We start from the raw sequence: 72,089 nt of genomic DNA on the forward strand, positions 1-72,089 counted from the left end.
GAAGCTCACGGGCCATCTCTTTCTTTTCTGGTCGTACATCACTTAGACTTCCCATCGACCTACGGCTAAGAGCATCAGCCACCACATTTGCCTGTCCGGGGTGGTACAGGATCTCAACATCATAGTCTTTTAGCAACTCTAGCCATCGTCGTTGCCGCAAATTCAACTCTTTCTGCTTGAAGATGTATTGAAGACTCTTATGATCTGTGTAAATATCCACGTGGACACCATATAAGTAATGTCTCCATATCTTTAATGCATGGACCACCGCGGCCAATTCTAAGTCATGGGTAGGATAATTCTGCTCATGTTTCCGCAATTGCCTTGAAGCATACGCAATCACTTTGCCATGTTGCATCAACACACAGCCTAGCCCAACACCTGAAGCATCGCAATAAACAACATATCCTTCCAATCCCTCTGGAAGTGTCAGAACTGGGGCAGAAGTCAATCGACCCTTTAACTCTTGGAAACTACGTTCGCAAGCATCTGTCCATTGAAACTTGGCTGATTTCTGTATCAACTTTGTGAGTGGTGCAGAAATAGAGGAAAACCCTTCAACGAATCTCCTATAATAACCTGCTAAGCCCAGAAAGCTACGAACCTCTGTAGGAATTGTGGGTCTTGGCCAAGTCTTCACGGCCTCAATCTTTTGACTATCCACTCGAATACCATTGGCTGCCACAATATGCCCTAAAAATGCCATTGAGTTCAACCAGAACTCACATTTGGAAAACTTTGCAAACAATTCTCGAGTTCGAAGAACTCTAAGGACAATACGCAAATGATCCGCATGTTCTGCTTCGGATCTAAAATACACCAAAATATCATCAATGAATACGATTACAAATAAATCCAGGAAGGGCCTGAACACATTATTCATCAAATCCATAAATACCGCTGGTGCATTAGTTATCCCAAATGACATCACCCGGAATTCAAAATGACCATATCTCGTTCTGAAGGCTGTCTTAGGGATATCTTTCTCCCTAACTCTCACTTGATGATACCCGGACCTCAAATCAATCTTTGAAAACCATTTGGCGCCTTGCAATTGATCAAACAAGTAATCAATCCTTGGGAGAGGATATTTATTCTTAATCGTTACTTTATTCAATTGCCTATAATCAATGCACATTCTCAGGGAGCCATCTTTCTTTCGGACGAACAATACGGGCGCTCCTCACGGAGATGAACTAGGCCTAATGAAGCCTTTATCAAGCAAGTCCTTCAATTGCTCCTTCAACTCTTTCAATTCTGCGGGTGCCATTCTATATAGAGGAATAGATATAGGTGTGGTGCCTGGCAACACATCAATGGTAAAATCAATCTCCCGTTCGGGAGAAAGGCCTGGAAGCTCTTCCGGAAACACATCCGGAAATTCATTCACTACGGGAACTGACTGGAGAGTCGGCGATTCAGCTTCTACATCTTGAACTCGCACTAGATGATAAATATATCCTTTCGTGATCATCTTCCTTGCCTTTAGATAGGAAATAAATCTGCCTTTTGGTGATGCCGCATTCCCTTTCCATTCTAGGACTGGTTCTCCCGGAAACTGGAAACGAACCATCTTCATTCGGCAATCAACATTGACATAACAAGAAGCCAACCAATCCATGCCCATAATAACATCAAAATATACCATTTCTAGCTCATGCAAATCAATCATGGTACGACGGTCACAAATCGTGACTATACAATCCCTATATACTCGACTAGCTATTACCGATTCACCCACGGGTGTGGACACATCAAAAGGTTTGATCGACTCCGGCTCAACTATAAATTGACCCGCAATATAAGGAGTAACATATGATAACGTGGATCCCGGATCAATCAAAGCATACACATCATGAGAGAATACCGATAATATACCTGTGACCACGTCAGGAGAAGACTCTAGATCTTGGCATCCAGCCAAGGCATAAATACGGTGCTGAGGGCCGCTAGTACTGGGAGCTCTGCCACTACCTCTACCATGGCCGACTGGCGCATGTGAACCTGGCCCCGTAGGGCGTACAGATGCCGAAGATCCGGCTACCGACCCTGACAGTTGGGTCCTGCCTCTACCATGTACTGATGGGCAATCACGCATAATATGGCTTGGGCGACCACATGAATAGCAACCATCTGAACCCAATCGGAATTAACCCCAATGCGACTTCCCACACTGGGAACATCGTGGTATAGGTGGCCTTGACTGGCCTGAATCACCTCTAACCTGGGACCCCGAATAACTCTGACTCGGCCCGGGATGAGTAGATCTATCAAGGCTCTGGCCTGAAAACCGTGGAGGTGCACTGGTCATAGAATAGCCTGAATGTCTAGGGAACTGTTGCCTGTGTCCGCCTCTGGACTCACTCATTGGGCCCGAAGATATGGCCCTCTTGCTATGTCCCCGATCTTGCTCACGCTCACTTCTTCGCTGTTGTAGGCTTTCCTCTAAGTTCTGAGCATGTGCCTGAATGCGTGCAATGTCCATACTGTCCTGAAGGGACGCAATCAAGCATTTATCCATCAGATGGGGCCCTAGGCCCTTTACAAATCGGTGTACCCTGTCGCCCATATCTGCTACCATGGCCGAAGCATACCTAGCCAAGGAGTTAAAACGGAGGCTATACTCTAGGGCACTCATACTGCCTTGCCTCAAATTTAAGAATTTATCGGCCCTAGCTCGCCGAACTTCTGGGGGCATATAATGACGGAGAAAAGCATCAACAAACTCTTGCCATACCGGGGGAGGTGTATTTGCTCCCCGTGAAGTCATCCATACCGTATACCACTGAATCAAGACATCCCTCAATCTATATGACGCTAACTCCACTGACTCGATGTCTGAAGCATGTATCAACCGGAGCGTCCTTAGCATACCATCAATAAAATCGTGGGGATCCTCCTCCGGTTTTGACCCAAAGAATTCCGGAGGGTTCAAAGTAATGAAATCACGGGCTCTTGCACTAACAGCCCTATCGCCGTACCCTGGACTGTGCCTCTGAGCCTGGGCCGCAACCAATTGAGTCAACAAAGTAATGGCCTCTTTTACCTCTTGGCCCGAAGCATTCGGTGGAGGAGCTGGAGGTGCTAGAGCTGGGGCTGAGGCTCCCTCACGCTCCTCAGAGACGGGCACTGTCTGGGAGGACGGAGATTGAGCCGCACCCTGGGACACACTTTCCTCTACTACCGGTGGCGGTGCTTTCTTAGCCCGCTTCTCTGCCACCGTCTTGCCCTTTTGGGCTGCCGTAGTCTTTCCCTTTTTAGGCATCTCTGAAATACACAACACACGATTTAGGAGCAAGAATTTCCTACATCATAGCTCTATCGCACGATTCTTATGAAGAAATAAGGTCATTTATTCCTAAAATGTCCGCAGCTTCTTGTTTATAAGTGTGGCGCGCAACACACTGATAACGTCCAAATCCACCCTATTAATTGGAATGGGCACGGTCGTATGCAAATATAATTTACCCAACTATGAGTCGGGGTCGAATCCCACAGAGAACAATATATAGACGATTAGGAAAAGTAGGAATTTTCACCAACTACGCTAAAGCCAAACGATGGATAATGTTTTGGTTTTGTTTGAGAGAATTATAACTAATGCAAAAATGTAAACTAACCTAGAAAGCAAGTAAAATGATCAATGGCCACAAGCATGGATACAAGGGAAACTACGCTCAAGTAACGATCCAATGTACTTCATGATTTACAAATAATGGTGAGTTTATATTACTTAGCCTCGGATAATGACTCTAAATTAGCTTCTTCCGAAGACTAACTAGACTACCTAATTGAATATCCCTAAAGCAATTAGGAGCATTAAGAACACCCGAATATGGCTACAAGTGGTGTCGCCTATTCCTAGGTCGATTTCCATTAGATGAGGGTTAACGCCCCAAATTCTTGTTAATTAATCTTTCCCAATCCCGAGTTTGCCTCTTCCAAGTTTAAACCGAAATAAATGGGCAAGTCTTAGGGTTAGCTACTCCCTTAAGAATCATTCAAAATGAGATTAATTAAAGAAACAATAACTCACTTCATTAGGAATAAAATCATTCAACACATAAGCAAAACAAGAGATTCAATCCAAACTTTAATCAAGAATACTTCCATAAACGAGATTCAAGTATTGAAATGAAATACTACACACATAAATATTCAATACCAAACAAGAAATTGAAGAAAGGATTAAGAATATCTCATTAAAGTGCTTCCAATCTTCTCCTCCAATGTGTTGGTGTGAAATCCTAGCCTCCAAGGACTTGTGTTGAGCCAAAGATGATCATGTTTTGTTGCCCTAAGCCTCTCTTTATGCCCAGATTTTTCCAAGTCAAAACAATGACAAAATATGCCCCAACTTTCAGTTTTTGCAGTTCTGCCCGTTTTTTGCAGTTCTGTCCCGTTTTTGCAAAACTGTCCAGTTTGGACAGTTTTGCAAAACTGTCCCATTTGGCCTCTTTTTGACTAAATTTTCACTTGGTTTCTTCTGATCACTTCTAAATCACATAAGACCTGTAAAATAGATGTAAATGATATTAAATACACTATTTTCTCAAACAAATATAGCAAAAATATAAGATTAAAGAAGAGATAAGTTGGTAAAATACCAACTTATCACACACTCATAACCAAGACTCTACTAGACACAGCTCGTAGACACACCCTAGGACTGAACTGCTCTGATACCACTTTTGTCACGACCCGACTAGGGGGCCGCGACGAGCACCCGGTGCTAGACCACTCGAGCACCTTCTTAGCTTACTCTTATGCTTACATCTAGGTGAGCCACGTAATTAGACATGCATTTCCATTCATTCATCAACTAGTCCCATTGGATGACAACATCTTTAATCCTCATAGGCATCTGTGCACAACAATGTACATGGGCCGATGAGGCCAACAAAATGACATACAAAATATAGGCCGACAAGGCCGGACATATCACATGAGCGGGACAGGACCCCGCTATGCCCTAATTACATACACAAAAAAATAAGTACCCAAAAGCTACGGCTCCGAAAGAAATGGAGCTCTGCTATGCAATCTCTGGATAAGCAGCTATGGATCAAGTCTGTCTCCCTGTGCACCTGCGGGCATGACGCAACGTCTACAACAAAAGGACGTCAGTACGAAGAATGTACTGAGTATGTAAAGCATGATCAACATCGATATATAAGCATAATGAACAACATATGAAATAGCATAGGAGGGGAGACAATAATATCATCGTCATAGTACTTACCTGCCTTTCGTAGGACTTTCCATTTTTCATACGTATTTCATAGTAGTGCTCGTACCATACTTGTGCTCGTATTCGTATACATGTCCTTATTCGTATTCATATACATAGTCTTATCACATTCATATTCATATTTTATACATAGTCATTTCATATACATATAGCATTTACATAGCATACCCGACCTCATAGGATCGGTGTTTCATACATACTTGGCCAACCAAGGCTCAAGGTTACTCATACCTAGCCCTACCAAGGCTTCAGGGTTATCCGTACCATCTGCAGAGGTGTGCGCGCATTTCGTAATCGTATACATACTTTATACATATTCATATACATATATCCTACCCGGCGTTATAAGCTCGGGGTGTCATTATAGCCCTTCATAGGCACATGTAAGTATAATATCCCGTAGGCACCTTTAGCATCATTATTATTATCATTATCATTATCGTTACTTCTATATCATAGGCTTACTTGTCGTACGAGGTGCGTAGTACAATCGTAGTACACATCAAGGATCGTGAGCTTATGAGCTCGGAATATCAATCATTTGAAGACAACATACTCATATGGAGGATTTAAGAGTTTGGCCAAAGAACCATGCCTTATGAAAGAAGGGTTAGCCTTACATACCTTTTCGTCGGACTATTTTACACTTGTACGTTCCCTTCCAATGCTAGCGTTTATACCTTCATTAATATCATTGTTACATCCCGCATTTTCACAAGTTAGAAGGCGTACGAGTTCAATGACGTTAGTAACGGAATAAGTTTGATGAATTTTGAAACTGTTATATATGGTCTTGATATGGTATTTTTTTTTAAGTAAACCCCTTTTAGTAAATATTTGATAAGTATGATTTTCTATAGTTATTACTGTTACTACTTCTGGGATACATTTTTAATTATGTGTGCGGTATGAGGACATTTAGAAATGAGATTTTATTTGTTATGGGTACATAAATTATTTTCTCTTATAAAAATCTATCTTTTTCTATTATGAGAATTATTGAAGAATACGTATGATAGATATTTATATATGCACCATTGCTATATTATTACCGTATGAATACTATGTTACCAATTAGATATAGTGACTACTAGATGAAAATATAGAAGGAAGCATATGGTGCTTTTTGTTTACAAGTGTAACATATAGAAAGTCCTTTTAGTTGGAAAATATGTATTATATATTAAATGCTAAGTGGGACAGCAAGGATGGAATAGCTACTATTAAAAGGTGTAGTGACTACGTGGATTAATGGTAGGCATTAATTTTAGTAAATATAAGGAACATTACATTGATAGGATAAGTGTTTCGTACTATTAGTGCGTGAATTTGTTAAAATTCCACATTTTTGTGCATTGGATTTGTCGTAAGTTAATTGACATAAGTTCAAGGACAATATTACTTATGACGTTATAAGTATTTATGCTATGTTTAACAAGTGATAAGTAAGTGTCGTGGAGGTTAAACGAATCGGAGAAAATAAGTTTTGTCAAAGTTTAGAAATTGAACAAGTTATAACGAACTATATGGAATTTTAGTCACATTCAAGTATGCAAATAAAGAGATCATGGTATAAAAGTTTGAGGTCCCGAAAATTATTTAAGACTCGAAAGTGAATGACGGTGATTGGAAATAATATTTTGTGTGTACAAAAAGGGACTGTGGACTACTGCTATGTCACATGATCATGACAATGACTATGGAGTGTATTAAAAATGATTACTTTATAAATGAATTGAGATTAAGAAATTAATTACTTGGGTAATTTATTAAATTAGTTTTAGTGGGAACAATTAATGAACTAGTGGCTTAATGTGGTAGCACTAGTCCACGTGGGTGCATGGGCTGAAGAGAAACTGATGACTATTACCACCTATATGTATCTATCTAGACTTGTTGCAAAACACAAGGCCTAATTGGGTGGGCCCCACTGCCATAAAGGTAAGTTTACTCACCTATTTTTCTTATATATCCTACTGAAGGTAAAGGAAATTTCAGATTTCAATTTTTAGGGAGGAGCAACGTACAGTGCATTTTCTTTCTTTCTAAAGAATAAAGCAAAACATTATTTCTCTTTTGGAAAGAAAAATCATATGGAATTGGGGCAGCAACCTTCTTGCACGAGATTCATTCTCATATGAAATTACATATTCACATGGAGTATTTTAAACCAGCAACGTGAATTCTTTTGGCAAGCATCAACATGTTTTATTCTATTTTAGGCAGATTGGGGAAAAAGAAAAATTTGAGGTGTGAAATTGTTGTAACATTCAAGTGATTAGCAAGGTTAAGAAGCCAAGTTGATTAAGGTAATGTTTGATCTCTTTTATACACATTTTGGAGGCAATTTTAACATGTATAAGTTTATGGATATATGATGGAAATAAAAAGTTGTGGATGTTGATGTTGAAAGATGAATTGAGCCGTGTAGGGGCTGCTCTAATTAGGCACGAAAAAATTATTTTAAGTTGCTGTTATCATGGATTATATGGCGAAAGGATTAGAAAGTTAAAGTTAAAATTTTGTTGATATGAACACGTTGTTGTTCGTGTTGAGTTGAAGGAATTGAAAATGTAATTGTATCCATATGTTGTTGTTGGTATTTCTGTGTCAACAGGAGAGCAATTGGAAATTTTGGACAGGTGAATATATAGGGGAAGTGCTGCCGGATTTTCGCTAAATTTTAGATAATAGAAAATCTTAAAAGAGAATATGTATAAGCTAGAATATAGGTTCGATAAGAAATAGGCTATGGATTTGAAAACTAGATAATATAGTTACTAACAATAACGTTACTTTTATATAAATAGGCTAAAAGAGCGACGAGATGAACGGGTTACGAATAGCCGCTAACAGGTATGTAAAGCGCAACCCTTCTTTCTTTTGGCATGCCTTAGTTTTCAATAGGCTATATCACGAGCCTCGAGGAAATTCTAAATTCGAAATCCGAGTACGTTATGATCCTTATATATATTTCTTGGCATTCTTATGTATGTTGTGATGAAGTATGAACCATTATGTCTTCGAAAGCATTGATTTCCAAACTTTGTACAAAAAGTTGTTTTAAAGAATTCCGTAACTACGAAACGCCGTATCTTTCATAGAAAGGCTCGGATTGCTCCAATATTTTTATAAGAGTTTGCATGATGTATAATGAGTATGTTTTCCATAGGCGGGCCCGACTCGGGTCAATACCCGTCCGTGGGTCCCGCGACTTTCCTTTATGTAATTCAGACGACTTTTGAAAGAATTTGGTATGATTATCATTTCGAATTTCAAGTATGGTCTTTTACTTATATTTGAGTCTATGATAATGGTTTTATGCATATGGTTACTCATGACTCTACTCGTGCGTTTTGTTATATCTTTCGCCGGTTCCCGGGCCGGTTCTGTTATCGTGCGCACTTTGATATACTCCGGAGTTATGCTGTGTTTATGGTTCACCGAGCTACTCGCAAAAGAGGGTCGGGTTCCACATATATTTGGTGTTATGCTGTGTATGGCGTTATGTTGTGATGTGATATGTGACGGGGATACGGAGATTTGTAACATTCTGGTGTTATGCTGTGTTATGGCGCCATCGACGGGCGGGCGACCATATTCTTCTGTACCTTATGCATGACTTATATTTTGAAAGTAAACATTTTGATATGTTGGATTTATACTTATGTTCTGTACTACTATTTCGTTTATGCCTCAGATTTGTTCCTGTATTTTCTGCTTTGCATACTCAGTACATATTTCGTACTGACCCCCTTTCTTTGGGGGGCTGCGTTTCATGCCCGCAGGTACAGACGCACAGTTTGGTGATCCACCAGTTTAGGACACCCTCTTCTGCTGTTTGGAGTGCTCCTCTTATTCCGGAGCCTACATTTTGGTATATATACTTGTTTGATGCATATGTATATATTTGTTCAGGGGTACGGCGGGGCCCTGTTCTGCCATATGATTAGTTTGGTCTGTTTAGAGGTCTGTAGACGTATTTGTGGGTGTGTGTGCCTACTTCTGTACGAGTGTGTTTGGTATGATCCCATTCGTTATGGCAGCCTTGTCGGCGTGCATTCGTATATGTGTTTTGGGCCGTTGTGCCATTTGATAGCCTTGTCGGCTTTTGGTACATTTGATAGCCTTGTCGGCTTTTGATACATTTGACAGCCTTGCCGGCTTTTTGATATATATACGTTTGCGTTTGAAATATGTCTAAGTCAGTTTGATATGATTTGTGGCAGTATGTGATTCGATTTGGATAAGTGTGTTACGATTTGATATGTTTGTCTGTATGGGTGTCCAAGTAGGGCACCAGTCGCGGCCCACGGGGTTGGGTCGTGACAATCATAATAATAGCCATTAGTCATTCACATTATCCACATTCTCAATTCACTTCCATTCATCCATATTCATGGTCACAACACCCAACTTCGTCCGTTCATATACAATGTCTATTTCATGGCCCTATCGTCATTTATAACACATTCATGTCACAACACAACAACAATCATGATTCGCTTCAAACTATTCCTCAAAATGTCACTATTCATCATTCATGACCTAGTTGACTATATTTTCTACAATCCATGCATTTCAACTCTCCAATATCTTAAACATCATGTAAAAATCATGAATCTTACCTTAGAAGTTGTAGGAACAAGCTTTGGTTGATAATACTCCACTTTGAGCAAAACCCTAGTTTTTCTCCATTTGGATTTCTTGACCTAGATGATCTTTGATGATGTTCTTACTCTTGATTCACCTTGTTTTATGATGTTGATCCTTAAATATCCTTGAAAACTTGTATAATAAATGTAGAGAGAGGTTTTAGAAAGAAGTGGTGTAATGTTGTAATGAAATAAAACAAGTGTTGGTCCCTTTATTTAATGACTTGCAAAAATCTGAGCTGCGTGAACAGTGGTCGTCCATGGAGGTTTACGGTCCGTATTCCATTTTACGGACCGTCTCTCGTGGTCGTCTTTAACCATAACAGAACCAGAAAACTCAGGCTGCCAACATGGTGATTTACGACCATGGTTTACGGGCCGTAAATCACTTTACGGTCCGTCCTCCTGGTCGTATTTTACCACTTCTCAACTGGGCAGAAAGTTGAAACCTTGCATGTCAATTTACGACTGCCAGTTTACGGACCGTATACCAATTTACGGTCCGTATTTTGCACTTTACGACCACTGGGCAGATTTCAAATCTGCAACTTTTCATATTTCTTAGACTTCTCATTTTAATCGTCCACATCCATTTGCATGCATTACTAGTCCATTTACTTGCGTTCGAACGGAAAAATTTTCCGAGGTGTAACATTAATGTGAGTTATGAAGTAATTAAGAGGAGAAATTATGAGGATGAAGAGGTGTGAGTTATGGAAAGAATTTTTAAAAATAAAATAATTAAAAAAAATGAAGAAAGGGGCAAAAAAGAGGTGCCACGTTATATTTCTATTGCCTAGCTTTATATTACTACCTATATATGAGCCACTAACTACACCTACTTAGGGTCAGCCGCTGAATTTACTAATGTGCCCTTCTGCCGATGTAAATATCAGCGTCATTCAACAATGTGCTACCCCACGCTCTCAGCCTAGCACGTGGATTTCTCCTCCTCACAGCTCGACAGTGACCGCTTGGCCTTTCTTAATGCCGCTTCCCATAATATCTAATATCTATTCTCTCAAAACCTCCTCCGTTTCGCTCTTCTTGGTGGATTTTCTGTCATCGTTGTTCTCCGGTGGTCTTTCGGAATCATAGTTGTTATCACTTCATCGGTCTCTACTTTAGATTTGAAGCCTACTACCTTCGTCAATCCTCTGCTGTGGTAATATTTGCTCTTCTCCGCTTCCAGTTTTCGCTTTTGTTTATGGTTTTTTTCCTTCATATGCCTGCAAATATGTGATATTTATCATTAACTTTGATTCTAAAAGCATTTTTTCTCTGTGAGGTATTTGCTTTATTATTCGGTAGCTCAGTTTTTAGAAGTCGGGTTCTGTGAGCAAAGTCGCAGTCATGTGGAATTATCTGCATTTTGATCACCCAGTTGCATCATATTAAAGGAGAAAGTCATACGTTTATGCTCTCATATGAAATTTTTTTGTGCCACATGAATGCACACTTCTACATAAATGCGTGATTTCCACACTGATGCACCGATGGTGTTCGATAATATGTGTGAAACAACTTAATAATATTGTTTTCCTTTGCTTCTTCGTCTGGTTCTTCCCTTTTCTCCATCTACTTCCTTCGACGCCTTTTGTTCTGCTCTTTTCTCTTTTCTTGGTTCATTTTATGTTGCTTACTTTGCATCATATCAAATTATAGGCTAAAAATTCTCGAAATAATTTACATCCTTAGGCTTGAAAAGCTCCGAGCTGCCTGCGTTAGTTTTTTAACTTCTTGCTATGGCAACGACATCTTTTAACTTTGTAAAAATATCAGAATATGTATGGTGAACGTGTATTCCTAAAATTGTATCGAGACGCACAAATTCCCCTTTAGAAAATCATAGAGGCAGAATTAGATAAGAATAGATATATCGATTTACACTCTTGCATGCACTAATGGAAATAAAGATTAAACAATAAAACTTGGATGATAGAAGTAGTTTCTGAACAGTTTTATAACCTAGGATACTCACTTGATGTGTCATATCAGTACATATATAAAGGGGGGCTATGAGGTTTTACAGTGTGAAAACTAGTTATTTTCACCTTTCTCCTTACCTGGTGGCCAGGGAAACTCAACCAATATACCTTCAAATAGTTAGATTTCATGGTTGCCTGCTTACTCTATCTTTTTACTAATTTAGTTTTACTAACTGATCACTTTGTTTTCCAATATTTTTATTTCACTTCTGTTCAATATGCTTTGTAAATGCTGACAACTTGATCAATCTTGACTGTACAAATAGCATAGCTTAATTGGCTCTGAATTTAGTTGGTAATGAGAGACTTGCGAAGAAATAGGTTGAAGGAAATTGAAAAGTTAATGCCAGTTTCAGCTTTCGCAGATGTGATACCTACTTTAGCAAATAGAAGTGGTTATTTTCCAGTACAGGTGCCTGTTATTTACAGTTTATTATAGCAGCCACAGTTCTGTTATTTTAAGAGCTCATAGCTGCGGTATTGCGCGTAAGGTTTTATTCTTCCATTTCCCTTTGTGAATTGAAGATTTCAATTGTAATACCTGCTTCTCTTGAGGCTCCCTAATTTTAACAGTTCCTTGAGGAAAGTTTGTAAGAGTGATCTCTTTCCATCTCTAGCAGCGTGTTCTTGACTTTTCAGAAGTTAGTTTACTTTGGAGTTCCATGAATACATATCAAATATGTTTTCTCAAATGGTATTGCATAAGGTACAAAAATAAGCTTAGCTGTCACAGAATGATTGTGTTAACTTTTATATTTGGTACTTGTTATTTTAATATCAAAGATTAGTACCTGCAGCTACTGCACTGCTTTCCAAAAACATTTCAATTCATGACAAACCAATGGAAAGTGTTTTGTAGCATCGTTCTTACTGGGGTTTGGCTGTACAGGATATTTATGTGTTGTTTCTGTCTACGCTCATGAGTTGTAAGATCATGACTGCAAATACTGCACCAGTGTTAAGCATGAATACGTTATCAGGGACATCATTGTTTATGTCAACAGGCTGACTTTTTTTAAACTTTCTTAAACTTTCTCCAACATGGAATCTTAGCATGCGTTGGCATTATAATTTTATTTACTACTACCTCACATTTAAAGGCGTAATAATTACCAACTTATCTAACTTATTGATACTCCTTATGTTTTGGCGTGTACTAAATGTTTCTTTACCATGTCTTTCGCATTTGTTTCTGCCGGCTGAAAAAAATACTTACTGCACTGTAGGTTGCTAAAGTGATTGAAGTATTGCACTTCTAAAAATTAAGTTTCTTTATCAATGGATCCTCGGCAAACAAGCAAGCGTCCTTGCACAACGACAGAGGTTTATGATAAGAATGCCAAACAACGTGAAATGTATCGCGATATGCCGACGGCTGAAAAAAATGCACTTCTACTGCGGCGGCGCCTCAAAAAAAGAGAAGCAACAACTACACGTCTTCTTCCAAATACAAACTCTGTCAATCCTGTAGAACCAATATATGTTAGCCAGGATAATCTTGATGTTGGATGCTCTTCTTCTATTTCAAAAACAGGTTAGGACATCAAATTCATTAATTGTTTTTTTCCTTATATATGTGTTGCTATTCCTTGCTTACAGATACTTTTCCAGTAGTAGTCGCTGAGTGTGACGTTTTTACAGCACCAACTGTGCTTCAAAAGGGCAAAGAAGTAGTTCATCCTTTTCGATCTTTTGAAGAAGGTAAGCTTCTCAATCTGTATTGATCGTTTGTTTCTATGTTTACTATGTGCATAGATTTACTCGATAATTGTGTTGAATCAGGTTCGACATCAGGCACCTCAAATGCGTTGCATGCCCCAACTGCTGAAAAAGTTTCAATTGCCAGTAAGTATGAACATAAAACTTTGCTTAAGTTGTTCCTTGTTTCTTCCACTTTTCGTCTTTTAAGGTTGTTCGACATATGCAGGTCAAGTAAAGAATAAGAGAAAAGTAAAGAATAAGAGAAATATGACTAATATTATTTGACTACACTCTGATTATGTTCCGTTAAAAAAAGTTCCAAATTGTGAATTTTGTTTAGCTAAAAAAAACGAACCAGCAGGATTTTGTTGTGGCACTAGTATAATTAAGTTAACTTCTCATCGAATGCCACCTGCACTGAGAAATTTATACGTCGGAACTTCTGAAAAATCCCACCACTTTCAGACGTACATTAGAACGTATAACAATCTCTTCACTTTTACTTCACTTGGTGTCAGCTACGATAAAGATCTAGCCCAAAGAAACCATGGAATATATACGTTCAGAGTTCAAGGACAAATGTATCACTTTATGGATGATTTATATCCTGCAGAGAGAAGGCCTAGAAACTTGTAGCTGTACTTTTATTGTCACGTCCCAAAATACCCGCTAGACGTGATTGGCACCCAGCAAACACCACCCGCCAGGCGAACCATATATCATACTCTTAATCATTTACAAAAGCACTAAAAGAAAATAAGTGCAGGTCCAACAACGTTACTAATGATAAAACTGCGAAATAGTCGTCAACCAAATCCATAATCGATTTATGAAAACCAACCAACGCTAAGATAAAAAGAATCTCTAGCCCACATCCCACGCTAAGATCATGGAGCATCTAACAGAGTTACATGAGTTTGAGTGTCGGGCATGTAAATCCAAAATAAAAGAAATAACTAGAAATAAACTAGATAAAGCTGAAATGGCTGCCTCCACGAACAATGCGGTGGCTCACCTCAGCAACAGAATTCACTCACGAAGTCTTCAATTACCAGCCTCGTTCTCAACGACAGTATCTGCATGGACATGCAGGTAAGGAGTGAGTTATACATAAATATAACCCAGTAAGATCCTCGACCCGCCACTTCAAATACCCCTGGAACAAGTGTTAGAAAATACAAACACACAACAAACACAAAAATATTATGCACCTGAATATATCATTATATAATAGCAACCAAGGTCCAAACCACTGTTTATCAAATATATTATATATCTCAACACAATTTACACTATGAACCGTCATAATTGGCAGTTAAAGAATTAGTCAACACTATGAATTCACGGCAACAAACACAATGTGCCAAATATGTCAGGAAGCATACACAATGCTAAGGGAAGCATACACAATGCTCCAATATCATCAAGAAGCATACACAATGCTAAGGGAAGCATACACAATGCTAAGGGAAGCATACACAATGCCCCAATATCATCAAGAAGCATACACAATGCTAAGGGAAGCATACACAATGCTCCAATATCATCAAGAAGCATACACAATGCTAAGGGAAGCATACACAATGCCCCAATATAATCAAGAAGCATACACAATGCTAAGGGAAGCATACACAATGCCCTAATATCATGGCTCACAGCTATATCACATCACAAAATAATTTATAAAGAGAGTTTTGGAATATTTGAAAATATAGTATATGCGGTTGGCCTTAAGGACCACCGATTCTGCCAAGCACACGCTCGCCCCAACACATGGACCAGGTAGACAAAACATATATTTAAAACGGGTTTTGAAAAGCAAGTACCCAAAGCTTAAAGTCTCACTTACCTCAAATTCAAAATTCAAGCACACTTCCCAATAAATCAAAATTGCATTCTTGAGTCTCCGGATTGCCTCAAACTACACAAAAACGGATTTAGAATGGTCAAAACCCTTAGGGCAAACCACTTCTATATTTTTAGAGGTTTAAACGGTTAAAGTCAAATTTTAAAGGACGAAAACGCCCTCTGGTCAATGTGTTCAAAACTCGACAAGACTTATGTTTTCGGAAAGGCCTTAACGAGAGGATTCCAATAATATATAGAAGTCTAAAATCTGACGCTATTTGCCCTTTCAAATCAATGATTTTGGTTGAAGAACCCTAGAGCTAAACTTTCTCAATTCCTCAAAATATTCCCATGTTTTCACCATAAAGATTCACCCATAATTATGTAATAAACTTAAATAAAAGATTAGAGTCATTACCTTGATGATTTGGGATGAAAGTTCTTGTTTTTATCCTTTCTTTTCCTTTCTTTTTGTCCCTTTCTTTCCCTTTGTCCCACTGGTTTTTTTCTCCTTCTGTTGGCAGGTTTCCCTTTTTTTTTTTTCTTTCAGCAATTTAGTGATTCACGTCTGATGGCTTAGCCATCAGAATTTTAAAGCCCCCCCCCCCCCCCCCCCCCCCATTTTTTTTTCTTTTTTTCCTTTTCCTTTTCCATTTTGGGCTTGGCCCACTAAATTGCTTCTTTTTCTATTTTCTCTTTAATTCTAATTACGAATTTCTTTTCTTTGAAATTCCTTTGAGCTAAAATTACCAACTAAACCCTTATTTAAAAATTGGGTTATTACATTCTCTACCACTTAAAATAACGTTCGTCCTCGAACAGATCTAGATCATACCTGTCGCATCAAATAATTGAGGATATTTATCTCACATATCCGTCTCAGACTCCCAAGTAGCTTCCTCGGTTGGATGATCACGCCACAACACTTTGACTGAGACTACCTTCTTCGACCTCAATTGTCGCACTTTCCTATCAAGAATAGATATCGGACCCTCCTCATAAGTCAAATTTCCATCGAGCTCCACATCCTCTGGTTGAATCTTATGGCTATCATCACCAACATATCGTCTTAGCATAGACACGTGAAATACATGATGAACAACAGACAATCTTGGAGGTAAAGCAAGTCTATATGCCACCAACCCAATTCGATCCAAAATCTCCTAAGGATCAATGTACCTAGGACTTAACTTACCTTTCCGACCGAATCTCATAACTCCTTTCATAGGGGATACTTTTAGAAAAGACTTTTTCCCCCTTCATGAACTCCATATCACGTACTTTCTTATCTGCATAGGACTTTTGTCTGCTTTGTGATGTCCGAAGCCGTTCTCGTATCAATGCAACATTTTCCAAGGCTTGTTGAACCAGATCTGGACCTAATAGTTGTGCTTCGCCCGGTTCGAACCATCCAACTGGTGAACGACACCTGCCACCATATAGAGCCTCAAACGGCGCCATCTGTATACTCGATTGGTAGCTGTTATTATAAGCAAACTCTTCCAAAGGCAACTGATCGTCCCAATGACCACCAAAATCAATCGCGCAAGCTCTAAGCATGTCCTCTAAAATCTGAATAACTCGCTCAGACTGTCCATCAGTTTGTGGATGAAAAGTTGTACTCAACTCGACCTGTGAACCCAGCGACTTCTGAAAAGACTTCCAAAACTCAGCAGTAAATTGTGCACCTCGATCAAATATTATAGAAATAGGCACACCATGAAGTCGTACTATCTCACGAAGGTAAATATTTGCTAACTACTCTGCGGTATGAGTAACCCGAACTGGTATAAAATGAGCGGATTTGGTGAGTTTATCCACAATCACCCAGACTGAGTCATGTTTCTTGAAAGTATTCGGCAAACCAACTACGAAATCCATCGTAATCCTTTCCCACTTCCACTCTGGGATAATCAAGTTTTGTATTACTCCGCCGGGTTTTTGATGTTCATATTTGACCTGCTGACAATTTAAGCAACTTGTCACATGTTTCAAAATATCAGCCTTCATACCTTTCCACCAATATAATCCACGCAAGTCTTGGTACATCTTCGTAGCACCTGGGTGGATGGAGTATCGCGAGCTATAAGCCACTTCAAGAATTAGTTGCTTCACATTACCCACCATAGGAATACACAGTCTACCATGACAACGTAACACGCCTTCGCCATCAATAGAGAATGACTTAACGCCCCCATTTTGCACTCGATCTCGCAGTCTAGCAAGACGGGGATCTTCATATTGGCAAGCCTTGACCTGCCCTATTAAGGACGATTGTGCCACCATAACTACAAGTATCCTGCCCTGTACTGTATGATCAATCCGAACTCCGCGGTTGGCTAATGCCTGAATATCCTTAGCCATAGATTATTCTTCAGCAGTAAATTGGGCCAAGCTGCCCATAGACTTTCTACTCAAGGCGTCTGCCACCACATTCGCCTTACCAGGATGATACAAAATTGTGAGATCATAATCTTTAAGTAACTTTAACCACCGTCGCTGTCTCAAATTCAGATCTCTTTGCTTGAATATGTATTGCAAACGCTTGTGATCAGTATAGATTTCACACGGCTCACCATAAAGATAGTGACGCCAGATCTTGAGTGCAAATACAACTGCGGCTAATTCTAAGTCATGAGTTGGATAATTCTTCTCATGTTTCTTTAGCTGTCGAGACGCATAAGCTACCACTTTACCATTCTGCATCAAGACACAACCTAACCCGACTCGAGATGCATCACAATAAATGGTGAAACCACCCTCATCAGTAGGTAAGGTCAAAATCGGAGCCGTAGTCAATGCAGTCTTTAATTTCTGAAAGCTTTCTGAACATTCATCTGACTATTGGAATACTACACCTTTCTGAGTTAAACGTGTCAATGGAGCAGCTATCTTCGAGAAACCCTCCACAAACCTTCTGTAATATCCAGCTAGTCCCATGAAGCTGCGTATCTTTGTGGGAGTAGTGGGTTGAGGCCAATCTCGAACTGCTTCAATTTTCTTTGGATCAACTTGAATCCCATCTCGGGACACCACGTGTCCTAAAAAGGAAACTGTGCTCAACCAGAACTCACATTTTGAGAACTTGGCATAAAGCTTTCGTTCCTTAAGTGTCTGTAGCACAATTCTCAAGTGTTGTCCATGCTCAGCCTCACTCCGAGAGTAGACCAAAATATCATCAATGAACACAATCACAAAATGGTCTAAGTATGGCTTGAATACCCTGTTCATGAGGTCCATAAATGCTGCGGGGGCATTAGTCAGCCCGAATGACATCACCAAAAATTCGAAGTGCCCATATCTTGTCCGAAAAGCTGTCTTGGAGATGTCCTCAGTCTTGATTCTCAGTTGATGATAACCTGATCTCAAGTCGATTTTGGAAAAATGAGTAGCACCCTGCAGTTGATCAAACAAGATCAAACAAATCATCAATACGAGGCAATGGATACTTATTCTTGATAGTCGCCTTGTTCAGTTGCCTGTAGTCAATGCACATTCTCATCGTGACATCTTTCTTCTTCACAAATAACACAGGTGCACCCCAAGGTGATACACTAGGCCTAATGAACCCTTTATCAAGTAGCTCTTGGAGTTGAGCCTTCAGTTCTCTCAACTCAGTTGGAGCCATACGATATGGAGGAATAGAGATAGGTTGAGTCCCTGGAACTAAATCTATGCTGAACTCGATTTCTCTCATCGGGGGTAGGCCTGGTAAATCTTCAGGAAAAACATCCGCAAATTCGCGAACAACAGGAACGCTATCAATAGTAACATTCTCCGCTCGAGTATCATGAACAGTGGCAATAAAACCCAAACACCCATGATTAATCATTCGGCGTGCCTTTACATAAGATATTATTTTTTCCTTGAGTCACAGGAGTCATGCCTTTCCACACTAAAGTTTCTCCAGGAAAATTAAAACGTATAAGCTTAGCATAGCAATCAACCGATGCATAACATGATGCCAACCAATCCATGCCCATAATCACATCGAAAGCGGACATCGATAACACACATTGATCAACTACGGTGTCCCTGCCCTGAACAGATATCACACAATCTCTATAAACTCTATCCACTAATGTACTCCCCCCCCCCCCCCCCCCCCCCCCACTTTCTACCACATACGGCACATTAATAGACTCAACTCCCCGTTTTAAGAATATAGCAAAAGAAGGAGATACATACGAATACGTAGAACCGGGATCAATAAGAGCATATGCACCATGAGAACCAATAGTAATAATACCTGTGACTACTGCATTAGATGCCTCGACATCCTGTCTTGTCATAGCAAAGAATCTCGGCGGTCCACCCCTCCCTGAGCAACCTGTACACCCTGTTGACCCTGTCTACGAGCACCCTGTGGAGCGGTCCTAGCTAGCTGAATCTGACCCTGTGTAGCTGTAGTAGTTCCCTGCGGCCGTGTAGTAGCTCGACTAGCACCAGAATTTCCTTTAGGACAGTATTTAGCAATATGCCCCTTTTCACCACAAGTAAAACAAGCCCCATCTACCCCAAAGCAACGACCACTGTGATTTCTACTACAGTTAGAACACCTCGGATGATAACCTGACTGATATGAGCTATTACCCTTCCTCTGCATCTGCTGCTGGCCCTGTCTAGCGGAATAACCACTAGAAGACTGCACCACTGATTCTGACTGAGTAGATCTGGACTGCCCACGATAAAAACCACTCTTGTCCCCAAATGGAGCACCACTAAAACCACTTGTGTTACGTGGCTTTTTGCTTTCACGCTCAACTTTGTCCATCTCTAGATAGGACTCGTAACGGAGAGCAGTGTCAACTACATCTGAATAGGTACCATATCGCACATCTCGTACCACAGGACCACGATAGCGATGCTCAAGTCCATCCACAAATCGTCTCACCTTCTCTCTCGGATCCTCTACCAAATAAGGTACATACCTGGATAAATCTGTAAACTTGGCCTCATATTTTGTAACGGTCATAGTTCCCTGCCGCAGATTATTGAACTGACGTCTCATGTCATCTTGCTTGCTTAATGGAATAAACCTGTCCTTAAACAGTGCTAAAAATTCTGACCAAGTAATAGGTGGTAACCCTACTGGTCTACCTCTCTGATTCGAAATCCACCAAGACTCTGCAGAGCCTGAGAATAAGAAAGTGGCAAATTCCACACCACGAGTCTCCTTCAGCCCCAACGTAGTCAATATCTTTTCACAACGATCAATGAACTTCTGAGGTTCAATAGAAGTTGGTGAAGCTGGGGGCTTAAGATCCATGAAATTCTGAAACTCCTTAGATTGCCCTGTAGACTGGACAACCTGTTGAGGGGCCAACTGAGGTGTCTGATTAGCTGCAACATTCAACTGAACTTGAGCTTGTGCTTGTGAAGTAGCCTGAGGACCTGAAATTCCACTATGATTAGGCGCCAATGCCTCCAACACATTCAATAATCTGGTCACCACATCTGTGGGCATAGCAATAGTAGGGACAGCAGCTGGTGTCGGAGGAGTGTTCTGAACCACTTGTTCTTGCACTTGCTCTGACGCAACTCGGGGCTGACCCCAATTCACAACTTCAGGCTGAGGAGTGGCCCGAGTCCTAGTCTGAGCTCTAGTCTGATGAGTACTAGCTTGTCTACCACCGCGGGTAGCACTCTGTCCAGCACCACGTTTAGCAGATGAAGATGCGCGTTTCTTAGCCATCTGCGAAATAAATATTACAAGGTTAAACTTGATTCAACTCACGCACGAACAAGGAATGAAAGAAGGGAAAACTTTCTAGATGTCCAGTAGCCTCAAGGTCATAAGTATGGGCGCCTACATACCCATGAACAAGATTCTACTAAACACTGCTCCATGACCCGGGACTTAAAGCCTAGGCTCTGATACCAACTTTGTCACGTCCCAAAATACCCGCTAGATGTGATTGGCACCCAGCAAACACCACCCGCCAGGCGAACCATATATCATACTCTTAATCATTTACAAAAGCACTAAAAGAAAATAAGTGCAGGTCCAACAACGTTATTAATGATAAAAATGCGAAATAGTCGCCAACCAAATCCATAATCGATTTATGAAAAAACCAACCAATGCTAAGATAAAAAGAATCTCTAGCCCACATCCCACGCTAAGACCATGGAGCATCTAACAGAGTTACATGAGTTTGAGTGTCGGGCATGTAAACCCAAAATAAAAGAAATAACTAGAAATAAACTAGATAAAGCTGAAATGGCTGCCTCCACGAACAATGCAGTGGCTCACCTCAGCAACAGAATCCACTCACAAAATCTTCAATTACCAGCCTCGTTCTCAACGACATTATCTGCATGGACATGCAGGTAAGGAGTAAGTTATACATAAATATAACCCAGTAAGATCCTCGACCCGCCACTTCAAATACCCCTGGAACAAGTGCTAGAAAATACAAACATACAACAAGCACAAAAATATTATGCACCTGAATATATCATTATATAATAGCAACCAAGGTCCAAACCACTATTTATCAAATATATTATATATCTCAACACAATTTACACTACGAACCGTCATAAGTGGCGGTTAAAGAATTAGTCAACACTATGAATCCACGGCAACATACACAATGTGCCAAATATCATGGTTCACAGCTATATCACATCACAAAATAATTTATAAAGAGAGTTTTGGATTATTTGAAAATATAGTATATGCGGTTGGCCTTAAGGACCACCGATTCTGCTAAGTACACACTCGCCCCAACACATGGATCAGGCAGACAAAACATATTTTTAAAACGGGTTTTGAAAAGCAAGTACCCAAAGCTTAAAGTTTCACTTACCTCAAATTCAAAATTCAAGCACACTTCCCAATAAATCAAAACTGCGTTCTCGAGTCTCCGGATTGCCTCAAACTACACAAAAACGGATTTAGAATGGTCAAAACCCTGGGTAAACCACTTCTATATTTTTAGAGGTTTAAACGGTTAAAGTCAAATTTTAAAGGACGAAAACACCCTCTGGTCAATGTGTTCAAAACCCGACAAGACTTATGTTTTTGGAAAGGCCTGAACGAGAGAATTCCAACGATATATAGAAGTCTAAATTCCGACGCTATTTGCCCTTTCAAATCAATGATTTTGGTTGAAGAACCCTAGAGCTAAACTTTCTCAATTCCTCAAAATATCCCCATGTTTTCACCATAAAGATTCACCCATAATTATGCAATAAACTTAAATAAAAGATTAGAGTCATTACCTTGATGATTTGGAATGAAAGTTCTTGTTTTTATCCTCTCTTTTCCTTTGTCCCACTAGTTTTTTTCTCCTTCTGTTGGCATGTTTTCCCTTTTTTTTTTTCTTTCAGCAATTTAGTGATTCATAAGCCATCAGAATTTTAAAGCCCCCCCCTCTCTTTTTTTTCTTTTTTTTCTTTTTGGGCTTGGCCCACTAAATTGCTTCTTTTTCTATTTTCTCTTTAATTCTAATTACGAATTTCTTTTCTTTTAAATTCCTTTTAGCTAAAATTACCAACTAAACCCTTTTAAAAATGGGTTATTACATTTATGAAAACGACAATGAGGTTGCAAATAGAATGGCTTGCTCTGATAAAATAGATGAATTAATAGTAAGGCAATTGATGGATATACTAAGAGTTAATCCATATTCGTTATTTTTACGAACTTTATCTGAGCTTCCAAACTTACAGAACCGTCACATCTCACTGAAATGTGATTCTGGATTTGATCAGCGAGTATTCAATTTGCCAAGTACTACTGAGGTTGCAGCGATATGGGTTGATGAAAATGATGGTGGTGCTATTCATGTACCGCATATTCAGATTTATACTCACAACAACAGAACACAGAGAGTCAACTATTATTTCGGATGCTATGATCCTTTACAGTATCCTCTATTGTTTCCGTATGGACAAAGTGGGTGGCACTGCGGTATTAAAAAGTTTCGTAGAAGACATGGTTTATCTGACTCTAAACAGATACCAAATATAAATTTTTTTACGTCTGTTGATGGATACCTTCATATGGAAGATCAAGTTCTACAAAAAGGAAAACGAAAGCGAGATACAGTTTCAGTTCGAGAATTCTATTGTTACAAATTTCAGATGAGAAATGTTGATAAAGATGAACTTCTACATACAGGGAGAATATTTCAACAGTACTCAGTTGATGAATACATAAAATTGGAGACTCAAAGACTAGATTTTGTTTTCTTCAATCAGGATTTGTTCAGAATGGATGTATTGCAGGGACTCATTGACATTTTGAGACTTGGTGAACGAGATGCTTCTAACATTGGGAAACAAACATTTCTGATGCTATGATCCTTTGCAGTATCCTCTATTGTTTCCGTATGGACAAAATGGGTGGCACTGCGGTATTAAAAAGTTTCGTAGAAGACATGGTTTATCTGACTCTAAACAGATACCAAATATAAAAAAATTTACGTCTGTTGATGGATACCTTGATATGGAAGATCAAGTTCTACAAAATGGAAAACGAAAGTGAGATACAGTTTCAGTTCGAGAATACTATTGTTACAAATTTCTGACGATGAAGATGAACTTCTACATACAGGGTGAATATTTCAACAGTACTCAGTTGATGATACATAAAATTGGAGACTCAAAGACTAGATTTTGTTTTCTTCAACCAGGATTTGTTCAGAATGGATGTATTGCAGGGACTCATTGACATTTTGAGACTTGGTGAACGAGATGCTTCTAACATTGGGAAACAAACATTTCTGATGCTATGATCCTTTACAGTATCCTCTATTGTTTCTGTATGGACAAAGTGGGTGGCACTGCAGTATTAAAAAGTTTCGTAGAAGACATGGTTTATCTGACTCTAAACAGATACCAAATATAATTTTTTTTTACGTCTGTTGATGGATACCTTGATATGGAAGATCAAGTTCTACAAAAAGGAAAACGAAAGCGAGATACAGTTTCAGTTCGAGAATTCTATTGTTACAAATTTCAGATGAGAAATGTTGATGAAGATGAACTTCTACATACAGGGAGAATATTTCAACAGTACTCAGTTGATGAATACATAAAATTGGAGACTCAAAGACTAGATTTTGTTTTCTTCAATCAGGATTTGTTCAGAATGGATGTATTGCAGGGACTCATTGACATTTTGAGACTTGGTGAACGAGATGCTTCTAACATTGGGAAACAAACATTTCTGATGCTATGATCCTTTACAGTATCCTCTATTGTTTCCGTATGGACAAAATGGGTGGCACTGCGGTATTAAAAAGTTTCGTAGAAGACATGGTTTATCTGACTCTAAACAGATACCAAATATAAAAAAATTTACGTCTGTTGATGGATACCTTGATATGGAAGATCAAGTTCTACAAAAAGGAAAACGAAAGCGAGATACAGTTTCAGTTAGAGAATACTATTGTTACAAATTTCAGATGAGAAATGACGATGAAGATGAACTTCTACATACAGGGTGAATATTTCAACAGTACTCAGTTGATGATACATAAAATTGGAGACTCAAAGACTAGATTTTGTTTTCTTCAATCAGGATTTGTTCAGAATGGATGTATTGCAGGGACTCATTGACATTTTGAGACTTGGTGAACGAGATGCTTCTAACATTGGGAAACAAACATTTCTGCCTGATTCTTTTATAGGAGGTCCTAGGGATATGCGTCAACGGTATATGGATGCCATTGCGTTAGTACAATGTTTTGGAAAACCCGACTTATTTATAACGATGACATGTAATCCATCTTGGCCAGAGATAGAGGAACATTTGGCACCAAGTGATGAGGCACAAAATAGACCTGACTTGATTAGTAGAGTATTTAAAGCCAAAATAGAAGAGCTGAAGACAGATATACTGAAACGAAATATCTTCGGAAAAGTTGTTGCTTTTATGTACACCGTGGAGTTCCAGAAACGAGGTTTACCTCATGCTCATTTTCTTATTATATTATGTAATGAGCATAAACTGTTGACACCAGAGGCATATGATGAAATAATTAGAGCAGAACTGCCGGATTGTAATACGGACCCAGATTTGCATAAGCTTGTAGTGAAGCATATGATGCATGGTCCTTGTGGTAGTTTAAATCCAACAAATACTTGTATGAGGAAAAAGGGTTACTGCAAGTTCAAATATCCAAAAATGTTTGCCGATCAAACATCAAAAGGTAATGATTCATATCCAATTTATAGGAGACGCAACACTGGGGAAGTCATGAAAGTAAGAAAGCATTATTTAGATAACTCTTGGGTTGTTCCATACTTCCATATAATCCGTATTTACTTGGCAAATTCAATTGTCACCTGAATGTTAAAGTTTGTTCGGACATCAAAGTTGTAAAGTACCTTTATAAATACATTTGCAAAGGACATGACAGGATTGCATTTTCTGTACAGCACAATGATACAAATGTAGAAATAGATGAGGTAAAAGAATATCGATCTGCTAGATGGGTATCACCTCCCGAGGCTGGATGGCGCATCTTTCGATTTCCTATTAGTGAAATGTCTCCGAGCGTTTACCGTCTTCAGCTGCATCTTGAGGGGCAACAATTTGTTTCTTTCAAGAAGAACATGGATGTAAATGCAATAGTAAATAATCCCATGATTAGGAAAATCATGCTAACAGAGTTCTTCTATATGAACAGAACTGATCATCATGCTACGGAGCTGAATCTATTGTACAGAGAATTTCCTGAACACTTCGTCTGGTCCTCTGGTGAAAATTTTTGGGCACGTCGACAACGTCGTTCTACTGTTGGTCGCATAGTAACATGTCACCCAACAGAAGGTGAACGATATTATCTTCGATTATTACTGACACACGTGCGCGGACCGACATCTTATGCAGATCTTTTGATGGTGAATGGAGAACCATGTAGTACATTTAGAGAATCTGTTGAAAAACGAGGATTACTACATTGTGATAACAGTTTGACAGAATGCATGTCTGAAGCAGCCAGTTATCACTTATCAGATGCCGTATAGTCTAAGGCGTTTATTTGCTACACTGCTGGTGTACTGCAACCCTACCAATCCAAGAGATCTATGGGAGCAATTTGAAGAGTCAATGTCTGAAGATTATAAAAGGTTACTGATTATTAACACAAAAGAAATTCGATATCAAGTTCTGAATCACATTAACGTTATTTTGCACTCTGGGTCATACTGTAAATGAATATGAGCTTATCCCGGAAACTATTAGACCTTCTACGGCAGGCAAAGAGGCGAAAGAGATTCACTTTGAAAGAACTATTACTCTTAGTGAAGAGGACGTGTTATTGCATAAGAAATTAAACAAAAAACAACTGACAGCATATGATCTGATTATTAAGAGAGTATTTTCGAACAAATCGGGTGCTTTTTTCGTCGACGGTCTGGGAGGAATTGGGAAAACATTTTTATACCGGGCTTTACTAGCAACTGTACGTTCTATGGGATATATCGCTTTGGCACCTGCTACTTCTGGTGTTGCTGCTTCTATTCTCCCTGGTGGGCGTACTGCACATTCACGCTTTAAAATTCCCATTAATATTGATGAGAACGTGACTTGCAATATTAGCAAACAAAGCGCACTTGCAAGTTTAATCCGTGATGCAAAGTTGATTCTATGGGATGAAGCATCTATGGCAAATAAAAGAATGGTGGAACTTTTTGATTTGCTGCTTAAAGATCTTATGGATACAGATATATTATTTGGTGGAAAAGTTGTTGTTTTTGGAGGTGACTTCAGGCAGACTCTGCCCGTCGTGAGAAATGGAAAAAGAGAAGATTTTGTAAAAGAAAGTTTGTTATATTCTACCATCTAGACTAAACTAGAAAAGGTACACTTATCTGAAATTATGAGGGCAAAAACGGATCCGGCATTTTGTGATTATTTGTTACGAATTGGAAATGGTCAAGAACGCGTTACGTCAACAAATAAGATTGAAATTCCACATTCATTTATTGTTCCATTCACAACTGAAAAAGAATCTTTGGATAAACCATTCACATTGACATATCCATATTTGAATTCATCTGCCTATAGTCCTTCTTGTACAGACTCCCGTGTAATTTTGACAACAAAAAACAATTTCGTCGATGAAATCTACAACATGCTTATTGATCTATTCCCAGGAAAGGCAAGAACAATTGTTGGCATTGATGAGACCATTGAATCTGACAATCAAACGCAATTTGAAGATCTACTGCATACTTTAAATCCTGCAGGTTTGCCTCCTTACATATTATCTTTGAAAGAGAACTGTCCAATTATGTTATTAAGAAACTTAAATCCGTATGAAGGTTTATGTAATGGCACACGATTAAGTTGTTGTGAATTTAAAACGCATGTAATAAGTGCTAAAATTACAGCTGATGATTTCAAAAATATGCATGTATTTATCCCAAGACTACCATTATTATCATCACATGATGAAAAATTACCAATTCCATTTAAGCGGACTCAATTTCCAATAAGATTGTGCTTTGCTATGACTATAAATAAAGCATAAGGTCAGACATTAGATTTTGTGGGAATTTATTTGCGCGAGCCTGTCTTTTCACACGGGCAACTTTACGTTGCCTTATCAAGAGCAAAAAGTTTGAATTGCGTCAAATTGTTGATTCGACCACCTACGCCGATTAGCGATGATGATTGTTCCACCTATAATATAGTTTATGATGAAATCATTGAAAAGGCAAACCTGTGATATTTTTCGGTGTAACGTGATTTAATAAGCTCTCTGTTGCATAGTGGAAAGCAAATAGAACTTCATTTGTGTCTCAGTCATACATCTTTTTTGGTTATCAATAGTGATTGAACTACTCATTTATCTGTTTTCTTCTGTTCTTATCTTCTTTGCTAATTCTCTGGATTTCTTGCGTTCATTACTTTCTGCTGAAACTGTCGCTGCTTCTGACCTCTACTTTGGCCTCTTTCTTCTGAGATGCTGCGTATCTCTATACGCTCTACAGGTGTTTTGTGCAAGTAAGTTCTATATGCTATTATTTAGAGAAATTTCTGGAACTTTTAACATTTAAATCTTAGTCATACGGTTGAAAAAATAATGCACAAACTTTATTTATACTATCCGCCATACAATTTTCCTAACTACATCTACTGAATGGAAATATAATCAGTGACAATCTCTTTTGATTTACAAAATTATTGTACTGCAGAGCAGCAAGCTAATATGAAGTCATTTTTTAAAGCTCGACACAATTGGTCATAAGCTTAAAAAACTCCAAGCTGCCTGCGTTAGTTTTTTTAATTCTCGCTATGGCAACAACATCTTTTAACTTTCCAGCTCTTTAATTATATGTCTAATTGTTGACTGTTTTCTGATTTTGCTATTCTGTGCGTCTTCAATTTATTTTTACATGAGTCAAGTTTGTGATATGATACCCTGCACTAAATAAACTCCATATCCTTTTTCATGAACTGGGTAGATACCTCATTTTCATACCAAGTGTCAATATATCAAAATATGTATGGTAAACTGCTTACCTTAGCTGCAACATTTTCCTCTTTAGCCAAAATATGCATATGCATATTTAATTATTGAACAAGTAATTTATCTTTTTCCCTGCAGAATTCCGAAAGATTCCGAAAGATTGAGCATTGAATCTATCCATAGGTTCAATTACAGTTCCCTTGACAACACAGGGTCGAACAAGCTACCGTTATTAGCTGGTTACACTACAAACATCTAAGATATTCAGCAGAAACAAATAATACAAACGATTTGACCAAATATTAAGATTCCTAAAATTCCCAAATTAATTAACGGTGCTGACTAAGTACCAAAAGAATTTTTTTTAACTCCGCCTGTGTTTCACTTATACTATAGCACAGCCGGTCCCAAGCCCGGACAGAGGAGGAGGGTTTTATGGCACCGAAATTTTACTGTTCTGTTTTCATCTTCGTAATAGATTTCTAAGAGGAATATGAATTCTTTTCCCAAAACTAAACTATATTTGTTAAACAAGCAGCAGATGGAGTGCTCCTTTCAAATTGTTTCACCTTATCCAAGAAGACAACCAAGATACAATACTTTAGGATCCGCAACAGGTACCTCATTTAAAATCTTAGGTGGTTGACGTGCTCTTGTTCAATCTTCAATCTCTTGGTTTTCTCTCTTCCATATTGGTTGGTATATTCTCTTTTTCATCAATTATTTGAGGTACGTGTTACTATCCTGTTCAGTTATCAGTTTTTTTCCCTTTTCTTTAATTTGGTTTTGTTTCGAACGAGATACAGTATTCTACTAAACTGATAAAAGAGATCGCCAATTTCTTCTCTGCTTATAGTTCTGCTGGTTTTGTAGTATCCAACATAGCTAATGGTTGCTGCAACAATCAATAAAGCTGAGTTCTTGGCCTTTGAAATTCAGTGTTATGCCTGCTCCAAGGATATTTGTATTTTTGTTCGTTCGTGTAATCTCTCGCTATCCTTCTATGCAGATCGTCCATGATGTATTAACTTGAAAAAACTGACTAAAGAATGAGCCATGAAAAATGATATATTGACACTACTGGTTTGTACTACATTCTTATATACCAGATTTGCCAGAGTATGCCATTGCCATAGCTGCTTCGTGTACCTCCACCAGATGTTAGTTGGTGTCCGTATGCTCTCTATAATTGTATAAAGTTGTGTCTTAATCCTTATGGGGTCATTTTCATATGTGATTCTAACTGCGATTTTCAGATTGTTAAATCTTGACTTTTGATCGTTTTACATATTATCATGATAGATTTATCTGCAATGTATAATTAAACAATGCAGACTTTGTCCGTGTTGGGCCCGGGCAAAGCCCGGCCTATCCCTACTAGTTATATATAGGTTACTTAACCAAATAAAAATACCAAAACAATACTACTCTCTCCATTTTAAAAAGATTGTCCTCTTTTGACTTAGCATAAAATTTAAGAAATAAAGGAAGATTTTTAAAATATGTGATCCAAAATAAGCTTTAGATATTTGTGTGGCTATAAATCTATCTCATAAAGTTAAATTGTTTCTAAATACAAAAAGGGGATAATCTTTTTAGAACAGACTAAAAAGGAAAGGACAACTTTTTGGACAGAGGGAGTAATTTACACCTAAATTCAATTTAAGTGCCTCAGACATGCTCAAAATCACAATCAGATGCCATCACTCGCAAATCACAAATATGAAGTCGAAAGAATCAACAAACCAACTCTTTGGCTCCCAGAGTCAAACGTATGTAGAATGTCCCCCCTTTAAAATTCATGTTTCAACTTTAATGATTCAAATAGTTGATATATATATATATATATATATATATATATATATATATATATATATATATATATATATATATTTGGATTCAGTCTCCTATTTGGAATACACGCTTTTTTAATGCTGGTTGTGTGTCTTGATGTTATGTTGGGCTTGGCTCTTTGACTCTCCTTGTTGCATTCCTCTTTTTATTAACTGTGGGAACCCTCTTCCTACTTCTTAGCAGTACTCCTTCCGTCTCAAATTATCTGTCGTCATTTTTAAAAATTGTCGTCTCATATTATTTATTATTTTAGAAGTTTAATATGAAATTAATTACTCCCCCGTTTCAATTTATTTGTCTTACTTTTTTTCTTTCTTTTTTAGTCCATTTAAAAAAGAATGACTCTTTCCCTTTTTGATAACTTTTGATTCCACCTTTCCACATGACATATTTAAGATCACTACATTAAAAGGCATTTTCGTATATTATACATATCTTTAGTTTAAGACTAAAAGATTTGAAAGTCTTCTTTACTTTCTTAAACTTCGTGCCAAATCAAAATCAGACAAATAAATTGAAACGGAGGGAGTATTTTTTTGTTTCACCCTTGACAGTAATTATCCTTGAAGACTACAAACACTTTAATTATGGGGTGGTGACACATAAATAGAGAGTACATATTCAATAAAGAGAGATTATATCTCAAGGTATAAATAAAGGTAAAATAATCAAAAACCCCTCCTAAGTAATGTTTTCTTAAGGGATGTGTTAAAGAGAAACACAACATATAATTTGAGACGGAGGGAGTATGTTTCAACTTTTGTTATTCGATTGCTGAAGATTTGACTTGTATTGGTATGTAGTTATTTTTGCCTACATATGAATGTACTTGAAAACTGTCAAGTAAGATTGTATAGTTGGATTACTGGATTTGGATAAATAAGTGAAGAATCCTTACATTTTGAGGTAATTTGGCTTCAAATAATTTTTTGATTTTGTAGTACCCTGAGTAAGTGATAAACTGTAGGATTCCAGGATCATATGACTAGTGAATGATCTGCCTTAGGGTGTATCATCTTCTTCTAGTAGATGCAAAGATACAAATATTCCATTTTCCTGGAGAGATAAACTGGAAACTCAAAAGTACCGTAGACAAACTAGACATTGGTTTTGTCGGCACTTGGCAGTTTATTAGACTGTTCATTAATGCATGTCTGACCTTCTTGTTGCCCAGTACGATAATAAAAAAGTTAAACTAGAAACTTGATGTTTTTTTTTAGAAACTTTAATATTCTGTAATATAATTATCAATTTTGAAATCTAAGTCTTCTGATCAATCCCTTGGTTAATGGTTAGAAGGGGAAATGATTTACCTTGTTAGATATTGGACATGAATTTAATATACGGTTAAGTATGACGTAAAAAGGCATTCTCATTGTTGTGAATGAAAGTAAAGGACAAACCTTTAAGTTATAGATTGCATACACGTAAAGGACAAACCTTTAAGTTATAGGTTGCATACACGTTTGACTTTCAGCTCTTACAATTCTAGGTCAGTAGATGATCCAGTAGCTAAGTTTACATTCTGCCATCTTGTAGTTTGCTGAATCCAAATTATTTCATGCTCGAAAATATTTATGAGGCTTGTGCTAGCCTTATAATCTTTTTGCATGCCAGCTGCATGTATAAAATTTTATTTTGCTTCATTTAGTTCTGGAGCTCATTTTGGCCCCTCGGGGCTTTGGTCTAGTGGTAAGAGCGCAACATGCGACGTGTGAGTTAGGCGCACATCACGAGTTTGAGCCTTACAACGGACAAGAGCCTGGTATATAAGATGAGAAGGGTAAGAGGTATCACGCGTCACTGGCTCTTAGGGATTTCTCAATTATCGAAAACAAGTTATGGAACCCATTTGGTCATTACTTTTTCTTTTCTTTTAAGTAACTCATTTGGTCATTACTTTTTCTTTTCTTTTAAGTAACTCATTTGGTCATTACAGAAAAACTATTTATCATTATGTTATGGTTTTGCCTGTGAATCAACTTTGAACTTTTCATGGTAGTTTGGAGTCAGAAGAACCGCTACCTCTCTCTCTTCCTCCCGTTTTTGTCCAGTCTGTAAAACTGCTACTTTCAACATAGCATCCAGCTGTTTGCGTTGTTACTCAATTCAATTTCATTTAATCCTATGAATTATTATATTCTTTAGTCACATGAAAATAGTAGAAGTTTTTGCAAAGATCTAATGCGCAGCAGCTTCTTTTTGTCCTTCAGGTTTCTAGCAGAGACTTGGTTTGTTTCCGTTGAACATCAAATGGAGGAAATAGGCTTAGTACCCCTGGTGAAGATACAAGCAAGTATCTAACAAAAAAGGAAAAGAGAAAAGGTAAGACAGATTAACTAATGCAAATGTATCCTTTCATTTTTATGTTGCCGGAAAATGTTTGGGCCTCTACAGTAGTGACGTACATGGGCCTCCAATTTGAGCTATATCAGTAAATCTTTTTCTGAAAGCCACTTTTAGGGCTTCTGTTTAAAATATAACGAGTATCTGTAATGTATTTAAAATTGGTCACTTTGCTGCTTCTGCTTCTGCTGCTGCTGCTGCTGCTTCTTCTTCTCTTCCTTCTCCTCCTCCTCTTACTGCAACCATCAATCAACTGATAAAAAATCTCTTCTTCTTATGATTCTTCCAATGAATGTATATGTAAATTTGATCATGTCGCTGTGCTGTTGTTTACCAAAAGCGATATGTACACAATGCAAAACCAACTGCTAACCTGGACAGGCCCAGGCTTAGCATGCAAACCAACAGAACAACTAGATCATCTACATTGCTTTACTAAGGATAAAAATTAAGTTCCTGCAATTTCCCTGCAAGTTTAGGCTTCATATGACCTCTGCACACAGCTTCTTGTATAATCAAACGAAGTAGTACTTCAGGTGTCCTTTGTACATGCTGGAACACTTCTGTTTCGCTCTTTCCAGATGAAATAGACACTAGCTCCCAGGACCAGCCTATACATCTCTGCCTTTGCTTCTTTCCCTTAGCATGTGATTCAGCCCATACTTTCTTGTCTTGCCACTGCCTTGAAGCTCTATTATAACCTTGCCAAGCCAACAGCTTGTCCCATATCTTGGCAGACCACTCCCATTCAAAGAAGAGATGGTCCACACTCTCATATCCAGTACCACATAGAGGGCAGTCCAGGATATCAGTAATGTCCCATGTGTACAACCTATTTCTTGTATATAATCTCCCATGTAGTGTCAAATACAAAATGAACTTCCATTTCGGAGCCCTTTGATTGTTGCATATTAGTTTCCTCCAAGTCACTTTTGGGAAGTCCCCTCTCATCTTGAGATACATAGCTTTGATATAAAATTTATCCATACTAACCAGTTGCTCCGCATCAATTTCCACCTCCACCATGAACTTTTTTGCCTTAAACACCTTTTGCATTATCCAAGAAGCTTGTTTAGGCATTATAGACCATATAGGCAGATCCTTCACATAATAGGCATGCACCCACTTGATTAAGCCCTAAAGTGGTTACTAATGAAGTTAGCACATCTTTTTTTCAATTTAACCATTAGGTATCCGGAACTCACTAGCCCAACAATTTAGGGTTCACGCAGGGTAGGCCAACTAACGAGGTAAAACGCCCCTTACCAAAAAGTTTTCCAAAGGTAAAACGCTCCCCATTAAAAGGTTCTCCCTCTCCCTTCTAAGGACTCAAATCCGAGATCTGATTAAGGGTGGATGGATCCCAACCTTGTGAATCTGCATTATTATGGTCTCTATGGAAAACAAAATAAAAAACTACGTTTGCCTTCCCGTTTCTGTTCAAGTAACCTTCAATTAGCATCCTACCAAAAAGAATAAAAAAATCTGTTCAAGTAACTTTCAATTAGCGTCCTACCAAAAAGAATAAAAAAATCAAAGATGACTCCAGGTCAAACTTATAAACCTCTTCTCTAAATTCAGACATATAATGTTTTAGCCTCTAGAAAATAAACTTTTCAAATTTAGAAATTTAAATATAGTTTTCAAATCATATATGCGTTGGAAAAATATAAAGAATAAATAAATTAAATAAAATAAAATAATTCGTGTTGCATGATGGATGTCTTTTAGTTTCCAACTAGTAAATTGGCCATTTCATTGAGACGGACTAGGAAGTAAACGCTGAAAAAAAAAAAAAAATCACAGTACATACTAGTTTTATTGGTTTCCAGTGAATCTTTGTCATATATTTACTATTGTGCCATGTCATTAATTTGCATTTGGTTCAGGAAGGAATTAATATATTCTAAGTTTCTAACTTGTTGCCATACCAATTAACAATTTTCCTTACTGGTAATGATAAGGGGAAAATGCAGTTTGAACTTAAAAAAGAAAGTATGCATTTGACAAAATCATTAGAACTACTTTATAATTAGTAATAGGGCTTGCCTCCAAATTCTTTTAAGAGAGTCCTTTGACATAAGACTTTTAAAATCGAACGTTTTATCCAGAATTACCTATTTGTTTAACTAAAAAAAAGTTGCCCTAAGGTAATCTGTTATCTGAATACTTCATTAGATATAGTTTGCGGCGTAGATTAACGATCAATAAAGTAGGAATGAAGACGATATAGATTAGAGTTGGAATCCTAAATTCCAAAAAATAAGTAAAAAAGTTAAGTTATTTCTTTTCATCTGCCTAAGTAAAAAAGTAAAAGAGGTGGAATACTTCATTAGATATATTTTGCGGCGTAGATTAACGGTCAATAAATGTCTCACCGTCACCATTAGATGAAACAATTTAGCATAGCTGTAAATTTACCAGGTATGTCAAATTTTTCCTTCTGCCTTCCTGTTCACTCCGAGTAAAATACAGTTTTACTTACTCTGTTAAAGTGCTTCTTTCCTATCTTTACTTTAATATCCTTGGGGTAATATTTGATACGAAGATAAAGATCGTATTAGCTTCCATATTTGTCCGGTTTTGATAATATTAATGGATCCTTCTTGTTAATTCTTAGTGTATATATATATATAACAACAAGGATTGACTGCAAAACAAATTGTTCAACAAGGACTTCACAACATATGTTGATGTGTGCTTCAAGGAATGGGGGGACAGAGTTTGCCATTGGGTTATCATAGATGAGGCAAAAATACTTGCCTTATTGTTCTCTGTTCATAGTTGGTTAGAGTTATATTTACAGTTTATAAAACTTTAGTCAGGTTAATTTTTTTTATTTGTTTGTATTTTTTGTGTCAATTTTATCTTATGATTTGTGCCTCTTTAAACTCTTCGAAGGTTCTATATCACCATTTTGAAACTCTCATGGCCATAACAAGCATGTGCTATTTTTTTAAGACAATTTTATGTTTATAATTTAATTTTTTTTTTTTAAACTGACAGATGATTTATATACATCCATTTCAGCAACTATTATATCCATCATAAATAACTACTTGCAATTTCTGTGTGGTGTATACAATGAAATTGGCAATGATCTGCTACACATCCTAAGGAAGTGATATATTGATCGAATTTTTGTACAACTTTTACAAAACACTATTTTCATTTAACATTGTCGAATACGCTTACCATTTATCAGTTTGAATTTGCATTTTCCCCTTCAATTTATGTGCAAGCACACTTATTATATATTTATAAAACGTCTATTCTAGTAAGCATGGATCGAAAACTAGTACTGTACTAAAAATGAAAGCTCCTACCTTCAAAGTTAAATTATAATTTTGCCCCTGCAGTAAATCATACTATAGTAAAACATCTTATATATTAAATATTAAATAGTACTATATTTTAATTTATGAAGGTTCATAAACGTTCAGAAGCAGTAATTAATTTTCATCAGTATTGAATCAAATCCTAATTAAATAGTATTATTTAAATTAGCTAAATAATGCATTGAGTCTTTTGGTTATCTAGAACTTTATTATACTCTTTAAACGATGTTGAATTCTATAACTATTCATGTACGTTTAGACTCTTCAATTACCCACATTTATTGTATTATGTATTACAATTTACAATTAAACCTCTTAAATACTCTTAGATCTCCGATCCTTTATTTTCTCATGTTACTTCAAATTCACATACTATATAGTTCTCATATATATGTTTTCAATCCCATTTCGGAAGGAGCTATTATGTCCAATTGGCTCATTTTGTTGCTAACTGGGGCTTTTATAGAGCATAATTGCAGTTATTTGGCATCCTATTGTCGCTACTTTTTCTAATGTATTGTGTTCTAATTATATAATCCTTCACAAGAATTATATTTTGGACCACTAAGTTTTATGGTCCTTGCGGGAAAAATTCAACTTCTTGCAATATTTAGAAGAATCTATCATATCAGAGTTAGGATATTTTCTTAAATTTCAAATCTAATCAACCTTTTCTCTTTTTATTGTAGCTGAAGATGAAGGAGTCATAGATAGCAATGGAGATTGTTGGCTTTGCTTAGAGTAACCATCAATACTTATGCGGCTCTTTCAATTCATCCCTCAGAGGTCGAAAGTGCTATGGCAGAACTACTTCTTTTATTTTCCACTGTATTCACTTTGTAATACATAATGCCTTTCTGATGATGAAAGAAATATCAAAGGCTATTATGACTTGTGTATGTCGCATAAAGGTTATGCCATTGAAAAAGAAATTAGAAAAGAACTAAATCTTTTCTTGAATTGTTTTTTGAGGATATAATTTTGTCAAATTGTCGTGTTTGAGTTATCTTTGTTTACATAGCACTAAACTCTCTTTTCATCTTGTGCATGATCTTTTTTTTTTTTTTTTTGGTTGCTTCATACTTATCGTATAATTAATTTTAATATTGTACATTAACTTTACGAATTAGATTAGCTATCCAACCATGTGGATCATAGTTAAAAAAAACTTTCTCAATGAAATTTGCTAAAGCAAAAGGGAAATGTGAAAATTGAAATTTTTTTTAAAAAAAATCCATGGTTTTAAAGTTACAAAAGGAACGCGTAAGATCAAAAAATGACATTCAGTTACCGCGTTTTCAGCCAAATAATTCAAATACTCTCTCATGGACACATGTATAACGCACGTGTCCAGAAATTAGTTAATATAAATATATTTCCTGGTTTGATTCTAATATATAAATTTATTGTACTACATGTGTATGTGCATGTGAGTTTAGTTTGAGTTTGAACTCAGAGTTCAAGGTTTTTTAATTCACTTGTTACTCTATTGAGTCGTGCTTGAACTTGTCTATATATGTTCGAATAGAGCTCTACTCCAGTTTGCAGCTAGTTTGATATTTGAGCTTGAGTTTGAACTCAATTTTATAATACTTGAGCTGAGCTCAAACTGAGCCCCACTTGATCAAACTACACCTGTGATATCTATCACTGACTCCCAATCCCTTAGTGATTATGCCAATGGCTACTAAGGATTGATTACCTTTAGTAAAATCCTTACAACTAAGATTATGTGTGACACACTTCCCCATTTCGGTAAAGATGCATGTTGCAGGTTGAAGTAAGAAATGGATGAACATATGGCAGCTTAGGAATAAGATCCGCCAAAGCAAGTATGCGACGGAGGCATTCAATAAAGTTCTTGATACAGTGCACTTTCCCTTCACATCTTTTTTATCTTTTGGTTTGAAGATGATACTCTGTATGTGCAATTAATTTCCATTGACTTGCTGACCAAGCTTTAATTACTGTGGTTTCTTAGTTCTATTTCCAGCTCCATTTTGAAGTTCGATTCATTATCAGTTGGAAGTTGTCACAGCAAAAGACACTGGGCAAACTAACATGGAAGGAAGTATGAAATAAGCAGACAATCTTTAATACTTAGATTCAGCAAAATAATCAGTGTGATGAGTGCTTTTCGTTGCATGAGAAGTTCTTGCAGTGATCAAGGATGCACTTTTAGATCTCCTTATCTTTCTTTTCTAAATTTTAAATTTCCTTTTGATCTTCTTTTTGCATTTTACCTGTAGATTCCCTTATCTTTCTTTTTAAAATTTTAAATTTCCTTTTAATCTTCTTTTTGCATTGTACCTACAGGGAACAACAGATCTCTCCAACAAGCATCTCATCAAGGATGGCCATCTGTTGTGAGTACCTTGAACTTTTGCATCAATAAAAATGTATAGTCCATTATGGTGTTAGGTTCGGGTCAACTTTTAGTTAGTTCATTCCTTTCACCCAGGGAATTGGCTCAATTCTCCCTGTCCTTAGCCATCAAGTTGTATATCCTTTCCTCAACTCAGAAGGAACAGTTTCTGAGAACTACATCCTTTCCTCAGCAGGATGTTTTACTTAATGTGGCAGTTCAAACAGTGGATAAGCTCGAACTTCCTGCCCCTGCAAGTTCTGGTGATTTCTTTCGTATGATCACCTTGGGTGACTCGAGTGGAAAAGATGCAGGAGTAACTTGAATACTCAAGTAACCATTTCGCTTCTAGGGCTTGAGGGACAAAATATAGGCTATCCTGATATACTGATGTGATCGAGATCTTTTTCCTGCCTTACTTTTTCTATGTTTTTCTTCTTCTGGCATTGGACAGGTGCTGGCTATAGGAGGAGTTATGAAAATTTGTGGCAAGCAATCTGCAGTGCAGAGTGGCAAAAAGAGGAAATTGAGTTCTCTGGCATCTGTAAGATCGTTTTTCTGCATCTACTGCTTAAAGCCCTTCATGTGCTGGTGTTTCTATTTCACACTGTCTCTGACAAACATCATCATTTCTTTGGAAATTGGACTTTCCTTTTCTTAGTTTGTTCTTGTCTCTCTATATTGTCTTCATCTACTTTATTCTTGCTCGTTTAATATATTCCTGAGCTGTAGGTTGGGAAAGAGAAAGTTACTGTTGCAAAGGACAATACTAAACGTGGAGATGCTGGTCTGGTTAGTGCAAATTTTTTAATCGATGCATTGAAGAAAAGAGCTGAACAGATAGGTAGGTGACGACAAGCTTAATGGTTCCTGAGAAAATTAATATTTAAAAGGTGGCATGTTAAACAATTGACCGTTGACAGAAATAGTTAATCCTCCATAAGGAGTACATACCTTTTGTTAGGTTCTATACTCACCCAGCTAGGTTGTGCATCTAATGCTGTTATGTTGAGGAAATAACTTTACTCCAAGAGAACCCAATCGTGCCAGTTTTATTAGCATTAGACTCAATCGTCTAGTGTTTTAGCCTTTAGGGACTATACTGAAAGCTTCATTGCACATAATTGACCTTTGATATATGCTTTGTCATGAACTTTTTTGGCCAAAAGCAAGTAGTGATGTAGCAAATAAATCTGTAAGTTTCTCTTGTAAAAATTTGCAAGATCTTACATTTGTTCAGTATAACTGTTTCTGGAAACAAAAGTACAGAAGACAAAATGTGGTGTCACATCTTGGTTTCTGACTTTGTCAAGCTCTTACCCTGATGGATAAATTGCTAGTTATTGGCACAAAAGATTATTGACTTCATATTGCTTTGCAGGCATCTCTTTTAAAGAGATCCGTGACCTTCACACAGAGAGCAAGCTCCTATGTTGCCACTTTAATTCACAAGGAGAGTTGTTGGCTACTGCTGGACACAACAGGAAGGTTTGTCTTATTAATCTTCAACAGGATTCTAGTTGAGCGCTTATCTCAACTTCTCCTGTTAACGAACTTTTCCTGTCTCGTGCTCAGCACGTTACAGATGTCCGTTTTAGACCAAATTCAATGGTGTTTGCAACATCTTCCTTTGAGAGAACTGTGAAGATATGGAATGCAGCTAAGGTACTACCTCTATTGCCATAATGATAACTGTCTAATCTCTTGAATTGCTTCTTTTTGATTTGTGTCTATTACAACCATGATACTGTACATATCTCACCATTTTGTCATAATCCAGCCAAGGAACCCTTTCCTAAACCTTGTCGGGCATGATGAGCATATTATGTCGATAGATTTTTATCCATCAACGGCGGGTCTCCTCAGTTCTTGTGATAGCAATGGTGATATTAGACTGTGGGATGTCAGTAGAGGTGATTACGAACTCATTCTAAGGTTGGTATCTCTATTTCCTTCCTTTTTTCGATGTTGATAAAGAGGTATCTCTATTTGACATATGAAGGCTCCATAATTTGACAGTTAGCTGCTTTTTCTGTTTCCATTTCAATTTGGTGATTACTTGATTACCTGATTCTAAATCATTGTTCCTTAATGATTTTTCTCATCTTCTTCACAATTTCTTATTTGTCCCACACCGGTCGAAAAACACAATTTAGGAGTTTTGGGGTTCTATATAAAGAACCCCATTTCCTACTATTTTTCACACACACAAGCTTTCACAAGCAAAGAACCTGAGATTTTAGAGTTTGACAAAGTGACCGACTAGAATTGGACACTTTGTCTATTCCTCTAATTTTGGGATTTAGTTTTAAAGTTTTTCTTTTGTTTTGGGGTTGAGTACGAGTGTGGAGGAAGATCAAGGTCTCCAAATCCATTCTCGATCAAAGGCCTGCCAAGAGAAAGGTAATTTGATTTTCTTCTTTTATCTTTAGTAATTTCCTGTTTTTCTTGTATTTTTTTATGTGTTTGTGTTTATATGTGTTTATGTGTCTATTAGTTAAGTTCCTAGTTAGATTAGCTTAATTTAGCAAGCATGTGTTAGATTAGATTGAAATGAATTGTTTGTTTCCTGTCTAGTATAATTTGCTTAGTTTGGTTAATGGTTTTTAGCAATAATAGGATTAAATACTTTCCTTTAGCATGATTAGAATTCCTAACTATTCATTTGATGGTTTAGGGAATGTGGTTTAATTACCTGCTTATCCAGTTTTAATCATAAAAGGATAACAAACCTTTTTCTAGGAGTTTGCTTAACTGATAAATCATTTTTAGGTAAAACTTACTATACAGATAATAACTAAAAACAGTGGGATAACTAAAATCTAGGATAAGATGTGTTAGCTTGCTAACCTCTATAGTAGGGTAGGAAAGATCTAATTTTGATGTAAAAAGAATCATGATTTCAACCTAGATAATGGTGTATGACTTCTGGAGGTACCTTTAGAGGAACTGGGTGAACTGAGGATGCTGTTTTTAAGTTTAAGATTGCTTAGAAGGGGTTTTTAATGCACTTAGATGAAATGAAGGTTCCAGTTTCTTTTACATAGAACAACAGATAGAATGTGTAGGGGTTTGTCACTCAAGTATGTCTAGTATGATCATGTTTTTGGTGAAACATTTTATGCAAGTGATGGGAATAGGTTGAGATAATGAACATGTTAACTTTGGACTTTTCAATTAACATGTTTCAAATGTGAAGGTCTGTGTGACCATTTGTAAGAAGTTATGAGGTTTTTGTCTGTCCTTCTTTTATGGATTCCCTAGCCTGTTAGTCATGTGGATTTTGGAAATGAAAAAAAGAGATGTGGATGTTTATTTTCAATCATGCTTCATGTGGTGTGTATATGAGCTGTTTGAATCTCCTAGGAACTGTTTGCAACTCTGGAAACCCCGAATGTTGTTTGTTTGTTCATTAGTGTTGGGACTGACTGTTATGGTGAAATGGATATCTGCAAAATTTGGTTGGGGACTCTGGCCATTTGATGCTCCTATGGTTTGTTCTGAATTTCCTTAATTTGCCTAGTGGCTTTGGCTAAGTTCAAATAGTGCTGGACTCTTTTCTATATCATGAGGTATAGACTGAAATATGGCTTGATGTATGTATGACTGAAATAAAATTAAGTGTAACTGTTTGACATGAGAAGCATGATTCCTATCCCTGTTCCTATGGTGTGCTAACAGTGGTGGTATGTGCATATGCTTGTGAATCGCTGTGCTAAGTAATGAGTCCTTTGATAAAAACTAGAGTCAATTTTACTTGTACTTCTGGTCTTTTAGTTTTAAACAGTGACTTGAACATGAAAATGATGAAGTTAAGAAGTAAAGATGAGTATGCTTGGTCTATTTTCTGTTTGTAAGAAGGGGTTGTTTCTTGTTGCCGGAATTGTGAGATTTAACCATCTTGTTTGGAATTCAGTGCAAATTTTTCTTAGAAACCGAAATGGTATTTGCACAAAATTGATGAGTGTTTCTCCAATTGTGAAAAAGTTTATTAGATTACCTCAAATTTAAGAAGGTCCAATAACTCGTCACGTTTGTTGGTTCAAAGCTTAAGGTTTAAGTATTGCAATGAAAATTGCTGTCTGTTTGTTACCTAAAAACTCAGACTTGGACAACAATAATTCATCTTCTTCTTACTCTACTTCCTTCTTAGAATTGATTCTATTCTGACATTGCTTCTGATCTGCATTAACAACTCTTTATTTCTCTTTGTTTTTTTTTTTATGGTAGTTTTCAAGAAAAAAAGATTACTTTAAAAAAGGAAAGATAATCAAATAATAAAGAATCTCAACGTCCTTTTTCTCTGATTATGTATACTCGGGACCACAATTTCATTTTCTCATCTCTATTTAACGAATTTTTTGCTCTTTTTTTCCTACACTTTTGCGTGGTACTTTCCCCGTTCTTGTTCAAAACTTCGGTTAAGAAAAACTTTGTTTTTTGTGATCAAGGCCAGTTCGGAGGCTCGACACTCGTAAGTTTTTATGTGTTTGCCGGTTATTTTACAGTAAACTACTATGCCTCAGTTATTTTATACTTACATTTTTATTGATTGATACTCTTGATAATTTGTCCGTGTTTGCTTTCTTTTGATTTTGCGCGTATATGCTCTTTTCCCTTTGTTTGACTGTTTTTAGTCATGTTTTTCTTTTAGTTTTTCAGACTTGAACTGGTCATTCTTGATTACATGGCTAAAAGAGGTCTCAATCAGACGGGTGAGGTGTTTGGCAGAGAAATTATTACTAATCCAGATCCTGTTGGTAAGTTTCTCCTTTTAATGAATTCTATTCTTTTAATCAGATGCTTAAAACTGATATTCTAATGAATTATGATATGTGCTTTAGTAATGATTCTTCTTTATCTTGAAAGAGTTGAAAATTATTATGTTTAGTTTGGAATTCTTACATATGACTGGTACGATAGATTGTGAACATGTTGTTCTTGAAAATTTTGCTAATAAGTTGAGGTCATTCTCTTTGAATCATGTGGTGGATTTAGTTATCTGATGTCGGATGTTCTTAAAAGAAACTTTCACATATATATGAAAGTATTGTATTAACTATTACCAAAAAAAGAAAGTACTGTATTAACTGCCCTGCCCTTCAGTATCATTTTTAATGTTTTTATTTTTTATAGTATTGGCCTGAAATGAATTTACACTGAGTAACATGGTCAGTGAAAATTCATATAGCATGACCTCAACTTGTTTGGGACTGAGGCGTAGTAGTTGTTATTGTATGTATAATGGAGGTGTGAAGCGTTAGTGTGCTGCTAAGGTTTGGGGTAATGATATTTTATTTTGTGATTTGTTCAGCTATTAATGCTCCGGAACGATTTCTCTTAGAGTTGTGGAATATATTTTATGAAATACTCAGCTCTAGCTTCCTTGAGGTTGCTCTACTCGCTGCCAAATCCTTCGATAAGGTGTTATCAATAGAACTTTTCTGTGTCATGTTCATGTTTAACTGATATGAAATAATTGCGAACTAAATTCTTGATTTCTAAATTCTCAGGTTGCGCAAACAGTGGAAAACATTGTGCCTAATATCAATCCTGAAAATTCAACTTATGCTCCTAATCATACGGGAGCAAAAATCTCTAATGTGATGCCTGTGATGCCGTCACCTCATTTGATGGCATCTTCTCGTGTGATGGAATCCATCGGTCCTGATCTTATGGGTGAAATGTGTGGCATGCTTCCATTTGCAAGAAATTCTGGTAAATACCATGTTATGTTTACTGCTAAACTGATCCTTTTTGCCACATTTTAATCTATTCTACAATGTCTGCCTAGTTACTTCAATGGGGATAAAGGTTAAGGGCTTGACGTGACGTTGATTTTTGTTCTCCTTAATTGGTCAAATATCATTGTCTTAAGCTGCTAAGGCAACAAAAGAAGATTGATCAAAATCACGTTCTTATTCTGTCTGCGTATTGCTTTCTGATATATTATGCCTTTTTCTTTTCTCTTTGTATATATAGAGCATAGCTTCATAGGTCTTCTTCCATTTTTGCGCCTGTGTTAAAATAGAAAAAGTCCCCTGTGAAACTACCTCGTCCAAAACGCTATGGATAACAACACTCAGCAGTCCGGTGGTACCTACCACAACCCTACCACCACCTCCTTGAGAAACAGGAGCAGCAGCTAGAGATGTTCTGGAACTACCAGCGCCAAGAAATTGAGAATGTTAATGATTTTAAGAACCATCAACTTCCCCTTGCCGGCATCAAGAAGATCATGAAATCTGACGGGGATGTCCACATGATCTCCGCTGAAGCACCGATCTTGTTTGCAAAGGCATGTGAGTCCTTTATTCTTGAACTCACCATTCGCTCCTGGATTCATGCCGAGGGAGACAAGCGCCGGACCCTTAAGAAGAGCGACCTCGACGCGGGATGACATTTTCGATTTCCTTGTTGTCGTTATTCCTACTGATGAGGTCAAGGACCAGGCTGCTGGTAATGTGGGCTCCACAGCAAGTGGTGGGCCCTACTATTACCCACCAATGGTCCAGCCTGATATGCCTCTGCCACTACCGTCACAGGTGTGGCTGTCCATCTGGCAGGCTGCTGAGGAATAACTATGCTAGTGGACAGGGTAACCGTGATGTTCAGAGGTAACTTTGTCATTTTCTTTAGATAAATAAATTTGTTTATGTTTTCATAATTGTTGTGTTTTTGCTTTACTTGAGTCGAGGGTCTATCAAAAATAGTCTCTCTATCTGCCAACATAACGGGAAGAGTTTCTTGCAAAACTTGGCTATTAAGGCATGCTCTTTAGTCTAATAACTAGAACAAACTGTGTTATAATGCTATGCGTCCACCAAACAATATCTAAGGGACTTGGTTGTTTACCAGTTCCTTGATACAGTGCAGTAAGTAGATAACAAAAGAAATTACCGTGGAAAACTACTTGCTCAAGGGATTAGAAACCACGACCTACCACGTAGGATTTTAACTCCACTACATCGAGCAACTTCAGATTACAACTCTTGCAATCTAGGAATTAACTCACATAATCCCTCCACCCTTACAATACCCCTACTACAAGGAACTCTTGACTATCTCTAGCCAAGCAACTAATACACCTAGACTACCCATAGCCTAGTGTACCACTCAAACGCTTGTGAAGATTCACTTCCTACAAGCAGCCTTTGAGAATTTAACACTGTTTAACTACTTCCAGCCAAACACACTAATACACCTTGACTAACTCTAGCCAAGGGTACCACTCAATAGAATGAAAGTAAACTACCTACACAAAACTACTGAGAATTCAAAGTATCCACAACGGCTTCCTTTGAGAAGAGTGGATTTATAAATTTAAGAACAAACAAACAGAGACTTAACACTCCTACGACTTAATGCAGCTTCAGTCGTAGGAGAACAGGTCCTTGGATTTGCTGAAGCTTTGTTCTTGAGCACACCTTGATGTGTGGAGACTTGCACTTTTGGATCTAAACAATTTCTGGATTTTGCAAGAATCAAAACTTTACTTTAGCATGATGTTTGAATATGTAGAGGAAGAGTGAGGGTGACAGCACATAAAGCAACTCTGCTGCTGTATGCTGCTCTGTTTTACTACTACAGTGGCAACAGTTTTACAGCTGAAGAGTTGACTGTACCACACTTCAGGAGAGCTAGTCTTTCTATCATCGTACCTGGTTCCTTGTGTAGGTTTGTCAAATCATCAAAACACCAAAACACAAGGTAGCATGGCTTATCAATTTTCCCTTTTTTGATGATGACAAACACATAAGTTGTATTCCCCTTGAGGACCAGATCCCCACTTGTTCCCCCTGAGAACTAGGCCATAACAGCAACCAAAGATTAAAGCATTCAACCATAAAATAGGCAATCAATCAAAGAACAATGAATCAAGCCAATCCCATTAATCCAATCCTCAACCATTGTCCCATTGCCATTGTACCCATTAATTTCCCCTTTTGGCATCATCGAAAGGAAACTGAGTGCAGCGTTGCTAACTCAAGGCCAAAAGATCAACACAGCAAGAATCAATGAATTATTAGACGGGCAATTTTATCAGACATAAAACAAAACGAATACCCAAAACAATCAATGTATTATCAAAACATAGTAGTCAGAGCAGAAAGTGCATAACAGAAAAAGTCAGATGTGCCAAATGTCAGTCAAAACATGTGAGAACAGTTCTAACCTTGAAATGCTCAAATACTTTGGTCAGAAAGAAATCATAGAGAAGTGCATGTTTTCCTTCTGGTGCATTCAACACCTTGAATATGTGCTCTATCATGATTGCAGGAAGGTTGGTGTGTTGAAAAGTGTTTAATGCTTCTATAAGCACCAGGTCTGTGATGGAGGCAATGGTGCGACCCTCAGCCCTTAGAAGCAGCGGTTTGTTGACCAACTCGAACATGAGTTGATACTCTACTTTCATTTCCTTCTTCAGAAGTCTTGCCCTTGTACCTGCATTGTCAACCATGTTTTGGGCAATCATGACCTTGAAGTTGCTTGAAGCAGTCCCAATGATGGTCCTTATTCCTTCAGTGGGAACCTTCAGAATTATTCCTAGTACTTCTTCGGTTAACTCAAAATCTGTTCCACTGACAAGTGCAATAAGGGTGCCATGGTCGTCAGAGTAGTAGTGATTTGCGATGAACTCAACTACCTGTGCCTCGTAAATATTTAGAATTGGTGGGGCAAACAGATGACTCCATTTCTGAAAATCAATAATTTCAAGCAATTCCCTCCTTCCAAATTTTTCAGCAATTTTTGGTTCGACCACCCTACCAAGCAATACTTTTTGCTTCTGTAGATTCTCCCTTCTTTCATTTTCACTTTGAGCAACACATTTCCCCACTCTCTGTTTCTTTGAGGAACCAGATTCCTCATTGCTTAAACTTTTCGTTTTCTTTGAGGAGTTAGATTTGTCATCCCCCATTGGTGTGACTCTTTGTTTTCTGCTTCCTTTCTTTTGTCCCTTTCTTTGCTCAGAAATTTCTTTATCATCATCATTTGCGGTTGCAGTTTCCACATCCACCACTTCAATTTCATCAGTCAATCGACTCTTAACCGGAGTGCTTCTGGTCCTCTTGGTACCTTTTGCTTTGTTTGCCTTGGGGTTGAGTGTGCTGTTCGAGTAGAGGTAGTTCTCACTCTGGATTCAGGTTTACTCCCTGATCTTTTTCTTAACTTGAAGGCAAGTGGTACGTCCTTGTCAACAGATTCATTTTGACCATAAACTTTCTCAGCTGCAATCTCAGCCAAGGGTACAACATTATGGGATATGGGTTCAGGATTCAACATCAAGTCTCGATTCATGTTGGGAGAACTTGGTGTCTCATCCTGCACAGGACTTGTCCTGTGTTCAGATTTAGACATTTCCTGTATTGAAGGAACAGGTCTCTCCTTTTCTTCTTCTGAAGGTCTAATATTTCCCATTTCACTTAAGGATTTTGCAAAACCTGCCATAAGAACGGTATCACTATCCATCTTACTGGATCGATTTTGACCAATGCCAGAGATGGTCCCATCTACCTTTATAGGCGATTCCTCTACTGACTCTTCTACTAAATCATCTCATTCTCTATGACACACAAAAGTAAGAGGGTTACTCATTTTCACATTACTATCTTCCTCAATTCCTTTGTTGATTTCTCCTGTTTGCTTTTCCCACAATCCCTTCCTTATACATGTCTTTAGAGATCGGGTTTCTCTTGACTATATTTCTTTGTTCTTTTATTTTCCCTCCATCTCATCAGTATCTCGAAAATATTTTGAGACAGATGCGGTGTGTTCGCTACTCTCAGCTTGGTTTGACGCTTTTAGAGGAAGTGCTGACTCTTTAGGGGAGTGACTATTGACAGGAGATTCTGGTGAAGTGACAAAGGGATTTTGATCTGAGCAAGTTTAGGGTTCTAGGGAAGACAAAGGCTGATTCAATTTGGGTGAATTTTTGGATTTAGGTGGAGAGGAGGTGAGGTTTGTCTCAGAAGGGGCTTGAGAGGTGAATTCTTTGTTAGACATGATGAGATTCTAACTTAGAGAAAGATGAAGAAGGTTCTGAGGGTGAGAGCGAGCGAGAGAGAGAGAGAGAGCAGGTTTGTGTAATGACAAGGGGAAGTGAGAGAGTGATTTGAATTTTTGATTTCAAATGAGGGAATAGCGAAGCTACTTAGGAAGCTTTGAAAAGGGTAAAGTGACGATTGGGTCGGGTTAGAAAAAGCTGTAACGTTCGGAGGAAGTTTTTAAGCATTGCAGCGAAGCAGTTTTTAATGACATGGCACTTAAAAGACAGTTTCAATTTTATGCAGATGTTGAAGAGACTACTAACCTGAGTTGCAGAGACCAGGTTTCTTGACCACCACCCCCCCCCCCCCCCCCCTCTTTTTTTTTTTTAAAAAAAAAAAAGAATGGGCAATCATTCTGGCTTATGCCATGTTTCTTTAAGCTTGCATTGATCTGAGACATCCATGCGTGTAGACCTAAAATCTATACATGTGCAAGTTAGATATTGCGAAGGAACACTTTTCAACCAGAATCAGAAACATCATACTCTCTGTCTCTTTATGTTTGCTTTGACACGACATCTTTGATTTCGAGCCTTCTGCGCCTTTGCTGCATTTCCTTCAGAAGTAGCAATTTACAAAGTCGTGGGAAGGTGTCCTTCCACAAGCACACACTTTCCTTTTCTCCATTTAGGCAGATCGTATCTTTTCTAGTGGTGATCAGGTTCCTCCCTTTTTCGTTTTTGCTTAGCAGTGTCTTCATTTCTCCTTGTTGCATTTGCGTTGACAGGGTGATTCTCTTCCAGAAAATGGACTTGTTTGCAATCAGAGTACTCTGATCCTTCTACTTTAAGATTGCTTTTGCCTAGTGAATGATAGGAGGCAGTGGTCTTTTGAGATCCACATTCTTGTCTGTCCTTTATAATAGTTATATCTATGGAAGGAGTTGAGGACCAGGTCTTCTGCAGAGATTTTTCCAGCTTGATGTTCACTTCACACAGGTTCTCCAGAGGCTCCTTATGCTTATGCTTCTCAGCTTCAGGGCTTATTTTTATTTGCTCGAGTTTGCTCTCATAGTCATCCTGAGATTTGTCTGATACCTCAGATAGCATATTCATCAGTTCTTTGATGTTGTTGTTTAGACAAAGGTTTTCTCTAGTAACTTTCTCAACTTGCTCTTGTAGATCTACGATGCATATGATCATGTCATCTCTCTCTTGTTTTGTACTGCCAAGTTTCTTAACCGTCTCTTTCTTCTCTTTAATGAGTCCATGAAGCTCATTTATCAATTTTTGTTTACTAGGGAGACTAATCTTTTGTGAGAGTGACCTTCGAGTCTTGCTTGATTGTCAAGAGGATCTACCTTCTTTTCTTTGGCTTCATCATTTGTGCCAGGATTTCTTGCAACGCTTAGATCTGAGACACTCGTTGAGAGGTCATTGTTAACTCCATACTTGAATGTATCATTTGAGTCGGTTTCCTCTTCAAGTTCCCTCACAGAGTCCTTCCAAGCATTCAAGGCCTGCCTCATTGAGTCTTCAGCTACCTCCTTTCTTTTGAGCCTTTTGTGAGCTCCATATTTCTTGTAGCTGTTCTATGGAGGTTGTCTTTGAGGTTTTCACTGTGACTCCTTTTCTTCAGGGATTCAGCTCCTTTGTGAATGATTTTCTGAAATCTATGAGTGAGATATGCGATTTCTAATTCGTCATCATCACTTGACTCACTTCTTCCTTCAGCATTCAGATTCATTCTCTTCTCTTCTTTGTTTGGCAGAGCAGCCATGTGAACGATCCTTTCTAGGTGTTAACCTTTTAGAAAGAATCCGCTCTGATACCAATTGTTATAATGCTATGCGTCCACCAAACAATATATGAGGGACCTGGTTGTTTACCAGTTCCTTGATGCAGTGCAGTAAGTAGATAACACAAGAAATTACCGTGGAAAACTCCTTGCTCAAGGGATTAAAAACCACGACCTACCACGTAGGATCTTAACTCCACTACACCGAACAACTTCATATTACAACTCTTGCAATCTAGGAATTAACTCACATAATCCCTCCACTCTTACAGTACCCCTACGGCAAGGAACTGTTGACTATCTCTAGCCAAGCCACTAATACACCTAGACTACCCCTAGCCTAGTGTACCACTTAAACGCTTGTGAAGATTCACTTTCTACAAGCAGCCTTTGAGAATTCAACACTGTTTGACTACCTCGAGCCAAACACACTAATACACCTTGACTAACTCTAGCCAAGGGTACCACTCAATAGAATGAAGGTAAACTACCTACACAAAACTGAGAATTTAAAGTACCTACGAAAGTTTCCTTTTGAGAAGAGTAGGTTTACAAATTTAAGAACAAACAAACAGAGACTTAACACTCCTACGACTTAATGCAACTTCAGTTGTAGGAGAACAAGTCCTTGGATTTGTTGAAGCTTTGTTCTTGAGCACACCTTGATGTGTGGAGACTTGCACTTTTGGATCTAAACAATTTCTGGATTTTGCAAGAATCAAAACTTCACTTTAGCATGATGTTTGAATATATAGAGGAAGAGTGAGGGTGACAGCCCATAAAGCAACTCTGCTGCTAGCATGGCTTATCAAACTGCTTGGCCTGTAATATGAGACATTTAATTACATTATCTTGATAATCCAAGCATGTTTTGTATATGAAAGCATTACTTTGTTTTTGAGTTTGCATGTCAGAATCTTATAAATGTGTATTTTGTATGTGCATGTCCTTCAGCTATCAAATGGAGCAAATGCCAAGTTGGAGTTGAATCTACTACCAACCCCAAAAAGAGACTGAATGTTATGGATGCATATGAAGCAACAAAAATTGTTTTCCAAAGGATTCAAAATTTAGATCCTGAAAATGCCTCCAAAATCATGGGGATTCTTCTGATACAAGACCATGGTAAGAAAGAAATGATCAGATTAGCTTTTGGTCCAGAAGCTTTAGTTCACTCTGTGATTCTTAAAGCAAGAAAAGAACTTAAAAATGCCTTTCTGTTGGTCATGCCAAACAATGCAAATACACAGCCTTTCTCTTTCAGTCTGTTTTCTGATGCATGGTGTTGTTTTGAAAAGTTGACTGTCCTCTAATTCCTCATCCCGTTTGCTTCTGTCTTCAGTTCTCGTTTCTCTTGCAATCTTTCCAATGAGACCATGCTAAAAAATGTTTGCAAGAATACATGGCCGGTGTGATTAATGTGATTCTCCTTGTCATCCAGGTTTCAGTATCAAAAGTTTGATTCAAACGTCTTAGGTCAGGCTATCCAAAGAGGTTGGTCTTATTGTTGTATATCTCTTGGAAGGTTTTTTTGTTTTGTTTTCTTTTTTTCTTGTTTTTTCATTTGAAAAAAAATTGGTTGCCTGTTTGTCTCAGGTTTTAATCGTAGCAATTTCCGAACAAAGTTACCTGAACCAAAAACTGTAAATGAGCCAACATTTCAAAATTATTGCATTTTCTGCCTTCTATTTTGGTCATTCATTTAGCTCATAAGCAAGGCTGATGTTTGTTGCCTTATGGATGAAGGGCGCTAAGCTCCAATTTTCCAGCTGTTCCCATTAGTGGTTTGCCCGTATAACTGAAATGCCCTCTCTGCAATAATTTCTTTTAAGGATGCTGTGATGATACCTTGCTGCCAGCACAGTTTTTGTGAGAAAATGTGAGTAGTATCTGCATAATTGAGTATAGTCCTTTCATCTGTGTCTGCTTCCATAATGCATTTGTTTCTTTTGAAATTTGAGCATCATGTGTATTACCTTTACTCTTTGCATTTGTTATTACTTACAGAATCTCTTTTTTAGCATCTTGTGTTCTTGGATAATATTGATTTGAGCATTGAGAATATTCTTCTGCTTTTTCTGGGCGAATGTATCTGTAGGCATCCATCTAGCTCTTCTTAAAAAGGTGATGTGAAATGCCTTTCTATCAGATGTAGAGTGGAAGATCTGCTACCAAATTTATCTCGCAGGCAAGCAAATGATTGTCGCTGAGTCAGAAAATGCTTTACGCAAATATGTTCCAGGTGAAAATGGTTGCTATATGTGAATGTGAATCTTGAATAGAGACTGTTAGTGAATGAGGCGTGACTGACCTGTTTCTCAATGCAGATGGTGAATCTGAAATTCAGGTGAGGGATGTTTGTTGTGCTGTAACTGTTGTGCGACGGGAAGCGGAGATGCCTCATTCACCCTCAGCTACTGGAAAAGGATCCAATCAAGCTATGGAAGAGTCTTTTCATGACTCACTTATTAGGAAAAAATCATTGGCAAAGACAATGTCAAAGTATTATTTCTGGATAGGCTTCATTGACAAGCTTAAACTGAATAGCTTATATACTGACATTTTAGCTGTGTCGCTAGCTAATTGATGCAAGAATGCAGCTGGTGTGTCGATGAAGAATGGAGCTAGTGTGTCAATGACATGGCTCAAGCTTAGTTAGTTAGCTTTTCCAAAAAGTAGTTAGTCAGTTCCAAAAGTTAGTTACAAGTTCCACTAGTTAGTTACAGTTTTGCCACATCCAGTTCATTCATTGTAATTAGATTAGTTGGAGATTAGCTCATGTAAGAGATTCATATATTCCATGTAAAGTGTACAATTGATTCATTCATGATCATAAAAAATATCTTCTCTCTCTCTACACATTTCTCTCAATAGCTTTCTTCTCAGATTAATTTCCCTGAGCTTGTAACTGCAGCTCTTCGAGTTAACCCTCCTAGATCCATTAATTCCTTGTCATTCTTCGATTGCATTGCATTTGTGCATCAATTGGTATCAGAGAAAGTGATCCTCGACATTGAAATCATGACCAGAAGTAGTGAAATTCTAACCAAAAGCAAGAACCAAGAGCAACCATCGGAAGAAATGGGGGATAAACTGTCCCAAATTCAACATCAATTGACTAGCATGAACGAGCGTAATCTGCTAGCTGATAAGGAGATGATGGAATTGAGAAGTACCATCAATCATCTAATGGGAAAGGGAAAGAACAAGAGGTTAGAAGGGCTGAATCTTCATCAGTGGACAGAAATTGTTCTGTTGAAGTTATAACAGCCAAGGAGAATCATACTAACCTCACACATACTGGTAATTTCTTTACTAGATATTCTAGGTGGAAGGAAGTATGAAATAAGCACACAACTTTCAAACTTAGATTCAGCAAAATTACTAGTGTTATGAGTGCTTTGAATTCGCATGTTCTCTTCAGAAGAATCACCATGAGAAGTTCTAGCAATAGACAACATTTCAAATGCCTTTTAAAGATAGATTTTACTACTAGCTTCTGATTGTGGCTTACTTTTTTGTTGTTATTGTTGATAGATTGTGCAAGGTTCCATCAGCTTAGTAGATTAGCCACTTTATTTACTTTAATATTTCTCTTACTTTTATGCAGTATTATGTCTCCTCATCCTTTCTTTCTTTGTTTTTTTTTTAAAAAATAAAAATAAAAAAATCTGTTGATGTCTCCTACAAGCATCTCATCAAGGATAGCCGTCAGTTGTGAGTGCCTTGAACTTTTGTATCAGTAGAACTGTATATTTCATTATGGAGTTCCAGTTCAGATTCAACTTTACATTTATTCGTTCGGTTTATATTTAACCCAGAGTTGGCTCAATTCCCCCTGTCATTAACCATCCAGTTGTACGTCCCAGTGTAATAGTACCAACCCAAATGGAACAGTTTCCCAGAAGTATATCCTGTCCTCAACACAATGCTGGAGTAAGTTGAATACTCAAGTAATCATTCTTCTCCTAGTGATTGTACCATGCTGTTTAGTTGGTGGAGCGATTTGTTTGGTTAATTCCATTAAATGAACGAGACCTCCTGCTAACTGGCTATGCGGAGGTATCCCTTTGCGGCCAGCTTCTTATTTTGGATGTGAAATAGACCATGAGATTTTCTTATCTTTGAAATCTCATTTGTGAAATTTTGTACATCAAGTCATGAGTAGTCAAAATAAGAACTGTAACTTAAAACTCAAATATAAGGAGGAGCCTATGTTGCAGAATGCTTCAAAGTGTTTGCATAGTCCAGCAATCAACTGATTGAGGGACAAAATGAAGACAATCTTACCACATTGATATGATAAAAAATAAAAAAAATAAAAATCCTGCCTCATTATTTCTCCTATTTCTCTTCTTCTGGTATGCTTGGTGATACAAAAAAAAAAAAAAAAAAAAAGAACCCTAGAAAATTTAACAGTTGATCAGCAAATGAAATCTGGAAAACGAGCTGCAGTGAAGGAGCAAATGAACCAGCTGAGAGACTGCATTCTTCATAAAAGGTTGCTCTTAAATCTTGAAGGCAGTATCAAGTAACTTCTTTTATTTGAACATCTTCAAACATCAGCAATATTTTCGTAGTACAAGAACTGATGGAGACATGTGCATTTTCCCCTGTTTGCCTACTAGGACTGAATGGAGACAGCACAAGTGGGCCAGATGGGTTTTCTGGATATCTGCTGGAGCATTATAGGGGAGGATGTAACAAGGATCTCTTTGAGATGTGTTTTGAATCAGAGTGGCCAAAAGAGGAAAACTTCATCGAGTTTTCTGGCAGCTGTAAGACCAAATTTCTGCACCTACTTCTTCATTTGCTGGTGCTTAATTTGATTTAATACAGTCGCTCACGTCTCATATATTTTTGTGATTGGACTGTCCTTTTCGTAGGTTTTCTTGTGTCTCTCACCTTGAGTGAATAAGTATGAAATGTCTATGTAGTCTTCATCAACTTTAGTCTTGCTCATGTATTTTTGAGCTGAAGGTTGGGAAAGCGCATGTCTTCTCGAGAATGGGAAATATCAATATAAGCTTTTGAGTATCAGATATAATGATGTTGAAGCTAGTGATGTTGAATTTCTCGAGAATTTAGATGGACAAATGAGTGTTCAGCATCGAGGGAATCATACTATTCTAAAAGTGGAAAGACCCTAAGTTGAAAAGGTTAATTATCAAAATGGCCGTTAAAAGTCAAAGGACATTTTTACCCTTTAGTCATGAACTATGAACTATTCCTTCAGCATTCATGTACAAAATTGTAAAAACATCTAATGAAAAATCACCATTAAATTATAATAATTTTTTAATATTAATTGGTAATTAATTAAATTTAAATCCCAACGTTCTTATTTTTTCGGAAAAGGCAAGGCCTTTCCGAACAGCCACCAAACCTGTTCTGAACAGGTATGTTTCGCGGCTATATAAATTGAGGCAATGCCTCATTTTTCGACCACTGAAAATTTTTCTGCATAGCAAATTCTGCATTCTTTTTCTTGAAATAAAACTATCGAGTCTGTGTGTGGTTCGTTACCTAATTTGAGTTCGTCAAAGCCGTAGGCGTTTGAGGTACCGTCACTCCTGCGACAGGTATATCCATTTTATCCTGGGAGGAAATAATCCATAACCTCGGGTACAGTGAGGGGATTAAATTCCTTAAGGACACACAGTGAATTCTGTGATCTCGGATATTTCTTAGTTTCTGAAAAAAAAATCAACTTTACACAGTTTCTGTTTTGTTTTCTACTTTCTGGTTTTTCCAGTTTCTGGTTGCTGTTTCCTATAGTTCTGAACACAGTTTTACCAGCAGATGTATCTGTAGGCATTGGTCTAGCTCTTCCTGAAAAGGTGAAGTGCCCAAAATGTCTTTCTATCAGATGTACAGTGGAAGATCTGCTACTAAATTTATCTCTTAGTCAAGCAATTGAGCATTTTCTTGAATCCCAGATGGTTGTCGCTGAGTCAGAAAATGCTTTACGCAAATATGCTCCAGGTGAAAATGATTTGCTATATGAGAATTGTGAAACTTGAGTAGAGACTGTTAATAACAGAGGCGTGACTGACCTGTTTCTCAATGCAGATGGTGAATCTGGAATTACGGTGAGGGATGTTTGTTGTGTAGTAACTGTTGTGCAACGGGAACCGGAGATGCCTCATTCACCCTCTGCTAGGGGTGGCAAATGGGTGGGTTTTGTTGGATTTGGAGAGGTTGAAAATGGTTTGAACATAAACGGATTAAGTTTCAACCCGCCCCATAGTGGGTAAAATGAGGGCCTCAGCTACTGGAAAAGGATCCAATCAAGGTATGGCAGAATCTTTTTACGACTCACTTATTACGAAAAAATCATTGGCAAGGACAATGTCAAAGCACTATTTCTGGATAGGCTTCATTGACAAGCTTAAACGAATAACTTATATACTCACATTTTAGATGTGTTGTAGCTAATTGATGCAAGAATGCAGCTGGTGTGTCGATGAAGAAGGCAGCTAGTGTGTCAATAATATGGCTCAAGCAGTTAGTTAGCTTCTCGGGAAAGTAGTTGTTCAGTTCCAAAAGTTAGTTATAAGTTCCACCTCACCACAAAAATGCCAATAAAACACACTATAAATAAGTACGGGGTGTAATAGGTCATCCGTAAAGGTTGAGTGTATTATAAATAATCCGGCTAAACATTAGGGTGCACAGTAGCTATTTTCTCTAATTAAATGAGATATTTTCCCTCCAAACCTTTTTAATGAGTAATTATTGTGGGGCTAGAGAAATGCTTTAGATATGTAAATCTCAGTTTCTTTAAATATTTGTCCACAAAATAATCAAGATTGTCACTCTTTTTTCACTTCAAAGACTCACTAAATTCAAAATAATGTAAATTCTTCTATATTTTCTTCATTGAGAATTGACTTTGATCATCACTTCTTTATTTTCTCTCTTGTTTCATTTTTCACTCATTCATGGATTCTCAAATTGTTGGTAGCTTTATGTCTAATTCTGCTCAAGAGAATGAAAAAGAATCAATTTATTCACATTTTTTAACATGTAACTTCTCAGACCCCACTTGTAGGATCACACTGTGTGTGTTGTTGAATGAACAGTTATGTGTCCTTTTTATCCTTTTAATTTTCTAGGCTTTTACGCATTCATGATGCTCTTTATGCCGTCTATCATAGCTTTTTGTGCACCTCACTACTAAAAAAGGGGAATTTTCAATGAAATCCGTAAAAAATTGACTTGTCAGTAATGTTTTTGATGAATTTTTCATCAGAATAATCCATCCGCTCCGTAGCTGGAGCAGATCCGCAGCAACCACAACTCGTGTCACCAGTCATCAGTAATCCTCACGAAGCGGATAGATTTTCTTTATCCACAGCCTTGATATCCTTTGATGAATGTAGAGAATAAATCCTAACCCTAGTCGTTTCCAAGTTTTTAGTACATGTCTTCCAATAGCCATAGTGGTATATTTATAGACAGCGCTAGGGTTAAGGATTGGACTATCTAATGGGTTGTCTAATAACTAGCACCCTTTATGAGTATACTATACCCAAATTTCTGATATTTTCCAACACACGTGCATTTTCTTCCTCATTCCTCGCTTACTAAAACCTATCCAAAGAAGAAGCTAGAATAAATAAATTTCACAAACAATGATGTCCATTCATCCGACACATATGGATGTTTTAAGACAACACAAAAAAGGTTGACATTGGTGGAATTTCAAATTTAATTTATTAATATATGGCATACAATCATGTTTTAATTCCTCACATTTTGTTCTGGATTCAACCTACTTGCACATGTCTTGCACATAATTGTTCGTTAAATTAAAAGAAGTTTTTTTGTCTTCACGCATATTTTCTTCGTCGTTCTTCGAATGCCGAAACTTTTCAACAAAAATAAAAGAAGTCTTTTTACAAATAATTATTTGCCTCGCCCCCTTCTTGAGGTTTCAAGTTGAACTCCCCTTTTTAGCTCTAATTTCTTACCAGTGGCTTCTGCGAAAGATGGTTATTGGTACAAATAAGGACTTGAAAAGTGATTTTTCATTTCCTTTTCATTATAGTTAATTCGAGAAGAAATAAACTCGACCCTAAGTTGCAATGGCACATCTAACATGGAGATACTTCCTTCTTTCCTCATTATGTTATCTGATCAAAATTATTACTCGCTTTTTTGCAATCCCAGCTTGTATCGACATATTGCTGGGGCGCTATAGTACTTGACATTGACTCGGCTGTATATCTCCTTTGTGGTTAATAAAGTCAGCCAATACTTGCATTCGTTCCTTTTTGGACCATTGGGCTAGGTGAAGCTTTCTCCGCTATCTTCAGCACTCCAAGTCATTTGCGTTCTTCATCTCGGGAGGTCTTTGTGTGACTTTATAAGTCTTCCCCGATTCTAATTGGCTGGCAGCATTAATGATCATAAGTCGACCGATGGTTTTGTTATATATGTTGTCTTGTCTCTGATTTCTTGATCCTCCCAAAAGCAGCTAACGGCAGCTCGGTCATCTACTAGATCTGAATATGCAACCTTAGATGATGCCGCTGCCGAGCTAACATAGATACAATTGCTTCTTTTTGAGCTTGGCGTCTTAGTCCCTCAGGCTCCCATCTTATCGTGTGATAATATTAGTGCTGCTTATATCTCCATTTACCTCGTGTTTCACTCTCGCACTAATCATGTTGAAATTGACTTTCATTTTGTTCGAGATACGATTGTGCATCACAATCCTTGCGGACTCGGGACTCATCTTTTTGTCCAATTAGAATTTTATTTGTTATATTGTTCGTCTATTAGTCTAGGACTCCGATGTATGTTGCTGTGTAAAGTAAAACAAGGAAGTAGCTGCATATTTTTATTTCTTCTTCTGCTTGTGCCTCTGCAAGATTTAATAGGTTGATCACTTGTAAATGTAGGTGTTCAATAGGGCTAAATCTCAATATTCTTCATGATGAGTTTGATGATAACTCATTGTATTAGAGCTCTTGTGTGGCCCGAGGCGGAAGCAAGAATTGAAGCTTTTGTTTGGACACCTCAACTTACAAAATGATCATCTAGACACCTCCAAAATTTATGTCATATTAGCGCCAGGTGTCCAAGAGACACAGTGCAGACAAGTTGAGGTGTCTAAATGTGTATTCTTAAAGTTGGGTGTTTAGTTGCCAGTTGAGGCCAAGTTAAGGTATCTATCTATGTATTATGTCTTTTTAATAATAGTTCTACCTGGTGCCCTACTTCTTCTTTTTATACTATTATATAATATCGTAGGTTTATCATTCAAATAGTTAATGTGTGACATTAAATAACGATGAAAAATGATACAATATATTTAGATGTTGTATTCATCAAAACAATACAATATAAAACGATACGTTATGAAATCATATTAAGCTATCATCCATACAAGTTGTTAATCTTCAAAACCTACATAAAATACTCAAAAGTATCTTATAATTCAAGGGTCATTTGCACGATTGTCCTTCAACGACACCAGTCTTTAATTTTTTCCCTTCAAATTGTTGGTCTTTAATTTTTGCCTTCGCCTAATACCCCGAGGTTCTAGGTTCGAATCCCGGCTCAGTAAAAAAAAAATCGCAAGTCAGAGGTTTGTATCTAACTTTTGCCCAAAATTAGGCCTATTCGGACAAAAGTTAGGCCTTAAGGCAAAATTTGTCTTAAGACAGACTTTTACCCAAAACTCTGCCTTGCAAATTTTTTAAATTTTTGACTGAACGGGGTTCGAATTCGGAACTCATGGATTTTTAGGCAAAGGGCAAAAAGTAAAGACCAACAATTTGAGGTGCAAAAATTAAAGACCAATGCATTTGAAGGGAATTCCGCGCAAAAAAAAATTGATAATTCAACACCCCTTGTATCTATAAGTTTTAGGGCTCGTTTGTCCATGAGTAGTGTTCACTTTTTTTTTTTGGAATAATTTTTCACGTTTTCCCAAAAGCAATGTTTGGTTATGAAATTGTCCATTTTTTCAAATTTAACTTGGAGTCGGATTCCAGAATTTGTAAAGAGCTCTAATCCAGTTTTTCAACTCACTTTTTTACTTTTGAAACTTTTTTGATTTTCAAAATTTGCACCAAACTTTTTGGTTTTTATAAAAATAACCCTATCTTTATATCTTAAAGAATAGCTAGTTACTAGTACAATTGATTTTTTTGTACTAATACATCTTTGTAATAGTATTTAAAAATTCGCGAAATGTAATAGCATGTATATGGGATCCAAATGTTGCTACTATTTTAATATTATCAATGACATTATGTGACTATCCATTATATGATATTATTCTTTCAGAGAAGAGTTGGTTGTTTATTTCAGGTAAATTGATCAAGTTGGGTGATTTTATTAGTTTTAGAAATTACTACTATATAGAAGCATGGGTTTTCTCATGCTTCGTCGTCAGTCACCTTAAAAAATAATATATATATATATATATATATATATATATACGAAAAACACCAAGTAATATTAAAAAAAAAAAAGGACCCCATATTAAAAAAATCAAGCAATATTAAAAAAAAAATGGATCCCATATTAAAAAAACAAACAATGTCAAAAAAAAAAAAACTCATATTAAAAAAATCAAATAATATTCATGTAATTCCCAAAGTATCTCCATTAAATCAATAATGGTGGATTCATTGTCACATGCGTATCAATCCATTAGTGGGAGCAAATGAAATTATTGTACAACAAAAAACATGGACTCCATATTATTACTTTTCTTCAAAAGGTTAAGTAGCCAAACCATACAATTTCCTTTCATTTCTTATATTAGCCTGAGATCTAATCTAGATATTTAACTGTTGTATTTGTTATTCTATCGTGTCATTTATTTGTTATGTTTATTAAATAAATATACTTAAAATATTTATATTTTAAAATAAGATAGGATTTAATTACTTTTTCATTTTTATTCTTACTCTAATAAATGTGAAAAGAGATTAATGTCATAAAAGAAAAAATAATGTTAAATGGAGATCAAATAATTAATGAGGTAAATTAATCAAATTATAATTCTAATTGATGTTTCCTTAAAAAACTGTGCAAAAGACAACATGACAAGTAAAATGAGCTAAACCAAGAATATTTACCAAAAATTAAAAAATAGTAGTCCTTCGTTTAAATAGAAAATCAAATGTAAAATGAGCTAAACCAAGAATATTTACCAAAAATTAAAAAATAGTAGTTCTTCGTTTAAATAGAAAATCAAATTTCTACTTTGTTTTGTTTTAAACATGTAAAATTAATTTAATAATTTGAATTAGAATTATCCAAATCAAAATTTGATAAAAAATAATAATTATCGTTTAGGTTCAATCTACATACATTAACAATAGAATATTTTACACCTTTAAATTAATCGAATTAAAATTCAAAGTATTAATTGATGCTTAAATATTGTTATTGTTTTATCTCAAAGAGAGGAAAATAGTTTCCTTTTAAACAAATCTTCTCTTTTAAAAAGTATTAATAAATTTTTGCCAACTTTGTATTCATAGCAAACACTAATATAATAAAGTTTTACATACGAAGCACAAATTACAATGTTATATTAATCGTGTTTTGAACATAGTATATATATATATATATATATATATATATATGCATAAAAAAAGTGCAAACTTATGTATGTTTATTAACAATATAATATATATATATATATATATATATATATTATCACTATCCAAACACAACTACATACACATAGATACACTTTAATTCAAAGTGTTGGGCGCACGGGCATACGCCGTCTAGTTAATCAAGAATTGCGTGATTTTGCTAATTTGTGATTACGTGGATGCAATCAATTTCCGTTATGACACAACTACGTACTAAAATATCTTAGAAGTCAAAATATTGAAGGAGATTATAGAAAACCAAATATATCTTAAAATGCCAACATGATATTCCTTCTAGTTCATTTTACTTGTCATCTTTATTAGAAATAGATGGTCCAAAATAGTTGTCATTTTAGAAAATTAAAATATAATTTTATTTCATCTTTAATCTTACTAGTAAATATGAAAAGATATTACTATAAACGTGGTGAAAAAGAGAGTAGAATTAAATAGAGATTAAAGACTAAATAGGAATAATATAGTCAAATTGCCTTTAAATATTTTTACATGGCTTCTTTACTATTGTTATTTCTATTTCCGGACTGCTTTGCTTTGCTTTTCTTTAAACTGAGGGTCTGTTGGAATAACTTTTCTACCTCCCAAGATAAGGGTAACGTCTGTGTACACTTTACCTCTTCAGACCCCACCTTGTGAGATTACACTGAATATGTTATTATTGTTAAATTTTAGTTAATGTTTTCTAAGGACGTGCAAAAAGAAAAAATAAGTAAAATGGAGTAGAGGGAGTAATTCATTTTTATTTTTTGTCTTAAAGAAATTACCATATTTAAAAAGTGCAAATTCCAAAGGCTTTCTCAGTCTAGGACTAGGAAATGATAAGCACCGTCGTGACAGGAGGTGTTCGAATTAGCAGTTATCTTCGGCATCTATACATGGTGGAGACGCTTCTCCTTCTTCCAAATGTGGACTACTTACGCCGCCGCCGCCGTTTCACCTCATGCTCCACCAAAGATAAAGTTATTGTAATTTATGTCCCTACCGGTGCCAGCAAAAGTAAGCTAGCTAAGCGACTCAATGGTCAAATCCCTAGTGCTAACTCCACTCAGGTTCTGCTTTTTATAATATTTTTCTGTTCATAAGGAAATTTTATCAGGCTTGCTGGGAGATAATTGCTGAGAATGTGAAAAAGATGGTTCAATCTTTTTTCTGTGGTCGTAAGCTACCTAGGTACATTACTTGTACAAATTTGGTGTTGATCCCAAAGAAGAAAGAAATTAATACCTTTTCTGATATGAGGCTTATTAGCTTAAGTAACTTCACTAGTAAGGTGTTTTCCATAATTATTCAAGAAAGACTAGTGAAGTTACTGCCAACTATTATTTCGCCTCAACAATCAGGCTTTGTAAAGGGTAGAAGCATAGTGGAGAACATCTAATTAGTTCAAGAAATAATACATGATATCAAAATCAGGGACATCCTCCTAATGTTGTGTCACGACCCAACTCGTGAGTCGAGCGAGCACCCACGCTAACTCCCCTGGTGGGCGAACCCTTCCCTTATTCAACATTCATTTTAAGCATATCAATAAGAAATAGAATAGTGGAGCAGTCTCAATATATATAAATAACTACTAAGTGCGGAATAATACTACGAATGCCCCAAAATCTAGTCTAATATAAGTACAGTACAAGAGCCACTGATAATACATAAGTCTGGAAATATCAAATAACAAAGTCTGAAATGCTGTTTAGGAATAATGGACAAATATCATAAAGAAGAGTTTTTCAGGCTGTTGATCAGGAAAATGGCTTACCCTGGAAACTCGTACTAAAAGCCTCGGGAAGATAATTCACGAGGTGCTGAAGTGGATCCTGTAGCAAACTCTACACAAAAGAGTACAACAAGGTAGTATCAGTACAAACACTATGTACTGGTACGTATCATAGGCCGACAACAATTTATTCACATATATGAAGAAAGAATCAACAAGTTTAGTTCACATATATGAAGAAAGAATCAACAAGTTTAGTTCACATATATGAAGAAAGAATCAACAAGTAGACATGTAAGCAAACAAGTACGTTAATGAACTAATCAACAATGAAATCATCGCAATATCAACACCAAGTACAACTCATCAATGAATAACGGATGTAAGAATGAATGCATATGCATATGCAATGCATTGACCAAATACCTCGAAACCTGTACACACATGCTACGGATGAAATCCTCCACGTCTCGATAGTCATGACCCATGGGAGATCCGCTAATTCTATGTACTCCCTCATCCCAACAAGAAACCTCGGGCTGTGAGTAAATCACATTTCACTCCTGTAACAAACTCGGATCACAGTTTCTCATCTCTTTCATATACAATCCGGCAAAGACCTCGGATGTTCCTTTGTCTCACTAATCATCATCAGCACCAAGTCACAGTTCATATCAATGCATCATATGGAATGAGAGTGTATGCCATGCAAGATATAATAATCAACAATAAATCGAAATCAAAGTCTCATTCGTGTCTTATCATAAGCACACCTCATAGTTCAAGCCTAATGTCATGATTCTTTTCCCGCTCAATGATAAGTGACATAAGCAAATAGAGATGAATGCATGCATAAGCCACAACATAACAAAAAGGGCGACAAGCTCAAATCGCATCAACAAGGCGACAAGCCCACAAACAACAACAACCAACCTAATAGAATTCCATCTCAACTTCACACCCAAAGGCCTATTATGCTTTCCCTGTCAATATCTAACTTCTACATATGCTTCACTAATTAGAGTCTAACCGAAAGGTAAACCGTAACCTACCTTGATGTTGAGCTGGTGCCACGAACTATCTAACTTGAGCCTTGCCTTTTCGAAAAGCTTCCAAAAGATTGAAGTCTATTCAACAACGCATCCTATATAAGAAATAGAGACTAACGATATCCATAAATCTATAGTACTAATCGAATCGAAACAGCTCTTTAAAAGAGGAAAATCGGGCCCAAAAGGGCAAAAGAGGAATTTTAGGTAAAATCGGTTAATCCAAACTTATGAAGACCAACACTATCCCTCAATTGTTAAATAGACCCAAGAAATCATCAATTTCAGCTGTAAAACAAAAACCCCCAAATTAGAAAGAAACCCCAACTTTCCAAATTATAAACCATGGAATTTAGAATGATTCAACTTAGTATCTACTCAAACAAATAATACAAGACTAGGCTTAACAAGATGTATCGACAAAAACCCAATTCTATAGCATGAGATTTCAACATGACCAACCTAGATTCACAACTTACTTTCCATACTATCCCCTTTAATTCCATCATGAATTCTAACTCAGGAAGTAAATAAACATAAAAAAAGCTTAAAGGAACTTACTCAAAGATGATACAACTCCAAATTATCTTCAAATTTCCTCTATCATCTCTTTGGTTTTCAATTTGGTGAATGAAAGAGGAATAGTTCGAATTGGAAAAAGTTACACCTTGAAATTTTCGCGTCGGTTGTGTCAAAAGTAAACTAACGTAAGCCGGAGAGGCTATGGAACCCTTATAAGGATAAGTAATACTTTTAACAAGTGTTAAATAAGTATCTAAACGTTCTGAGATCAAGCGTATCGAAGAAATTGAGTTTGTCGAAACTTTGGAAAAATTTGGCAGAATTCTGGATAGGATTTTTGGTCCAACTTGAGGGAGGTATATCTCCTATGATATGAGGAGTTAAGGAATGCATAGACTATATAAATTCACTAGGGTTAGTAGAGTTCAAATATCTCTTTGGTGTTGAAGTTGGAGGATTTATCCTAGTGAAGTAATTTGATCAAGAGATTGTTCTTGCATGATTAAAGTAAGGTTTCAGCTCCATTGCATGTTCTTGAGGTTGTTTGACTGTTATACAACTTGATTGAAGGAAGAAAGTGAAAAAGGAAGTCCAAGAATGAGTTAGAAACCATGTTGAGATTATGGACTGTTTTGAGCATGTTGTGAGTGTGCTGTTAAGCTAATTTCCATGTATATGGATAGTATCTGATGTTGTTGGTGTGTGGATGAGATTATGCTCCTTGATTGGGAAGAAAGGAAGTGTATATTGTTCTTGTATATTGGTGTACTTTGGGTTGTTTGTGTACATTCGTTGTGTGGTTAGTGAAAGGAATATTTAAGGACTTTGTGAGCTAAATTGTTGTTGTTGTGGGCTGTTGTATATGTTGATATGATTGGAAAGTAAGGGGAAATGTTGCCCGTTTCATTTTAGAATCAAGTTATCATTGATATATGTGATATACTAGCGCCATCTAAGTTTGTACATATATTGCTTGCTATAGGATTGGCATGCTAGTTGTAATTAGCTCGATTATTGGATTTCTTGGACAACTTGAGGTATGTTAAGGCTAACTCTTCTTTCATTTTGGCATGTTCTATAACGAAACGAAACGTAAACGAAAGTCATTCCATAACGACTCTACTGTTAGATATGCTAGAAGCTTTTGTTCTTGACCTCTTTATGATGATATTGATCTTGTCTTATGATTATTGATCCTTCAAAGTAAGTTATGTTGATGATGATAGTTCCATAATGATAATCAGAGGTGCATCGACCTTACGTCACTCCGATAGAGTCGTAACACTTCTTTGTGCTCTCAAGCATGCATTATATCTGTGTGTGTGTGTGTGTGTTATGACACCGAACAGCACTATAGTTAGTCAGGTACGGCACTTATTGTGCACACCACTGCAGTTGGGTATGGTATGATGATGATAGCCCCAAAGAATGGCTTAATAATGATGCAGCCTCACTCTGTGGCATACACACACACACACACACACACACACACACACACACACACATATATATATATATATATATATATATATATATATATATATATATATATATATATATATATATATATGTATATGTACATGTTTTTAAAAGAAAGCATGCATGTCATACGTCCTCAGAGGCATTCAGATGTACAGGTTGACTCTCTCTTATCTTATGTTACTTTCATGGCATTACTATGTTTCTGTCATGCCTTACATACTTAGTACTTTGTTTGTATTGACGTCCCTTTCCTAGGGGCCCTACGTTTCATGCCCGCAGGATATACAGTTTGACGGCCCTTCCAGTAGGATATCAGCTTAGCAGACAGTGTTGTTGCACTCCACTTGTTCCGGTGTTGCCATGTGAGTCAACATGGTTATGTGTACATACGTATGGGTATGGCGGGGCCCTGTCCTGACCACGTTATGTCATGTACTCTAGTAGAGGCTTGTAGATAGTTATGGACAGTCAGATATTGTATGGCCTTGTCGGCTTATGTACTATTGCATAGAAGTGTGTGACAGCCTTGTCGGCTCGTGCAATATATCCAGCTTGCTATGTAGCTATGTCCTTTTAGACCTGCTTTATTCCAGTCTATTGCTTATATGAGTTAACGGGCTACCTCATGGCCGCCCTAATGGCCCACCTATGCTTATGAATACGTTATGGATGCATGTCCAGTAGTACTCGGTAAGTAAGACTAGGTGTCCGTCGTACCCCTCCAGTTTGGGTCGTGACAAAAGTAGTATCAGAGCAGTTCCGTCCTAGGGTTGTCTACAAGCCGTGTCTAGTAGAGTCTTATTTATGGGTGTGTTGTGCGCCACACTTATAAACATGAGGCTACAGGGCATTTAAGATGGTTATCCATCTTTCGTATTCTAGATCGTGCTTTAGAGCGGAGTCATAGGGTGTGAAATCTTCAACCCTGACCTTTGTTGTTTTACAGTTTAATGATGACTTCTTTAGAAAAAGACTATGGATGATTCGAGGATTACAATGACGATAGGAGGAAGAGTGAGTTACTCTTTTAAGGAGGACCCAAGTGAGGATGTACCCTTCATGGAGACGGACCCATCTGAGATCATGTTTTCTATAGAAACAGACCCGTCGGTGATTCAGGATGAATCTGCGCTACAAGAATCATCGACTTTGATAAGTGTAGAGGAGCCAGGAAAAGCTCTGATGTTGCCAGTTTCACCTTTGGATATAGCTGAGCAAGGAAGGGAAAGGCCAATACTGGGAGTTGATTCCCAAGCTTCATATTATGGTAGACCAGCGGAGAATGAAGGGCCTTCTGAGAAACCGAGGAGTTTGCAGCCTGAAGACCCTATTAACCAAGACTTGACGACATCTTCGGAGCAAGGTTCAAATAAAGGTGGTGGCCAAATCGGATAGGTTAGTATAGTTGGTACATTTGTAGAAGTTTCGGGCGGCGGTGAACAACCGATAGAGAGACAACAGGAAGAAGAATTTTCCCAGCCCATGTTAGAGCGATTCATGCCAGATCAGGGTTCTAAAGTACGGCCATGAAGAAGATCATGCCCATCAGAGTTTTGGGACCAGAGCAACTAATGATGAAAGGTATATTTGTCGCCTTGATAAAGTGTTAAAAATTAAGCAAGTATGATTTTGAAATGTTTTATGTTATGTAACGACGGTAAGTCGTAAAACCCCAATGGTTATATTAAGGAAAGGAAAAAGAGTAATATTAAAGAGGAACCTTGAGTGGAATTTGTGGTTAGACGACAGGTTAAGAGTGTGACTGGTAATATGACAATGGTATGATTAGACAGGAAAAGTATATATAAGACATGGTTCAATGGAGAAATTATATCCACAGAATTACGAATAATGGGTGTCAAGAGGAATTCATAAGATATGAATGACTTGTAAGTAAGAGGAGATAGTACAGTATAAGGGGATGAGTGATGACGCCAGGTACAATTAATGTTGTATTAATGTTTATACACCCTTGAGGGTGGTATCGATATATTATATGCAATTCTGTTAAGATAAATTTTACAGTATTACTGATGGGACTTAAAAAGAAGCGAAGTTTGATGGGATTTTCTGTTGGGCGATAGTAAACGACCGTGGTTATATTATAAGTGGTTAGCAACCTTAGAAGTGTTTTATTAATGAGACATCGATACAATTGAATGGGAGTAGTATTTTCTCCTCAAGGTAAAATGTGGAAAGGATACGTATATATCTAAATATGACACTTGAGTGTAAATATGCAAATGATTTACGAGCAGAAAGAGGTAAAACAGGAATTACGAAAAAGGAGAAGAGTATAGGTTATACGAATGATTGAGGATAATGTCTAAAGGTGATACGAGAAGGAATGCAAGATTTGCCAAGGATAGTTATTATTTCGAATGTTAAAATATGATTGGTTAGAAGAGGTAAAAGAACGATGTAAGTTACTCAATGAGCTAGATATTGACGAGGGCCTTCTTATCGTATAGAGTATATTGGCAAGGATTTTATACAGAGGTACGAGTATAAGGATATATAAAACATAAGTTGATTCGCAGGAATGTATAAGACAAAGGTAGGACCAAGGTACGAAAAATTTTCCTCAAGAAGTTTTATCACCACAGGATTATTGAGTTAGTGATACAAGGCTGAATAGCTAATGAAGGAAGTGAATGATGTTTTGAAAAATTATTTGTATGATGGGCATTGGGTGAGTTTGAAGTCGCAAATTGATACAAGATACGCCCTTCATTGATGATACGAACTTGTAGTCTAAAAGAGACCTGCCTAAAGAATGAGCATTTATGTAACGAAGAAAAGGAGGAATATTAAAAATCAGGGCAAGTTTTTGAGAATATGTGACCTTTTACATGTATATGCAACTGACCAGATAGACTCAGACGATGAACAATTACGGCTAAGATTAGCCACAGAAATTATTGGGAGTAAGTACTTGCAGGAAAAAGAGAGCTAAATAGGATGTTAAATATAGAGTAGGAGTTAAAAACTTAAGGGGAAGATGAGACGACAAGTATGGGATCAGAAGTATGCCTTGTTAGAAGATGGAAAGATAATAACAAAAAGGAATTAGAAACCACCTCAAAGGGATAAGGTGTAAGGACGATTTGATGATAAACATAACCAGTCAGTCATATGCATGACTAAATAAAGATTGGGAGATAGCACTCCAAGGAAGGAATTACTCAAAGTTTCAAGATAAGGGTTGTTACGGTTCGCATTTAGCGGGTGCGGTTAGCGCTCAGAATGCTAAAAAGAGTCGTCACCTAATTTTTAGGAAATTTGGAAAACCAAAGGTGAAGGGTTTATTTAAATACAGTGAAAAAACCTTCGTAATCCAAAGTTCTAGGTAAGAGTTCTGGTGATCCCCTAGGGAAGGTGTTAGGCACCCTAGTATTAAGGATCCATACTATACAGTTGATCTTCGAATTCCAGTATATGATTATTTGCATGAATTGTTTATTTTTTTTGTGTTTATTCTGCATTTATCAAAAATTGTCATTTATTGCATATCATTTGATTTTAGGAAAAAAGAATTGAATATATTCCCCTTACATATGGGGTATTTAGGTTCAGATTTATAATATCCGGATACGAATAGTCTCCGTTTATGCATAGGGATAGTATATTTGATAAAAAAACACCAAATGTTTTTGGTTTTATAATATATATAAATAAGTATATATTCTTTTTCTATTCATGCGTAATCCAACACTTATCCTCGGGTCGATCCGTGTAGTACGTTAGAACGTCCTATCTAAAACATTTATATTTACGAATGCATTTCAATCTTTATTTGCATACGTTTTAGCTTATGAAATAGTTTGTTGTTGTTTATTGTGAATACATGCATACACACGAAATTGATTTTGGAGTTGGGCTTAAAAGCCAAAATTTACGACTTTTCTTTGAAAGGGGCATTTTCCATTTTGGGCTTGGCCCAAATTTATTTGTAATTGTTTCCTATTCTGAAAATAGATTAAAGTATGGTCCAAAATGTATTTGCTTCCAAATGGGCCTCAGCCAGAAATCTCTATTTTTTTCATACTGGGCTCGGCCCAAAATCATTTAATTTGAATTAAGACTTGATCCAGAACTAGGTTCAATCACAAAATGTGCTTCTTGGTCCTTGAAAACTGATCTGTTTCCTTGGAGAAAATGTCATGGGGTTTATGATTTTTGAAATTTCTTTTTTTTTTCCTTCCAGATTGGTTTTATTAGTTATCCATTTAATTTTGAGAAAATTGTTATGTTAAATTCGATTTTTGAAAATCGTTTGGGGGCTAAAGTCAACTAAACTACATAAGTACTATTGCCCTGAGATGACTAGTTCAAACCATAAAAATTCCAATAATATATGTGAGCTTTACAAACGTTACGAACACAAGCACAACATCTTTGAGAAAAATGCATAGATAAATAATAACTGAAGAGGGAAGGCTAGGGGCGTACCAAGCCCCTAGTTGGCCATTTTCACCCATGGCTGGGCCTTCTGCGTATTTAATGTATATATATTAGCTTCCTCTCTTCAAACGGACTCTTTAATGTGAAAGAATTGCCTGTTGGGCTTGGCTTGACTCGGCCCAAACGGCCAAGCAGTGGAGGAGGGAGAAAAACAAGAAAACCTCGATTAGAATTAATTCGCTGAACTTATCACACACATGTATATATATATATATATATATATATATATATATATATATATATATATGTAACGACCCGTTTAGTCGTTTAACACTTTTGGAATCTTTTTCGTTAAAATACCCTTTCCGTAGCTTTGAATGGTATTCTTGACTTGCGGGAATTGGTGGCACGGTAATTTAATTGGCAGATACTTTTTGAAATATATTTATTTTATGAGTGGGAATATTTTTTGCACACATATAAGGTATAATTTAATAAATAGAGTATTTGACGGAGTGTGTAAATTTTAAAGTACTCAAGTGGCCAAGTGAATAAGTGAAGTGGATCAATATTGTAATAAGCTATTGGGCCAAGCCCACCTTACATTTCTTACGTGCAAGTGCCTTAGGGGTTATATCTAGTCCTCAAATTAGTACGTGATCTGAAAAAAGAGAAACAAGTGTAGGGCAGTTACGTTTCATG

At 37.0% G+C, this 72,089-nt stretch overlaps 2 protein-coding genes and 1 long non-coding RNA gene across 21 annotated transcripts; all 3 read left to right on the top strand.

The window, feature by feature from the left end:
* The first annotated feature begins 7,129 nt into the window (after positions 1 to 7,129).
* On the top strand, positions 7,130 to 9,578 carry LOC132638584 (uncharacterized). The gene is made up of 3 exons (XR_009581810.1): positions 7,130 to 7,560; positions 8,062 to 8,107; positions 9,040 to 9,578. It is a non-coding gene; the product is annotated as an uncharacterized LOC132638584 (long non-coding RNA).
* A 15,412-nt stretch (positions 9,579 to 24,990) lies between these two features.
* LOC132637774 (uncharacterized) lies at positions 24,991 to 27,250 on the top strand. The gene is made up of 4 exons (XM_060354812.1): positions 24,991 to 25,609; positions 25,810 to 26,303; positions 26,401 to 26,531; positions 26,647 to 27,250. The coding sequence occupies exons 1-4, from the start codon at positions 24,991 to 24,993 to the stop codon at positions 27,248 to 27,250; spliced, it is 1,848 nt and encodes a 615-aa protein (XP_060210795.1).
* A 1,766-nt stretch (positions 27,251 to 29,016) lies between these two features.
* Positions 29,017 to 53,425, top strand: LOC132636432 (uncharacterized). Of its 19 annotated transcripts, XR_009581260.1 has the most exons (17): positions 36,675 to 36,931; positions 37,107 to 38,488; positions 38,734 to 38,783; positions 39,237 to 39,326; positions 39,515 to 39,626; positions 40,164 to 40,270; positions 40,358 to 40,447; positions 40,563 to 40,717; positions 41,121 to 41,185; positions 43,445 to 43,542; positions 44,296 to 44,500; positions 51,523 to 51,693; positions 52,010 to 52,062; positions 52,165 to 52,211; positions 52,315 to 52,447; positions 52,718 to 52,810; positions 52,896 to 52,941. XR_009581260.1 is itself a non-coding variant. In XM_060353292.1 (15 exons), exons 3-15 carry the CDS (start codon positions 38,479 to 38,481, stop codon positions 53,153 to 53,155), a joined length of 1,506 nt encoding a protein of 501 aa, XP_060209275.1. In that variant the 5' UTR covers positions 29,017 to 30,651; positions 32,947 to 33,058; positions 37,107 to 38,478; the 3' UTR covers positions 53,156 to 53,425. The 19 variants fall into 19 exon arrangements, 12 of the variants coding, with proteins under 12 accessions (XP_060209275.1, XP_060209276.1, XP_060209274.1 ...); XR_009581258.1 differs by having other exon boundaries at positions 52,165 to 52,447; XR_009581261.1 differs by lacking the exon at positions 52,165 to 52,211.
* The last annotated feature ends 18,664 nt before the right edge of the window (positions 53,426 to 72,089 follow it).

This window comes from Lycium barbarum, chromosome 4 (assembly GCF_019175385.1).
Source record: "Lycium barbarum isolate Lr01 chromosome 4, ASM1917538v2, whole genome shotgun sequence".
Lineage (NCBI taxonomy): Eukaryota > Viridiplantae > Streptophyta > Magnoliopsida > Solanales > Solanaceae > Lycium > Lycium barbarum.

Excerpts from the sequence above, each read along its gene's own strand:
- LOC132636432 (XM_060353292.1), top strand. Across the intron at positions 41,186-43,444 it reads AAAGGCCTGCCAAGAGAAAG|ACTTGAACTGGTCATTCTTG; the intron begins GTAATTTGATTT and ends TTAGTTTTTCAG. Across the intron at positions 43,543-44,295 it reads TACTAATCCAGATCCTGTTG|GTTGCGCAAACAGTGGAAAA; the intron begins GTAAGTTTCTCC and ends CTAAATTCTCAG.
- LOC132637774 (XM_060354812.1), top strand. The coding sequence starts at position 24,991 with ATGGATGTATTGCAGGGACTCATTGACATTTTGAGACTTGGTGAACGA. Across the intron at positions 25,610-25,809 it reads TGCCGATCAAACATCAAAAG|GACATGACAGGATTGCATTT; the intron begins GTAATGATTCAT and ends ACATTTGCAAAG. Across the intron at positions 26,532-26,646 it reads ATGTCTGAAGATTATAAAAG|ACCTTCTACGGCAGGCAAAG; the intron begins GTTACTGATTAT and ends GGAAACTATTAG.